The sequence below is a fragment of the Nuphar pumila genome, chromosome 2 (genome assembly GCF_984573655.1).
Source record: "Nuphar pumila chromosome 2, dmNupPumi1.hap1.1, whole genome shotgun sequence".
Taxonomy (NCBI): Eukaryota; Viridiplantae; Streptophyta; class Magnoliopsida; order Nymphaeales; family Nymphaeaceae; genus Nuphar; species Nuphar pumila.
The window spans coordinates 110324109-110396197 of NC_143250.1; the positions used below are offsets into that span (position 1 = coordinate 110324109).

At 37.6% G+C, this 72089-nt stretch overlaps 1 protein-coding gene across 3 annotated transcripts; it reads left to right on the plus strand.

The window, feature by feature from the left end:
• Positions 1–23487: 23487 nt before the first annotated feature.
• Positions 23488–51860, plus strand: LOC149846715 (uncharacterized). 3 transcript variants are annotated; one of them, XM_089996516.1, is made up of 3 exons: positions 23488–23661; positions 37809–37858; positions 50431–51860. In XM_089996516.1, the coding sequence occupies exon 3, from the start codon at positions 50432–50434 to the stop codon at positions 51542–51544; it is 1113 nt and encodes a 370-aa protein (XP_089852642.1). In that variant the 5' UTR covers positions 23488–23661; positions 37809–37858; position 50431; the 3' UTR covers positions 51545–51860. The 3 variants fall into 3 exon arrangements, with proteins under 3 accessions (XP_089852642.1, XP_089852643.1, XP_089852644.1); XM_089996517.1 differs by having other exon boundaries at positions 23514–23661; positions 50414–51860; XM_089996518.1 differs by lacking the exon at positions 23488–23661 and adding an exon at positions 24175–24692 and having other exon boundaries at positions 50414–51860.
• Positions 51861–72089: the final 20229 nt, after the last annotated feature.

Genomic DNA, 72089 nt, shown 5'->3' on the forward strand with positions numbered 1-72089 from the left:
AATTAGAAGGCTCATGATAGAAATATATCATCATTAGACAAGTTCTATAATTTGGAGAAAAGGAATCATACAACACAATTTTTGAGGAGGTCTACTATTCCTAGAGGATCGCCTAGGTTGTGTTTCTTCAACTTGATCTTCGAAAGGGATGTCCTGAGAGTATATATCGAAAGCACTTTGATGTTCATTGCCCTCACGCCGAGTATACGCATGCATATTATTAGGATTCTCATTGTGAGAATCAATAATTTGATTTAACAAAGCATCATTTTGATAAGAATTGTCATCACAAATATTGTCACAAATTAAATCATTTTTAGACTTATTTCTCGGTAATAAGTCAAAAAGAAAAAAATAGTCAATTTCTTCTTTAGATTTTTGAATTTCAAAAACATTTTGCTCTTCAAAAAAGGTCACATTTCTTGAAACATAAAGTTTGTTATTTTGAATATCATAATATGTATAAGCTTTTTTATTTTCACCATATCCAATAAAAGCACATTCGAGAGCTTTTGGTGAAAGTTTATCTTGTCCATGAAAAAGAACAAAGCACTTACAACCAAAAATCCTCAATCTTTTAAAATCCAGAGATATTTTAAACAATTTTTCAAATGGAGAAATATTTTTTAAGGAAGAGGAAGGCATTTGATTTATGAGATAAGTTACAGTAAGAGTGGCTTCGACCCAAAAGTTCTTTGGAACATTTTTAGAAACAAGAAGAGTCTTTGTTGTTTCAATGAGATGCCTATGTTTTCTCTCAGCAAAACCATTTTGTTAGAGTTTTTGGGCAAGATCTTTGATGTAGAATGTCATTTAGTTTAAGATAGTTTTGAAATTCTTTTGACATGTATTCTCCTCCGAAATCGGATCTAAAAATGACTATATTGTGTTGAAATTGATTTTGAATAAGAACATGAAATTCCTTAAAGATGGAAAAGACATCGGATTTGTTTTTTATAAAGTAAACCCAAGTGTATCTAGTGAAATCATCAATAAAGACAACATAATATGAATATCCTCCTTTGAACATAACAGGTGTCGGTCCTCATACATTTGAATGCACTAGTTTAAATGGTCTTTTGGAAATAAAATTGCTATATGAATACGGAAGAGAATGCATTTTTCCTGGGATACAATCATTGCAAGTAAATGTCTTTTCATTACAAAAAAATTTCAAAAAAGGAAAAAGGTACAACTTGGAAATACTAGGGTGACCAAGCCTTTTGTGCCAAGTCCCAAGATCTTTAGATTGAACGAAATTACAAAAAGATTTGGATGGCAAAGACAAAAAAAATGTGTAATATAGGTCGCATCTTCTATGGCCTTGCCCAATCCGCTTCTCGGACCAGAGATCCTGCACATAGCAATTGGTTGGTGAAAAAGAGAGACTACATCCAAAACTGGTAATTTAAGAAACGGAAAAAAGGTTTAAATTAAGTTTTGGAATGATTCTAATTTTTGGAACATAAAATTCTTTGTTTTGTCCAAAAACTTTTTCAAAACTTCTCATTCCTTCAACATCTAATGATGTTCCACCGATCATGAAAAAGAATTATTTAAAAGCATTGAGACTTGGTTTGGATAAAAGAGATGCATTTGGAGTCACGTGAAAAGAGGCACCTGAATCAAGGATCCAAGATGACATATCGAAAGTGGATGAGATTGCGGCACCGGAAGTAGAAGGTGTAGAAGAATTGATCCTCATGAATTGTTGGAGAGTTTCGATAAGTTGAGCAATGGAGTCTTTTATGTCTCCATCTCTCTTTGAATCTTCACTTGAATTGCTTGAACAATCTCCAACGGAAGCCACTTTTCTTTTGAGCTTATGACAATCCGGTCGAAGATGACCCGGTTCATTACAATGGTGACGAATAATTTTTCTTGCTCCGTCATTGTTATTTTTCCAAAAATGAGGAGGTTTATATGTCCTCACGTTGTTTTCCGATCTAGAAACTGCAGGGACCTCATCAATATCTTTCTTAAGGGCCAAGCGAGTTTCTTTTTGGCATGAATCGGCTAAGATTTCAGTAAGAGGGGTAGAAGCCCTATTAAGAAGGGATTGTCTTAGTTGTTCAAATTCAAGACGAAGCCCATAAATAAATTGAAAAAACGTCTCTCTCCATTTGCTCTTGCTTCATGGCAATAGTACTTCCTTCCCATTGTAGTTCGAGAAGAGCAAGTTCATCCCACAACGGAGATAGAGTACTATAGTAGTCTCTAATGCTCATATCCCCTTGTTTGTTTCCTCTTATTTTTTCTTGCAAAAAGAAATGCCTAGCAAGGTCTTTTTTAGTGTACATATCTTTCATAAAGAACCATGCTTCATTTGCTTTCTTGAATTTGGCAAGGTTGGCGCAAATTTTGAGCTCCATATTATTCATGAATCATGCCAATATTTTGGCATGCTCACTTTCCTAATCTTCAACTTTAGATTGGTATTCTTGAATAACTTTGGCCTTTTTTTCTTCATTCAAGAGTTTTTCTTCATTTTCCTCCAATTTGGTAAGCTTTAATTGTGGTTCCAGAATGGTTCCACATGCATATCCCCAAAGTCTTTTTCCTTTAAGGTTGTTTTTCATGGCGGCTGCCCACATTCTATAGTTGGTTCCATTCAATTTGAAGGAAAGATCGGTCTGTGTATCTTTGACGGCCATCATGGAGGAAGTTGAAGAAGAAGAACAAATGTAAGATACTTGAAATTTCTCACACGTAAGCAAGAGTGCCCCAATGATGCTTTCACAACCAAGCTTTGATGCCATGTAATGAAATGCTAATGAAAAGAGATAATGTCACTAAGTGACTAAGATGCACAAGCATACAAGCAATAGGCCACTAATGGGCAAAAATACAATAGGCCACAAAGTGGCAATTGACTAACACTCACAACATGAGAGAGAGAGAGAGAGAGCTAAAAAATATGTGAACTTTTATTGAAAAAAGCTTTAACAAGCTCATGATATTGTTCGGCAAAGCCCCTTATTTATACACAAAAAGGAACCAAAGAGGGGCTCCACAAAGAGTCATTGGAGCCCCTCCAACGGTCATATTTATTACCGTTGGAGGGGTCCAACGACTCTATGGTGGACCCCTCATTATAAAAGGAAAAAGAAAGAAAAAGAAAAACTAAAGAAAATAAAAATAAAAATAAAAATTGAAAAAGCATATCCATATGGATATGCGGATATACATGTAAAAGGACTATTTTACCCCTAGTGGGTATTACAATATATATATATAGAGACACATAGACGTATATATAAAATATATATGTAGACACATAGACATATATATAAAATATATATGTATATATGTCCCTCTCTCTCTCTCTCTCTCTCTCTCTCTCTCTCTCTCTCTCTCTCTCTATATATATATATATATATATATATATATATATATATATATATATAATGTCTATATTTTAAGTTTTAACACTTATATCTCACTATTCTTAATATGTTCATCCATCCTAATTGGGACAAATTCTTTCTCTACTTCTGGAATGTAATCCTGTTTATGCTACCAATCTTGAAAATGAATTTTTCCCACTGCATGTGAATTCTTGCTCTGCCTAACCAACTTGAAAAATAAACCTCTAAAATTTTGAAATTGTTTTCTTCCCTTCTGGATTCATTCTTCCCTTTTGCTACATCCATTTCTGTAGAAAATCTGACTTTCCAAAATGCAAGGAAATAAATTACTTTTTTATGCAAATCATCAACTTAATGTCATGTACAAAAGGCAAGACAAGGACATTTTTATCACCCAATTATGGACTACGCTCTTTTTATAAGAAACAGTGGTTTTATAGAACTAAATTACATATTTTATTAATCGTTTTTTAAACAACAAAGGAATCCAGATTTTGCAAAATGACATAACTACAGAACCATGAATGAAAAATGATTCAGGAAGGGCCTTAGTATGCTAATCATACCATACTCCTGCCACAATGTCTTATTACTTTTTCATATTAGACTCTGAATTCTAACTCGTCATTTGTCATTCTATTCCTAGATCTCACATTATTTTCATCCGCAACTCCTATGCACCACAATCGGACACAGTCGTCTGAAAGAGCATGGCCAACCTTCTTCTTGTCCTCACTAGGCAAAAGACCAGCTACAAGTTACAATAGAATACCCAACTCTTTTTTCCCCTTCAAATAATCCATAGTAGGCTGGTCAAAGAGATTACCAGCAACCAAAAAAAGGCAGCTGGTCACGTTATTTGCTGCTGATGTGCAATAGAGCAAAAGAAAGAAGAGAGAGAGAGAGTAACAATGGCTGTGTCGAGGGAGCCAAACCACCTTAGACGTCTTTGGAAAAAAATTCTCACATATCCCCCTCTTATTAACTTAGTAAACAATATACAAATGTGCTTCAACATCCAACTTGGACTCTACCACCTTCTTCATTAGCTACCTAACTTACCAACTTGGACTCTAGCACCTTGTTCCTACCCAACTTACCTGTGCGGACCCTACCAAATAGCATCGTAATGATCCTGGTTCTTCACTAAATAACCCAACTCATAAAGATTACAATCACTCAGATGTAGCCCACAATGAAGACTCACCCACTATATCTAACCAATCTAAACTTAACACTGCTTTGGTCATGTGCTAACAGCAACATTTCCAGTACACAGAAAAGCCACCAGTGACATGGTTGACATTAGTCTCCCCTTCTCCAACAAAGGAACGGGCACACATGCATGTGCACACAGACAGGATAGAAAAAGTAGAGAAACCTATCAGAAAGTTGGACAGGGAAAAAAAGGTGAAAATGTGGAACAACAGCTTACATCATACAATCTTCTGTCAGCCTTATCCTTCATGTGGTTCCTCCTAGGTGAAAACAAAAAACATAATAAAACCAAAAAAACAACAAATAAAAAGGAAGCAAAAAATAAAAAGAGAAAATGAGAAGGGAAGGTTGTTCTGATGCAAGTATCTTTACCTACACATGCAACCTCCTTTTTCTCCTTTTCATCATTATCACTGTTATTCAACTTATTTTGTTATACAAATTCTTCATTTCTTCTCTTCCCTTAGCAACATTCCAGCTGACTAAACCATAGTGATGCTAGGATAGCTGAAAGGACCCTGTTTCTGTACTGGCAACAATATGTTGACACTAATGATATGAGAGAAAATAATATAAAATAAGTGATCATTTTTTGCAGATATACAATTAAACAAGAAGGCGTAGTTGAATGCTTTGAACCTCACTGAAGACATGGCATTGGATAGAAATGAATGGAGGAGAAGGATTCATGTGGAAGACCCAGAATGATTTTCTTTGTTGGTTCATATCGCCGACCCCAATTGTTTTGGGATGAAGGCGTAGTTGTTGTTGTTGTTGTTGTATACAATTAAACAAGATCTTGATCAAGAATAGACAATTTAAAAATATAATTCATAATCCAATGCATGACAAAATTTAAATAGAATCAAAATGAAAAGAAAATTTCCCATACTAGGCATAGTCCAGCTATCAACAGAGAAAGATACAATGGCTAATATTTGAACTAAAACAACTTCTGGAGTGGCAAGTATCAATGGGAATATCAAGTGCAAATGGATTTCAATGTAGAACACAACATAATATCCACGATAGGAAGCTTACTTTGAATTAAAACAATATCACCAGCAAATATTTTGCTGACAATCTCCTTAGCCCATGATGTTATGCTGAACTGCGGGTCAGTATCATCTCCAACTTGAACATATGTCCTCAATACAGATTTATTTTTTGATGATTTGAATTCCTACAAATTCATAGAATAACTACCTCATCTTTTGGACAAAATTTTAGTCGCCAACACATCAATTTGGGATCTAAATTCAGGATTTTCTTCCAGAAACTAAAAGCAGTAAATGAACAGAGCAAGACACGTAGTGAAACATCATGAAAGAATTGCAGAACACATTAACCATATGTGAACATCATATATTGCCATTCCCAAAGATGAAAAATCCTTGTAGTAAATAATTTGGGACTAATATCCCTTATATGCATAAAATAAACATATCAAAAACATTCATTTGTAAAAATGCCAATCACCATGATTCACAAGGCAAAGTGGCAAACAAACAATGAATCCTTAATGACCATGTTCCCATCTATGTTCTCTTTGTATCATCATCAAATAGTGGTTGCTGCTACTGAAACATCGTCATGCAGAGTTCTTAGACAGAGAAGAATTTTGGGTGTGAAAGAGGAAACCAATGTCATAAAATGATCCACAAATAGCATTCAACAGTATAAGAGAATAAAAATTGTTTGTTTCATATACATAAGGAATCTTTCAGTTTCCCCAAAATTCAAGCAGTGCAGCACCTGATTTTGGCAACCCAAATGAAACAAGTACAATGCACTAAACTCTGTATAGAAGAAATGATACATAGTGAGAGCTATGCAACAGGATCGTGAATCTCCGCGTGTTTGCTAGAAGATCTTGATATCAACCTTAAAACCACAAAAAAAATCACTAATTGGAGCAGAGATCTGATACATACACTGCAGCAAATGCCAAATCAAACAGGAACAGAGCTTATTGATCAAAACCCTAACCCTACCATGCTCGTTTTCACATAATCACCCAAAACCTAGAAAACTCCACGATTTGGAGATCGATTAGGCATTCGCAAGGAATGCGGATCATCGTATCAACACCGAAGCTGAAGATACAGAAAGATCATCGAAACCCATACAGAGAAAAAACAGAGGCAGAAGGGGGCGATACCTCGTGCGAGCGGCACGTGCGGACGAAAACCAGGAGCTGCACGTAATCCCCGACGTGAGATGCGGCGTCGGAGAGGTCGATCAGAGGTCCGTACCATTCGATAGCGGCCATCGATGGGCGTCGATCGACGGCGGACTCCCGACAGCACCGTGATCTATGTCCGAGCGAAAAGAAGAAACCCTAGCTTTCCAAAATAGAGTCCCGTAGCTGGCCGGCGGTCGGCGAAATTTAAATTTTGCCGCGAGGACGACCGGCACTGCAAAAGGATGGATCTGGGTCCGGTTTCATTCGGCCCGATTGCAGTTAGACCCAAACCCGGGACAATGATTTTAAGCTTTTCATCAGTTTCGTGGGATCTATCTTATACTCATGAGATTCCCCGGATTCGAATTTATAGTGGGTTGGGTTTGAAAGATTGATGTAAAGCGTGAATGTAGAATTGTTTTGGGTCTGGATATACTAGGTATCCGGGCCATGTTATTACAAACTTTTATAGGTACAAACACATCTGGTTCTTCATGGTGCAGGTTGTTTTGATCTAATTAGGCCTCTTGAATGACCTAAGAAAGTATCGCCCATCATAGGCTGTTTATTTTTTAAGCCTCATAAAAACCTGTCTAAGTTTCATAAATGGATGTTCTAAGATCCGATTTCCACTAAGAAAAACATGTGAATCATATATGTAAGGTTAGTTTCATAAAAAAAACAATTCAAGATACGGAGAAAAAAAAAAGGCATTTGTACCTACAAACAACTGGGTCCTTTGAGTCAGATCTACATTGGGTTGGTTTTTATTATGGGTCTAAAAGTTAGACCCAAAACTGAACTGATAAAATTGTAATTGGGTTGATGACCACTTCCCTCACTCCCCACCTTTTGAATCAGCACCCTGATCAATTGTATATGAAAATACAGCCCAAAATCGAATCTCTTTGATCTGTCACAAGGACACGGGGACACGCCAGTTTGGTGTAATTTGTCATTAATAATAGTATACAAAGGCACACTCTATGGGGGCAGTTGAAGTATCCATATGACATGGGCTCTCAGGCATCCCAAAGTAAAAAATACTTAATATGCAAACTGTGTAATTATCAAGCAAGTTCGCATTACTTGCACAAGAGCTATACAAAACTTCAAAAGCTGCTGCTTTTATGTGCAATGAATCAATCGTGTTGCAACTTGCAAGAGGTGGTTTAGAACACCCATCATCATTGCTGTTTAAAATTCAAATATTCAATTGTCTTCACAGCTGCAGCTACTGTTCAACTATTGTTTGCACTAGTGCTTCAGCCCAATTGTCAACTTAAATAGTGACTGGTTCAGGTCCTATTAAGACCAAAAGATCATTCCCCACATATATCGGGCATGGGATGCATGCCTCCATGAAACTTTTTCCTTTCTATCCCAGTACACATTAAATTTTCTTCACAACATATGAGGAGGTTAGGTTAGACCCACTTGATATTTATCTGACCAAGGATTTTGGGTTTGTGCATTGCATCATAGAGTAACCCTTCTTCCAATTCCTTTGATGAATTGACTCTGCCCACACACTTTTTTTTTTGGATGATAAAGCTGGGTTAGGCAGAACCCTACTGGTTTATTAATAAATGAATCAATATCTTACATTCAGTACATCCAACCGACCTGAAAACTAATCCAGTGGTTTATCTTTCCTGATAGAGAAACTATTAAAGATAGCTAAATTCGCAAGAGACTTAACTATGATATTGTTGTTGGCGTATTCACAAAACCAAAACCGAAATGCAAATATGTACCATTAGATGCCATGGATGTGACTTGCAGGTGTTCGGCGTTCTCCTCAGCCTATTGATGCCCACGATGAGCCCAGACCTTAGGTCAATGGTGAGCAGGACCCTAAACCCACTAGGAATTACCAGAATGTGGGCAATCGGAGTAATGGATGACAGCTCTCATCATTCGTATAGCCCAGCCCCTCCTTTTATAATAGGAGATACGGGTGGTTACGTGAATGTGGTCTCTCCACATTCACGTAGTTTTCACCCCACTAACCCTCATTAACTATCGACTAAACAACTCACTAACAGTGTCAAACCGGGTCACCTTTATGGGTTGGACGCAAACTCGAAATGTTCAACATTCTTTTACTTGACCCATTGACACTAAAAGTGTACTAAATCGAGGTTTATACTGTTTTCTCGATTTAATTATTTATGTAGGTTCACATGCTATACTGTATCACAAGAATGAGTCATGGAGATGAACATTTTTTTATGAAATGTCATGTTTTTATGTACTACAATACAATTCATTTTCAGTGCTTTAGCATGTTAAGATTACATTAATCAATAGGCTGGTCTTTAACCCATTGTATTAGTCCTTTAATATTGTTATTCTGTTATTCTCTCTAACTAAATGAGAGATCTTTTATGCAAAATCAATAATACACAAAGCCAAAGAGAATCAATTGATTTTCACAAATGTGATCATATAATGTATTGTCATACATTAGAAGGAATCAAAACGACCGATCCTCTTTACATGTTGGGAATACAATCCCGGTGCTAGCCCTTTAGTAAGAGAATCTGCAGTCATTTCCTTCGTACTGATTGTATCAATACATATCAGATGATTCTCAATCCTTTCTTTAACAACAAAATATTTTGACTCCATGTGTTGACACGAGGTTGAACTCTTGTTGTTATTTGAAAATGACACAGTTGTTTCATTATCACAAAAGATCTTTAGTGGTCGCTCAATAGAGTCTACAATACCAAGACTCATAATGAAGTTTCTTATCCAAATGGCCTAAGACAAAGTCTCATATAGAGGATTAAATTTTGCCTCCATGATATGAGCAGCAGTCGCAGTCTGTTTTTTACTTTTCCATAAGAAGGCACCACCTGCTAATAGGAAGATGTATATCCAATAGTAGATTTTCTACTGTCGAGACATCCTCTCAAGTCTGCATCAGAGTATCCAATGACGTCTAGGTGGTCAACTTTTCTGTAGGTCAACATGTAGTATTTTGTTTATGGTAAATAGCGCATGACCTTTTTCACTGCCTTCCAGTGTGCAATGCATGAATTTGACTAATATCTACCAAGTATTCCCATAGTAAATATTATATCCGGTCGTATGTAGGTTTGCACGTACTGCAAACTTTCAACCGCTGAAGCATATGGGACAGTTGTCATATGAGTCTTTTCATTATCATCATGAGGACAGTCCTTTAAGCTCAATTTATCCCCTTTCACTATGGGTGTTGAAGCAAGAGAATAATTCTCTGTCACATATCTTTTAAGAACCATACAAAAATATGAATTTTGAGAGAAGCTAAGGATACCCTTAGTTTTGTTACGATGAATCTCAATCCCAAGGACATGTGTGGCCGCATTCATGCCCTTCATATCGAAATGAGAGGAAAAAAAATCTTTTGTCTTATATAGTAGACTCAAATCATTAGTCGCAAGAAGAATATCATCAACATATAAAACCAAAATTATGAACTTATCAACATATAAAATCAAAATTATGAACTTACTCTCACTAGTCTTAATAATATAAATACACGGATCAATAATGTTTTTAGTTAATCCAAAGTTCATAATTACCTGATTGAACTTTTTATGCCATTGGCGGGAGACCTATTTAAGTTCATAAATTGAATTCTTCAATTTATAAACTAAATTATTCGAGGCACCTACACTGAAACCAGGAGGTCGGTGCATGTATACCTCCTCTTTCAGATCTCTCATTCAGGAAGACAGTTTTTATATCTATTTGATGTAGCTCTAAATCAAAATGAGCTAGGAGGGCCATGATTATCCTCAACAATTCCTTAGTTGAGACAGGAGAAAAAGTCTTGTTATGATCAATGCCCTCTATTTGTGTGAAACATTTGGTAACAAGCCTAGACATGTACCTCTTCACTTGATCTTTAGAGTTTATTTTGGTCTTATAGACCCACTTACAACCAATATGTCTAACTCTATCAGGTCGAGGTATAAGATCTCACACTTGGTTTTTTGTTATAGAGTCAAGCTCTTCTTTCATGGCATTGATTTAATGTGTTGATGTAACACCCCAAATATATAACTCAAAAATTTTAGAAATCTTTTTTATTTTTTTTTAAACCACAACGAAAATATTTTATTAATCCATCGGTCAAATAATTTTGGTGGGTTACAGGTGATAACACAAACTCAATATTATTAGGCAAATTAAAGCCTTGCCTTGAAATATTTCAAGTCATAAATGATATAATTAATGAATTTAATGTCAGAGTTCCTCAAGACATCCACAGAAGATATGGTCTCATGGTACTGCCCGCAACGACGACCGTAATTACCCTAATATTTTTATTTGTTTTCTAAAAAATAATAATTCAGATGGGGTCAGATTACTCCTCGTCTGAGTAAGAAGCATAATATCAATATGAATATGCTCAGTGTCATGTGTACAAGTATATGTCCAACATATTAATATAAGAAATGCCAAACATTCAAGCAAGTTCTGAATGTACAGTTCACCTAATACAAATATTTCATGGTTTAATACATAAGGAAAAAATATTAATGAGTGATACATCATATGAACGAATCACATTTTTGTTATAACAATTTTGAATGTAAAGGAAAGCATTACTAAGCTATGTATCACATGAATGAATCACAATCATACTATAACAAATGCAACATCAAGCATTGTGTGTATACTTGAAGACCTTCAGATGTGTTATGACTTTATGTTTCTCTTGTTAATTACCATGTGGGTACGCACAGACATTCGACATCGTAGCGGACCGAGACCATACAGGGGTCTCTTATGTTTTTTCAATTAATACCCTGTGTGACTAGTCGTATGGAGGTCCAAAGGAGACGGTTCACGACCGAGAGAGTACTCTCCAGTGGCTAGAACTAGAATTATGATGCAGCCTGTTAACTTTTGCAGAAGACTTGGATCTATCACCTAGGACGCATTGCTAGTCCTGACCCCCTAACTCCGAGGAATGGAGACCGGGTGAGACTCCTAGCTCTCACATAAATACAAGTGTCCCACGGAGCTTGTACAACCTACCCTCTCTAAGATAGACCATGGGTCCAGTAACATACATCGTCTTTTAGGTGTACCCAGAACCCTGGGAAACCGATAACATATACCATTTTTAGGTATACCCAGAATCCCAGGAAACTGGTAACATATACCGTCTTTCAAGTATACCCAGAATCCTGCAGTTATGTTATATGTGCATATATTACATTTTGTTTATTTCTTAGTGTGAGTCATGGCACTATAAGGGATTTTTAAAATCTGAACCCACACTCGGGGTGATTTAAGTGTATGCACGTACCAAATCAATGCCCAATAGGCACCAACAATAATTTTTCCCAGTCAAGTACTTATACTTACAGTATTTTAAAACTTCATTTCTGAGCTAGCATGTACATTTCGTACCCCACTGATCAAGCACTCGCATGGCATGTCTCAAGTATAACTTCTCATAAGTGCTCGTATGACACTATAAAGGTTTTGTGAAACCTCAAGCTCGGTTTTGAGCTTTCACATGATCATGGCATGGCAAATGTCCTTTATTAGGCAATTTTTTGCAGAACAAGTATATATCAACCGACATAAAACATGTTATAACATTTGCATGCAATCACAATTCAATTTATATGTGAATCAATTAGCATCATAAGTGCTCCTATGGCACCATAAGGGTTCTGCATGCTCAATTTCAATTTTTATACTATTATGTCCCTGTAGTTTTTTCTTAATTGCGCAATTATAAAAAAATATGCATTTAACAACATGTGATTCCTGTATTGCATATTGATCGCAACATTCATATGTCAACCACTTACAAAACCATGTGCATATGGATTGGATTTAGATCTAAATTGAATCAGATAGGATCTGTAACAGGATCCAAACTCTATTTACACTTGAACCAGATCAGTGATCGATACGGCCCTTTCTGAGACCGGTTTGGAGCAATTTTTGACTGATTCTTTATAATTTTTCATCGATTCTGAGATGTAGAGACCCTATTTTCATAAATTCATGAAAAGATAGAGATTTTCTCATTCAGTTATAGGGTTTTGTGAGCTTTTGTTTATGTTTTGCACTGGTTTATTAGGTCTAGAACTGGTTCAGACCCTTAGATGACCGGTTCAAAGCTTTTTTAGACCGGTTTGGGGTGTTTTCCTACTAGTTTCAACTTGAGGAGCACAAGTTTTACCCATATGAGCTTATTTTTGTCATTTTTCATGATTTATAAGCGTTCACTGTTAAGAAAACATGACTTATGCATGTTGATTCATGTATTTTATATTGGTTAAGTTATGCATAATATTTTTAATCATGAATTATGACTAAATTCATGACATTTTATCCTCGAAATTAGTTTATGTGTATAAGTTGAAGCATGAACTTGTATTTTGATGATCTAATATATATTTTATCATGAATATACATGCATTAATATATGTGCATGGGCATGCTCCATAATACGAATATGTTTTCGATAAAAGATCTTGATTGGTCGATTCATGTAATCACCAAAGTGATATGAGTTGTGTTAATTAACGATTCTTTAGACCGTATTAAGATTCGTTATTATGATTGTGTGTGACTTTATGAAATATTGATTTTACCCAAAGGTAGGTCGTTGTGTTCCAAATTCACATACGGTGTAATAGTAGATGTGTATTCCAGCCCATGAAGCATATTAGTACTCAAAGGTACAGTGTTGAATTGTCTTTGGTTACATGATTTGCTAGTTTCATCAATTAAAGTCATTTTTTTATGAACTGAAGAGACAAAGCAACTATGAGTATTGTCGTTTCTACGAAAGTGGAATGATAATAGTTCAACTATGTTTGTCTCAAAAAATGTGAATAATAAAGGGTATCACTTTTTTATATTTTCATCACTAGTCTTGTTTGAGCAATAATAAAGTCTTTTCTTTCATTCCTTGTTGTATCAGGTTATTTCCTTATCGACAATTTTGGTAACATTCCTCTTTTAGACGGATCTAATCTTCAGATTGGAAAAAAAATAGTGTTGTTCACTTTGTGTTACATGGACCTTGATTCGGCCCTTAGAACTGACGAATCTTCCGCTCTTACAGAGCAGAATATAGCCGAACATAAGGCTGCCTCTGAGAAGTGAGAGAGCTCGAACAAACTTAGTTTATTGCTTTTACAATTTTGAGTGGTTAAGAATATTTGAGGTATCATTGATCAGTACAACATAGTGAATAAGTTTCAGAGAGCCAATGAGGCTCGATTTGTCAGTTCTAATAAGGCAATGGGTCAATACATTAATGTCCAAACTAGTATCTATGAAATATATTGGTGAGAGTCACATTTTAGAAATGAGGAATATTGTATCTCAACTGAATGACATGAAGTTCACCATTTTCAATTCTTTCTTGGTTTATCTGATTTTGACCTTATTGCCTACTGAATATGGATCCTCCAAAATCTCCTATAACACACATAACAATGAGTGGTCTTTTAATGTCTGCTTGTCCAAGTGTGTTGAAGAAAGGAAGAGACTGAAAGGTGAGGGTGTTGAGTGCACATATGGCCTCTCATAAGGAAAAATAGAGGCCGAAGTCAAAGAAAATTTCTTTCAAAAGAAAGAACAAGAAGAAGGCCTCTAAGGGGAGTTCTAACTCTCAGACGAAAACCAAATCCTAGACAGAAGGCTTTTCTATAAAGTGTTTCTTCTACAAGAAGAATGAGCATAAGAAATGACTCGAAAATAAAGGTAATGAGCCATTTGTTTCTCATTAGTGCAATTTGATTTATGTTCCATTGCATAGTTGGTAGATTAATTCAGGTATCACGGTGCACATTGTAAACTCTTTACAGACATTTCTGAACAAAAGGGAATCAATAGAACATGAAAGAAACATATTCTCAGGAAATAAGATGTGTTCACATGTCAATAATGTTGGGACCTGTAGAGTTGTATTAGAATCGAGTTTCATTTTGGATTTGGTTGATATATTTTATGTTTCATCCTATAATCGGAACCTGATTTCAATTTCGAAACTTGATAAGTTTAATTTTAGTTTTAAATTTGAAAACTCCAAGCTTATTATTATGAAAAAAATTATTAATGTAGGTTCTGCATATGTGTGTGATAATTTGTATCGGTTAAAAACCAAATTCCAAATTCCAAATTTAAGAATCTCATTTCGTTGAGAACATATTGATTAACAATAAATGTGGTCTAAAGGAAGATCAATCTTATTTACTTTGGCATCAAATGTTAGGACATATCTCGAAAGAGAGAGTCAAATGACTTGTGAAAGAAGAATTCCTTGGATTACTTGATTTTACAGATATAGAGTCATGTGTTGACTGCATAAAGGCTAAGCAGTCTAACACGTATAAGAAAGATGTCAAACACAACAATGGAAACGTAGAGATAGTGCATATAGATGTTTGTGACCCTTTTTCATTGCGTTATATGAGTGAAAAGTATTTTGATACCTTTATAGATGATTACTCACAGTATATGTATCTCTAATTATTATTTGAAAAATCAGAAGTCTTTCAGGTTTTTAAGAATCTGCAGAAAAAAATAGAGAAACAAACTGGTGAAGTTGTTAAGGTTGTTAGGTCTGATAGAGGTGGTGAATATTATGATTGTTTCACTGAAATGAGACAAAAGGAAGGGCCATTAGCATGATTTCTAAAAGAGAAAAATATTGTACCTCAGTATACCATGCCTGGTAATGCTTACCAGAATGGTGTAGATGAAAGAAAAAATCATACCTTTAAAAAAATGGTTCGAGCGATATTGAATCACTCAAACATTTCCTTGACCTTATGGGGTGAAGCTCTTAAGACAACAGGGCATATTTTGAATAAAGTTCCAACGAAGGTTGTTCAGGAGACTCTTTACGAGTTATAGACAGGTAAAAAAACTTTCTCAATCATATATGCGCATATGAGAATGTCCAGCTGAAGCTAAATTATATAACTCATATATAAAAGCCTTTGATAGTAGGACGACTAGTGGATTTTTTATAAAACCTACAGAAAGATCAAAGGGCTTTAGGTTTTATTATTCATCTCATACAACACAGATAAAGCGAGATTTCTTGAAAATGATTCTATTGGGATAGATGCATCTCAAAATATTGATTTTGAGGAAATGTGGAATTTTGGTTCCATACCTGCAAAAGAAAAAGACCCAGTTTTTCCGATCATTGTCCCTTTGGGTAATGTCAGGGAAAGTTCGGCCAATGAACATCAATCCCAAATAGACAAAGTTATTGATGAGAATATATAACAACAACAGGATACAGAAGTTCATTTAAAACCACCTATAGCACCTGTATGGAGGTCTATGAGGATCAGGAAATCTGCTATCCATCTGGACTATGTGGTGTATTTGCAAGAGTCCAATAATTTCATAGATATTGATAGTGATCATTCACCTTTGCAGAAGCCATTAAAAGTGAAAGATCAACTGTAAAACCTGTAAATTTTTTGATAATTATCGAAATAAATAAATATTAAATTCCTTTAAAATAAATATGATAATATGATACAAATTTTATCCAAATGGATCTTGGAACCGAACAAGATCAAATGGATCTTGTATTTTGATTCAGATGTGGTGAGTGGATTTGGATCCTGGATGGATCTGAAACCCAATTAGAATTCAATTGGATTTTATTGGATTCAAATATGGTTGAATCTCAATCAAGATCCAAAAATCCAGTTAGAGAGTTTAGAAGATCTAAAGTATATTGAAGATCTAACTTGAATTTGAGATCCGTTCGAAAAACCATTCGTATGTAAAGGAATCAATGAAGACAAAAAAATGCAACAAGATGAGAAGTGGTGTTGTGGTAAGGTTTATTTCCACCCTGTGAGGCAACCCAAGATCAAATCCCACCACACATGCACGACTTAGGCAAGAAAGTAATATATTGCCTTTTGGAAAAAATAGCTGCAATAATAAAATTCTCACATAGATATAAATAAATTAACATAGACTTAACTTGTAATGAAATGAATGATAGTGCATTGGAGAGGTTCGTTGCCTCTTTTGGGAATAAACCAAGTTCGAATCCCCTCATGCACATGGTTCTTTCTTTTTAAATACGTAGATGTTATTTTTGGACAAAAAGTTGGAATTTATGACAAGGACAAACGTTTTTAATTATGCCAGACATGGGTTAGCCAAAAATCTCAAATTAGGAAACTTAATTAGGTTTTAAAATGTAAATCTTAATTTTTTTTAAAGACATGAAAGACCTTCCAAGTATATAACACGTTTTCTATGGGTTTAAGATAGCAATTTAGAAAAGATGGAAGGTTGAACAACTTAATTAGAGAAAGTCAGTATTTCCTCTTTCATCCTCACATTTTCTTTTTAAGATGACACAAAATAAGAAATGAGGAGGGGCAAAATGAGGATTATCAGTTTTGATAATTCTATCAAAAACGAAAATCTTAAGTTATTGTGATCACCCTTATCCTCATCAAGAGGGTGGACGGTTTCTAGAATCTGAAATCTTGGCAGAGAACCAAAAGATAATATAAAGTTGCCAAAACAAAAGAAATCTAAACCCACAATTTTTGTAGGGTCTCTCTCTCTAAACCCTCTAGAACCTCCATTAGTTTTTCTCACCCTACAAGAAACTCCAGGCGGAAGTGAAGGGAGCACCGAGACGAACAACGTGAGTTCTTGTCAGGGCACAGTCCGTTAAATCGAGGGAAGGGCATAACTTCTCTATGTGTGTGCACAGTGCCCTGAGTCACATATATGCAGTTGGCCATGCGAATATATGTACAGTGATACATATATTTCAGTAAGTAGCCATAAAAATAAATGAATCTATATATTTCTACGGATGTACTTCTAAATTCACGTATTCACGCGAATCTTAGCGTTTCTATGTTTTTTCTTGTAAAATTTGCCTATAAAAAAAATGTTGATTATTGATATGCGTAAAGTACTATTAATCATGTGAAGTCACACATACATACTGTGAGATGAGATGATCCAGTTCATAGGTAATTGTTGTATCATATTACTGTGCATATGGAAGTATTGATTTACCCACTTGATCTGCGCACATCACTTTGATATGATCCAAATATCATTCTGACATATAGATGGAACCTATGTTTCCTGCATTACATTTTTTTTTCTATATAAAATATCTCTGCTCATTCATCGGTACACAACTAATCCAGTACATGAACAAATCATGTACCTAGATGTGTGTTACGTTCATAGCTAAATAGAACTTGTGTGATTTCCTTATTTGCACACAATCGAATTACTTAATCTATACACATCACTTTGAGATCACATGTTCTAGCATATATACTACAGGTATTTGCTGCATCATATTTTAGTCATATAAAGCATGGATGATCACGTGAGGCTCAATATTACATTGGAAGAATATAATCTAGCATAAGAATGGTTTATATATGGATCTGCACCATGGTTTAGACACATATAAGAGTTGGTATTAGTTACTTGTTCGATCCCACACTTAGTGAATCATTTACCTAATTCGGCATTAAGATTTTATATGCATGGACTAAATTACTTGAGTAATTTTGCATTTTTATCCAGATTGTATACCTCTTTTTTTTGTATTATATATTTATAAATATGTAAGTTGTTGGTATATTACCATTCTCGCATATGCATGTATAGGTCCAGTTTATATAAATTAAATTAAAGTGGGGAATGGATCGGGGTCGGCTCGATCCCGGTTCGTATTTCTCTTTTTCTGCAAAATGGATGATCGGATCTGACCATGGTGGTTGGTCTAATCCAGCCGGACATCGGCTAACCTGCACCTAGCGGCAGTGGACATGGTAGGGGATGTTGCACCCTGCCGATGTTGTTGTCGTTGTCAGCATGGTAGTGCAGCACAATGGAGTCCGTCAGACTCCAACTTGCTGTTGCAAATTGCTTATGGCCTCTTGCACATGGTGCTAGGTCACCGTCGGTCCAAAAAATGATGATAAGTGGCACACCAGTTGGAATTGACGGTATCTAGCCGGTCGCCTCTATTCAGATGGCTCAGTGCCTGCCGAACACAAGAGATTGTATATGCTTTGTTGGGCAGGGTGGAAGCCACTGCTGCACCCTTACATGCACCACTGTCTGGAATCAAACGATCCCAGCTCCTCACTTACAACCGATGAATGACTGGGTATGCTACAGTATCAACATGCATGTTGTGGCTGCCACGGACTGTGAGCAGGTCTATGACTCGTCGCAGCCCAACTACAGTTTAAATAATATATATATATATATATATATATATATATATATATATATATATATATATATATATATATATATATATATATATATATATATATATATATGTGTGTGTGTGTGTGTGTGTGTGTGTGTGTGTGTGATAAAATATTTTGAGAGACAAAAGGTTCAGTACGGCCTTATAAATGATAAATGCTCGAGTTCACCAAACCTCAATTGTATATGTATTCTTGTTCTATTTGTCAATCTAAAGAAAAATAAAATTTTGGATGGTTTTGGCCATCATAGTATACGTAGACACACTTTTGCAAAAGTTGCACATTTCACTATTTGTTTATGAAATATATGTTTATCTCATTCTTGAGTTTGTAAAGTATAGAAAATGACAATTGTACTTGTTACTTCCTTGAAAGTGAAAAATATATTACATCAGAGATTCACTATTATGCACATACTCATAAACCCAGGTATGACCCGATCCAAGCAAGATTTGGGTGGAACCCGATCCAAATAGGACCCGGATCAGTCCCAATCTGAATAGGATCCAGAGCAGATTCGATCCATACAAAATTTGGGTCTGATCTAATCCAAACATGACCCATGGATTCCAGATCCGACCCAGACCTGTGCCTTATTCGTATCCAGTTAGATTCAGATTATGATCTGGTTCATCCGGATAAGACTAGACCCATAACACAAATGGGTCCTTCCAATCGATTCCTTAATGGATCCGATACTTGGAACGAGCCCGATTCTAAATGTAAGCCAAAAAATAGGTCTGGATCGAGCCTGCCATCGGGTTGGTACACTGGATCTGACCCGGTACCCTGCACAGTAAAAAGGGGGGCCCAACCATTCAGTTTCTAAGAAACTGAGGCCTTCAATTTCATAGAAACTGAAAGACCCATAACCCTCCACGTTGCCCCACGATGATCCATGTCATCATACGACGACCGACAACGATGCCCGATCGGCGAAGGTCACCTCCCCCCAGCGATGCACCCCGGTGACACCCAGTGCTATCGACGAGAGGTAAGGAGAGTCACGTGTTGCCATCGTGCTGCGGACGTCGATGACCCTCGGCAATGATCCCCTCTTCCGACGACGACAACCGGCAACAAAGGCAACTGCTACTCCCTGGCGAGGTCTCCTCTAGCATGCCCGAAGATGACAGATTTAGAGAAAATAGAAAAAAAAGGGTTTTCGGTTTGGCCGAGTCGCCTTTGTGCAGAGGACGTCCAGTGTGACTGCTGATGATGTCGGCGGTGAACGACACCCCTTTCTCGATTGACGACACATGGTCGGAACCCCTCTGACAAAAAACCCATCAAATGATGGTTTTAGGATTCCGGCCAGCTCGGTGGTCTGATGATGGTGGTGCTGTCGACAATGAAATAGAGCTGCCAGCGGCGGCACCAGCGATCAAAGCCCCTTATCTCCTCGGTGAAACACCACCGACGAAAAGGGTAAACTCCAATTTATTTTTTTTAATATAGAGTTGTCAGTGGCTTCATCAGCTGCTGCAAGCGACCAGTCGATCGGCGTTGCTGGCAAGGTTGGGACTAACTGGATTCTCAACCACCGACAAATCCCTTCCCGACAAAAGCCGTTTCTGCAAAGGGGGAGGCCAGATATCCCCTGTTGTTCGAAAAAAGAACAATAACAGGGGGAGCAACACAAATATCACCGACGACCGAATCCAGAATGCCATCGGTCACCAGTAGTAGAACGAGCATACTCACATACCCGCCCCAATTCTCTACCCGCCTGGTGATCGCAACTGTCGGCGGCGCAGAAAAGCGACAACAGGGCTGTGACGGATACACCGACATCAGCGAGTGTAAACTGAATGCTCCCAATGCACCAACACATGCACAACAGAATTGCATGGTATGTGGACCCAAACCCCAATGTTGGCATATTCGCAAAATCAAAATCGAAATGCAAATACGTACCAGTAGATGCTATGGATGTGACGTGTAGGTGCTTAGCGTTCTCCTCAGCCTATCAACGCCCACGATGAGCCCAGGCCTTAGGTCGATGGTGAAAAGGACCCTGAACCCACTAGAAATTACTAGAATGTGGGCAATAGGAGTAATGCTCTCATCGTACGTACAACCCAACCCCTCCTTTTATAATAGGAGATAAGAGTGATTATTCCAAGTTCAGGTAACTTTAACCCCACTAACCCCAATTAACTACCCACTAAATAGCCCACTAACAGTGTCAAACCAGGTCACTTTTATGGGTTGGACCCAGACCCGAAATATTCAACAATTTCAAGATTTGTCCACTAACAGCACACATTCATTTTTTGAAAAGAAAACTGGTTTGTGCAATACGAGAAGAAGAGATTCCATTGCGAACGCTGCCTACCCAAACTTAAGGTTGGCGGTTGCCATGTTCTGTTAGAAAGTAGGTCATTGGAAGGTCCCTAAACTTTTCTCCTTTTTTTCAGATGAAAACAGGAATCGATGTTTGCTAATTTCCCTTTATACAGAAAACAATTAGACTTCTTTGGATTTCCCCTACCACCAATAGCCCCCCCCCCCCACTATAGTTATTGTGCATGTAGCCAGTAGCCACATGCAATACTTACAAAGAAATTTATTCCCTCTTGTCTTTAATTCCTGAGAGTTGGATTCTTAGCCCATCTCATGTGAAGTCCATGTGATACCTGCGTGCTGCAAAATGGAGATTAACAAATCACTAGAGTAAATTACAAGTGCTGGAAAGGCCCTCTAATAAATGCTAGTATGCCACCATTTTTGCTGGCGCAATGGCCGTATCAATCTTTATTCTTCACCATCTTGAACATATTGCTTTATTACACTTAATAATATAAGAGCAGTCAGCCACAAATTTGGTCTTTATCACAAGAAATAATAAAAAAATGACAAGTTTTTATTTACTATGGTTTGATTTGTTTATAATTTTGGACCAAGTCCGCCTATGTGATTTTCAGACATGCAATTAGGGGTGGGCATCGGGCTGGCTCAGCCAGGCCCAGGCCCGTTTAGAGTTCAGCCCATCGGGTTTTAAGTGCAGTCCCGCCCGGATATGGCCCAGCCCATTAATAAATGGGTTGAATTTTAGCCCGCTTCACATGCTCGGGTTTGAAGAGCAAACCATGACAGGCTGGGTTGATCCAACCCGGCCCAAATTCATTTATAAGTTATTTTGAATGAAGTTCATAATTTAATAATTATAATACCAAAAGCAATGAATTAAGTTAAAGATTAATGCACCCAACTAATTATCTTTCTATTTTTCATATAACCTATGTAACTAATTAGGTAAAATAGTAATAGTTACTAAGTTACTATCCAACCAACTACTAAAAAATTAATTAGGTAACTCAGGCCCACCGGGTTGGCTTGGTAGCCAGTGGGATGGCTCAGGCCCAATCCATGTATATAACAAGCTGGGTTTTGGCCCGAAAGCTAATCTTTACCCAAACCCGACACATGATGGACCAGTTCAGCTTGGCCCACCTGGCCCATTGTCCACCCCTACATGCAACCAATGAATAGGGATGATGTCATTCATCTAATAATATTCTGATATTAGAGAGAAGACCTTTTCCAATGAAACAAAAGAGGATTAGTTTAATAGTATAAGTCACAGTGAGGTCCTGTGTCAAGCTGAAGGCCTAGGATTGAATCCTGCTGGCGCATGAGGGCTGCTGTTACTTTATCATGGTTGGGGGCAGATAAGGCCTAGGTGATCGTGTCCTCGATCTGGAGCTTTACCACGCAGCAAGGCAGGCCCATTAAGTGAGCGGGTTCTCGGTGAGGGATTTCCTTAGTCATCAAGAAAATAATAAGTCTCACTTAACTAAGTATACCCGATTAGCTCAATAGAAAATAATGAAACTTCAATATTTTTTTTCCTTAAATTGCAGAATTGTTCAATTTCCTTTCTTTCAAATGCATAAAATCCATCTACCTGGTTAGAAACGTCTAATAAGACCAATTTTTCAGCTCAGGGCAGGGGACAACAACATGATTGATACCATCCCATGATATCTCTTACAACTAAACCATGGGATTCGAACTTCAAACGTCCCAACACAGGGTGACGTGCACTAACTGCTCCTGCCACACAAGCAGAGCCCCCCGTTGGTCCCAAATGTTAGAGATCGTGTGTGTTGAACATGGTTCATTTACTATATTAAGAGGTTATATAATGTCTAATTATACTAGAATATTCAATATTTAAATATGAAAAGTCAATGACTCACAATCATGAAGATAAAAAAATGATTTAAAAGTGACATAAAGCATTACGTTGGAGTCAACTTGAGCATGGTAAAAGAATATGCTAAAACGTGATCCAAAAAAGTAAGTTTTTAAGAGAAAATATACTATGGTCCTGAACTATTTGAACGGTCCGGAATGTGGGTTATGAAAGGGCCCCACTCCACCCCATCCCATCCCGTTTCCCAAGGTACTGTTCCAAGGCCAAAGCAGAGCACATTGGCATTGGGTGCTGTTCTGCTCCCGCGGTATATTCGCGCTCCTCTCTCCAGTCTCCCCTGGTCCTCATTAGATCGTGGCCTCGGCACATTTCTGTCATCGGTTGATTCCTCTCCGTTCAAACCCTAAACTTTTCCGAGCGGGGAATCTCTCTGTCCCTGCAAAGGTTAGTCTCTCTCTCTCTCTGAATCGTAGATTTTTGGTACCACAAACGCGATCTCTTTTTGTGTTGCTTCTCGTTCGTCTGTTTTTTGAGGAGCGTATGTAATGTATTGCTTCATCGTTTGGTTTGATATCAGTATCACATGCCTTTGCGAGATGGGTAGCCATTAAAGTCCTCTCCTAAAGCTTAATTTCACGTGATTGCATTAAAAAGAAGAAAGTGCTCCTTTCACTTTCCCTTTTTGTTACTTTTTTTCTTTTTGTTATAATGGTGGCATATGAGATTGTGAGTTATCTTTTTTTTTATTTAGGTTAAATCTTTTTAATCCATGTGTGTGTGTGTGGAGAGAGAGAGATTGTTTGTGGTGTTATTTGTTGGGTTAGCGTAATTGCTTCGTCCCTAGCTTCTGTTTGACCTTCCATTCTTGTGGGGGTTTGCGTTTGTGAGGTCTTGATTAACTGAGACGAGGATTGATTGCCCTCTTCCTTTGTGTGGTTGTGGTAGAGTTATGTGCATTCCTTTCCTATTGGCTATCATGATGGGTTATTGGTCGTTGGGAATCTCCTTAAGCAAAATTCTGGGTTTACATTTTTGCGTCTGCGTGCTACGCAGTCATTGGCATTACGATGCGTTGTGTTTATGGCGACCACCCACTTTGCAACAGGCGTCACTGTTGGGACAATTGAGATGCTAGTGTCCGATGGTATCAATAAGTTTGAAATTGTGAGAGTTGGTTTGGAGATTGATTTTGCAAAAGATTGGGTTTATTTTTAGGGTTTGTTTACATCTTATCTCTGTTTCTGTGTTTCGTTGGTAGCATGATGCACTTGTTTTTCTGTTGCCCAAAATTCTAGTCAGATCCTAGATGCAGACCATAGGAACGGTATTTTTGGAATGAGGTGCTGCAGTGTGTTGTGGTCTTGTTCTTAGTCTTGGATGTTTTGGATCTAATTAGAATGGAAATGACAGAGTGCTGCAAGATGAAGACAAGTACTTTGATACTACCCCAAATTTCTACTCGCAGATAACTACTTGTATGGTTTCATTTAGTTCTTCTAGTTTACTGGTTCCCAAGCGGTGCTCATTCAAATTCAATTCAAATTATCTTACTTAGGACATTAATGCATCAGTTTTGGCTAGATTATAAGTGTATTGCAATTTATGCATTATTTTCTCTTTAAACCTGTCAACATGGTTCTTTGTTATGAACATTTTGATTCATGAGATTAAAAAAGCATTTGGGCATATTGCTTTTGCACTCGTATGGCATCTTGGATTACATCCTCTTGATCAATGTGGTTTTCTGAATGCCAAGATGATTTTTAGTAAATTAATGCTCCAGGGAAGATGCTTCTGTGATGTGGGGTTTGTCTTATGGTAAATAAACACATTTCAAGGCTGGGAGCATTCCTTGAATTTCATGTGATAGGTTCCGTTGTTTCAAATAGATATTTATTGCTAGTCATTACCTTTGAACATTTGACACACAACTGGAGGTATTTCACATGTTTAGGCATGTAGAGAGATGATGTTGATTCATATGTCTTGGTATTCTCTTTTCCAGTCATGTATCTGGGATTCTGGATTAGGATAGATAGCTTTAACTGCGTCTACTGTGTGCTATAGAGTCCCACTGCTTGCATCTAGCCCAATCATGTTGACATGGGATAAGGGCAAATAGGCATGGCCGTTTGTTGTAGTATAATAGATCGATGGGTTTAAGAAGGATGATGGAACAGAGTGCAGATGCTGGCTGCTGTAGTATACCAATGGCTGAATGCTTTCTTATGCATCTGTCAGACCATTGTAGTCTAGCTTTATCCAAATAATTCCTGTGTCTTGTATCTATTGTTGTCACAAACGGGATTAGCATCCCATTTTCTACTTATAGTACATTAGGTGGTCATGTTTATAGATTTTTTGTTTAGTCATTTGAGGATCAAGTACAATGGGTGAAAACTAAGAGTGTCCTGTTAGTTTTGTAGCTTTTGGAGGTGATGTAAACAATTGTCTTAGATTATCCATCTAACGTACAATATGTAACATGGGTACTTCAAGAAGGGTGATGTACCTGTGTCGACAAGGATACTGGTACTTCGTTGGCTATGGGTCAGAGCAACTTGGGGTCTGATCCAACTCTGACCTGATCCATTTTAAGGTGTATAAAGGGTTGTTTTTATTCATTCTAGAAGTAAAAAGGGAGAGGCTGAGATTGGGAACACAAAATGGTGCCAGGATTTATGATGCGACACATGGATAACAAGGGTTTTGAGATGCAGGTGTACCTATTAATATACTGCTGGGTGGGGGTTTGTTTTGGGCTTGGGTGATTGTCATAGTGGGGTTGAGGATTTCAGGGTGTTTCAGGTTGTCTGTGTGTTTTCTCATCTTTCATCAGGTTCTTTATTTCTTCTTGGTCAAAAACCATACTATTAGTTTTCTGTCTGCTGATATACCAGTAAGCTTTAAAATTTGGGGTTGGAGCCGTTCTCCTAGGCCTACAGTTTTCACTTGAAATTTGACATTGAAGAAGCACACCACTTGTGATAAATGTCAATAGGGATTAGGGAGGGGTATTGTAAAGAAGCACTAATATTAGTGCTTATCAACTCTACTAAGGACTTGATAAGAATATTCTCTCACAAAAGTGCACTAAGGCACATAAATATCACAAAATGCACTCAAGCACATATAAAAAATATTACACCTTCATTATGAGACATCATTGTAAAAGTATCTCCACCAAGATACTAAGATCAAGACCTTAATATTCTTGATAATAAACCCACCACGAATGCACAATAAGAATACTTTAGAACACTTGTGCACAAAGGCACAACTCATAAATAACCCACAAATGCACAAAGGCATAAAAACAATGGAATCAATTTATTAAACACTTGGGCTTTGACTCAAAGCCATGAAGAAATACAAAGGGGAGAGCCCCTATTTATAACCACAAAAAGGAGCCTTGGAGGGGCTCCACTCATAGACGTTGGAGCCCCTCCAACGGTCACAAATGTGACCGTTGGAGGGGCCCAACGTCTATTTGAGTGGGCCCCCCAAGGTACCTTTTGGTACTAGAATTAAAAGAAATAAAAAATAAAAAGAAAAAGAAAAAGAAAAAGAAAAATAAACTAAATTACAATCACATTCATAAAGTGAATGTGCGTAAAACAAGGGAAAAGACTAAACTACCCCTACGACTTAAACAAAGTAGAAATATATATTTTATATATATAATAAGTAGATACATATACATATATATTAATATATGTATATGTATTACCTTATATATATAAAATATATATATTACATTAAATGATTAGGTACATATTTTAACACCCCCCTCAAACTTAGGGCAGGATGACCGAGAGTTTGCTAAGAAGAAAGTTGAAGCGCGGTGCACACAAGGCTTTAGTGAAGAAGTCCGCCAATTGATATTCGGACGTGACATATGGAAGGTCAATGGTTCCTTTGAGATACGCCTCCCGAACATAGTGACAATCCATCTCTATGTGTTTGGTCCGCTCATGAAAAGTGTGATTTTTAGCAATATAAATCGCACTTTTGTTGTCACAGCAAAGCTTGATAGGCCCTTCAATATTGATCCCCATGTCTTCCAGCAACTGACGAATCCAAACAATTTCCATGGTAGTAGTCGCCATGGCACGATATTCGGCTTCAGTTGATGATAGAGACACCTTTTGCTGCTTCTTGCATCTCCACGAGATCAATGAGTCTCCTAAGAAAACACAAAAACCAGTGGTGGAGTGACGGTTATTTGGGTCACCTCCCCAATCAGAGTCAGTATAAGCGATTAATTTTAACTTAGAAGAAGAAGACAAAAAAACTCCCTTATTAATAGTGTTCTTTAGGTATCTTACGACACGTAAGATAGCACCCATGTGAACAGAAGTTGGTGAATGCTGAAACTGACTTGCCGTATGCACCGCATGTGAGATATCTAGTCTGGTGATACTTAGGTACATCAACGATCCTACTAGTTGCCTGTAGGGAGTAGGATCGGAGAGAGGAACACCATCATCAATCTTCATTTTAGCTCCTACTATAGCAGGAGTTTCACAAATTTTATCATCTATAATACCTGATCTGTCAATAATCTCAGATGCAAGCTTAGTTTGAGACAAAAAATATCCTCTATGAGAGTATGCTACCTCAATACCCAAAAAATAAGTTAAGAAACCCAAGTCAGACATTTCAAACTTATCCTTTAAAATGGATTTTATGCTTTTAATCCCTTTAGAATCGCTCCCAGTTATAAGCATGTCATCCACATAAAGTAATAGAATAACAATCCCTGCATTAGATTTTCTAACAAACAAAGCAGTATCAGTAAAACAGGATGAAAAACCATTTTCTAACATTACAGAGTTAAACCTATCATACCAAGCCTTGGGAGCTTGTTTTAATCCATAAAGTGCTTTCCGAAGAAGGAACACTTTTCCTTTAGGAGATTCCTTTCCAGGAGGAGCATCCATATATACTTCTTCGTTTAGATCTCCGTTTAAAAACGCATTCTTAACATCCATCTGATAGATGTTCCATTTATTGATTGAGGCAACGGTTATAAGACATCGGACGGTGACCATCCGAGCAACCGGGGCAAAGGTCTCCTCATAATCAATCCCATATTTTTGACCATATCTTTTTGCAACTAAGCGGGCCTTATATCTCTCAAGGGACCCATCACTCTTAGTTTTGACTTTAAACACCCATCTACACCCTATTGCTTTCTTGTCTTTAGGGAGGTCTTGAAACTCCCATGTCTTTGCTTTCTTTAGGGTTTCAAGTTCATTATTCATAGCGACTATCCATTCCGGACATTTTCGTGCTTCCTCGAAATCCCTAGGTTCTATGTAAGAGTGAATGGCGCTTAGACAGGCTCTATATTTCGGTGAAAATGACTCATATGAGATGAACCTAGAAGGGGGTCTTCTTGATCTTTCGGTCCTACGAAGATTTTCTTCACTCGAAGGGGTAGGCTCACTATCATATCTTTCGAGGGCAGTTCTAAAAGTATTCCTATCTCTATGAGAGTAGGTTATAGGATCTCTATGTGATTCTTCATTGATGTGTTGATGAAGTGTTGAGGAATCAGAATGAGTTTCATTATTATTCAAGTCATTTTGATTTGTTTCATCATCACTAGTATCATCATCTTCAGTTAATAAATCAAACAGAAAAGAATAGTCTATATTCTCGTCATTAGTTTCAAGTTTCTCGAAACCACTAACATTTTCCAAGAAGCTTACATTTCTGGAAACATATAGTTTATCACTTTTAATATCATAACAGCGAAAGCCTTTATGAGTTTCAGAATCACCAAGAAAGGCACAAGGAATGGCCTTAGGGGAGAGTTTGTCATTTTTATCAGTAAGGACAAAACATTTACATCCAAAAACCCTTAACCTGCTATAATCAGGTTCTTTTTCATATAATTTTTCAAATGGGGAAATCTTGTTCAAGTTTTTAGATGGAAGTCTGTTTATGAGATAGACAGAAGTAAGGGCAGCCTCCGCCCAAAGTTTTTTTGGAATATTTTGTGAAATGAGCAAAGTTCGTGTTGTTTCAATAATGTGCCTATGTTTTCGTTCCGCCAACCCATTTTGTTGGGGGAGTTTTAGGACAAGACTTTTGATGGAGAATTCCATAATTTTCAAGATAACTTTTGAATTCATTGGAAAGATATTCGCCACCCGAATCGGTTCTAAGAATTTTTAACTTTCTATTGAATTGATTTAAAACCATCATATGAAATGTTTTAAAAGTTGAGAAAACTTCATGTTTATGTTTAAGAAAATATATCCAACTAAACCTAGTGAAATCGTCCACATAGATAACATAGTATGAGAAACCTCCCTTAGATATCACCGGAGCCGGACCCCATACATCGGAGTGAACAATTTCAAAAGGTCTTGTTGTAAACATAGATCTTTGAGGAAAAGGGAGACTTTTCATTTTTCCAAGAATACATTCATTACAAACAAAATTTTCATTACAAAGATGCTTAATAAAGGGAAAATAAGAGATTTTAACAATGTTGGGATGACCCAATCTCTTATGCCATACATGAATATCTTTGTTTTGAACAACATTACAAAATTGATCCTTGGGAATTTTAAGAAAATCAACATAGTAGAGGTCGCCTCTCCTAGAGCCTTCCCCAATCAACTTCCCGGACTGGCGATCCTGTATCCAACATTTATTAGAAGAAAACCTTATATCGCAACCATGGTCCGAGAGTTGAGAAACAGAAAGTAAATTTAAGTTTAATTTTGGTATAAGATGAATTTTTGGGATAAAGAAGTCTTGTTTTTCAAAATTGCCCATTCCTTTAATTTCAAGAGGTGTTCCATCCGCCGTTGAGACAAAAGATGGAAGAAAATTTTTAGAATAATCAGAGAGAAAACAAGGACTTGGAGTCATATGAAATGAGGCACCGGAATCAAGGAGCCAAGATGACTTACCGAGAGAGGATGATGATGACATAGCGGCTCCAGAAATGCCTCCTTTCTGAATAGGTTGAAGAGCATCCACAATTTGTTGAAGCGAAAGAGACTCATTTGATGACGAAGGTCGTTCTTCTGATTGGGATGCTAAAGCCGCGGCAAGAAATTTCTTCCATTTAGGACAAAGGGGTTTGATATGCCCTGGTTCTTTACAAAAATGACAAGTTAATTTGCTATAGTCTCTCTTGCCATATCGATCATTTCCTCCTTGCCCTTGATTCTTGAAATGTGGAGGTTTGTAGGTTTTCAAGTTATTTTCGGGTCTTGACACGACATTAACCACTTCATAATCACTTTGAGAAGGGGTAGCAAGAATACTCGGGTTATTTTTACTAATCCCCATACGTGTTTCCTCACCACTTAGCTTGGTGATGACATCTTCAATAGAAGGGGATGTGAAAGCGGATAGGAGAGAGGACCGAATTTGCTCAAATTCGGGTCTAAGACCATTTAAAAAATTAAAAAACCGATCTTCCTCTAGTTGCTTGTGTCTTAATTCAATAGCTTCTCCGCTCCATTTTGGTTCGAGCATAGCAAGCTCGTCCCAAATAGATGATAATTCGACAAAATATTCCCGAATAGACAAATCATTTTGTTGAAGAGTCAAAGCTTTCTTTTGGAGATAATATTTGTGTGATAAGTCCCTTGAAGTATACATTTTTTCAAGGTACAACAAAGCTTCAAAGGCCCTTTTAAACTTAATGATGTTGGCATTGATCTTGGTTTCAACGGACGAAAAAATCCAAGATAAAATTTTGAAGTTCTTCATTTCCCACTCATCATGCCTTTTTGAATATTCTTCAAGGGCCTTTTGTCTATCTTCACCTTCAAGAATCTTAATATCCCCTTTCTCTATGATAGAAAGTTTGGGTTCGGGTTCCGATATGGAACCTTGAACGTATCCCCAAAGGCCTTTCCCTTTGATATGGGCTTCCATATTGCCGGCCCAAACATGATAGTTCGAACCACTAAGTTTAAACCCAAGGGAGAAGTGGGAGTCTTTTTCACCCATTAGAGAGGTAAGATGATAGAAAATAATGTGTACCTTAAGAGTTTTTCCAACTTTTCTTGACAAAAGTTGCTTCTAAAATATCGCCCGAAGTAGATGATATACTTCAAAACTTCACTTACTTGAGGGCACGATTACCGAGGTACTTCACAAGTGGCGGGATGCACTATCCTCCTTTTTCAATGAGGCTCTGATACCATGTAAAAGTATCTCCACCAAGATACTAAGATCAAGACCTTAATATTCTTGATAATAAACCCACCACGAATGCACAATAAGAACACTTGTGCACAAAGGCACAACTCACAAATAACCCACAAATGCACAAAGGCATAAAAACAATGGAATCAATTTATTAAACACTTGGGCTTTGACTCAAAGCCATGAAGAAATACAAAGGGGAGAGCCCCTATTTATAACCACAAAAAAGAGCCTTGAAGGGGCTCCACTCATAGACGTTGGAGCCCCTCCAACGGTCACAAATGTGACCGTTGGAGGGGCCCAACGTCTATTTGAGTGGGCCCCCAAGGTACCTTTTGGTACTAGAATTAAAAGAAATAAAAAAAGAAAAAGAAAAATAAACTAAATTACAATCACATTCATAAAGTGAATGTGCGTAAAACAGGGGAAAAGATTAAACTACCCCTACGGCTTAAACAAAGTAGAAATATATATTTTATATATATAATAAGTAGATACATATACATATATATTAATATATGTATATGTATTACCTTATATATATAAAATATATATATTACATTAAATGATTAGGTACATATTTTAACAATCATCACTAAAACACACCTACACAATGGAGCCTTTAGCCCACTATATATACAAGCTGGAGAAAGAGCTAGCCGTTGGGCATCTCCCAACGACTCTAAATGGAGCTGTTGGGAGGTAGCCCAACGGTTGGTCAGCAGTCAACATAAAAAACAAAAAAAAGAAGAAAAGACAAAAAATGAAAAGAAAAGAATAAAAATACAAAAAAGATAAAAATAAAAAAGGAGCCACCTATATATATATATATATAGTCAAGTATATACATACATACAATATGAATTTCTAACAGTCTCCCTCAAACTTACGGTGCAATCACCGAAAGTTTGTCAAGAAGAAAATTGAATCTTGGCGATCAAAGAGCCTTGGTGAAGAAATCATTGAATCTTGACGGTTGGTCAGCAGTCAACATAACAAGTTGATATTCTGATGTCACATATGGGAGGTCAATTGTCTTCTTTAAGTATTCTTCACGAACAAAATGACAGTCCATCTCTATATGCTTAGTCCGTTCATGAAACGTGTGATTCCGAGAAATGTATATGAAACTCTTGTTGTCACAGCATAATCTCATGGGATTATGAAGATGAACTCTCATATATGTAATTAGTTGTTTGAGCCATACAATCTCCATGGTGGTGATGGGCATTGCTCTATACTCAGTTTCTCTGGATGATAATGACACTTTTTGTTGTTTTTTGCACTTCTACGAAATAAGAGACTCCTCTAAAAATACACAAAAACCAGTTGTTAAACGCTTGTTATTCGGATCCCCTCATCAATCAGCATCTGAGTAAACAATAAGATTTAATGAGGAAGAAGAGAAGAGAAAGACTCCCTTATTGATGGTGTCTTTAATGTATTTGATGATTCTCATGACTGCACCCATATGAGTTGATGTTGGAGTATGCTGGAACTGACTGACCACATGAATTGCATGAGCTACATCAGGTCTTTTAATACTTAGATATACGAGAGATCCAACCAGTTGTCTCAAGGGAGTTGGATTGTCCAAAGGAATCCCATCATCAGCTCACATCTTCGTTCCAACAATCTCTGGAGTATCAACAACTTTGTCATATGATAATCTTGACCTGTCAATGATATCTAAAGCAAACTTTGTTTGTGACAATATATATCCTCTGTTAGAATATGATACTTCTATTCCAAGAAAGTATGTTAAAAAACCAAGAGCTGTCATTTTAAAAGTGTTTTACTTTTTTAATTTGTTCTTTGTCACTACCTGCAATCAGCATATTATCAACATATAGAAGAAGAATTATAATACTTGTAGAAGAATTCTTGACAAACAAAGCTCTGTCAGTATAACAAGGTTTGAAACCATACTTTGTAATAACATTGATAAATATGTCAAACCATGCTTTAGGTGCTTGTTTGAGTCTATACAGAGCTTTTCTTAATCTAAGCACTTTGCCTTTAGAAACTATCAACCCAGGTGGAATATTCATATATACTTCCTCATTAAGGTTCCCGTTTAAACTGACATTCTTAACATCCATTTGAAATAAATTTCAATTTTTAACAGCAACAATAGCCACAAGAATTCTAACGATTGTCATTCTAGCAACAAGAGCAAAGATTTCTTCATAGTCTACTCCGTACTCCTGAGAATAACCTTTGGCAACTAACCTGACTTTATGTCTTTCCAGGGATCCATCACTCTTTGTCTTGACTTTGAAGACCCATCTACAACCTATGGTTTTCTTTCATAGAGGTAAATTTAGGATTTCCCAAGTATTGGCACCTTCCAATGCATCTAGTTCAATACGCATAGCTTTTTCCCATTTAGGAAGATTTTTGGTTTCATTGTAACATGAGGGTTTAAAGTATGAATGGATGGCTAAAAGGCATGCTCTATGTTTAGGAGAGGAGTCATAGGAAACAAATCTATTGGGAATTCTTGGAGTTCTCTCAAATCTACGAATGATAATTTGTTCGGAGGGAGCTTCCAAAGATTTGTGAGCATTTAGATTTTTGGTGTACATGTTCCTATTCCTTCTAGGATATACTATTGGTTCAACTGTTGTTTCTCTTTCAATAGAGGACTCTATAGGAGTAACTTGACTATCATCATCCCCATAATTAGAGAGTAGTTTAAACAATGAGTAATCAACGTTTACATTTTGTGACATACATCCTTCAAATCCACTTTCATTTTCAACGAAATTAACATTTCTTGATACAAGGAGTTTATCATTTTTGATATCATAACATTTAAACCCTTTTTGTGATTTAGAATACCCAATGAAAGCATAAGGAATAGCATTGGAAAACAGTTTGTCTCCTTTATCTTTTAAAACATAACACTTGCAAGTAAAGATTCTAAGCCTTTGATAATCAGGTTTATACTTAAATAGCTTTTCGAAGGGAATTTCATTTGATAGAGATTTCGAGGGCATCCTATTGATAAGATATACTGAGGTTAGGGCAGCTTCAGCCCAAAGGTTTTTGGGGACATTTTTAGAGATAAGTAATGTCCTTGTAGTTTCTATAATATGTCAATGTTTTCTTTCTGAAATTCCGTTTTGTTGAGGTGTTCTAGGACACGATCTTTGGTGCAAAATCCCTTCATTTTCTAAAAATTATTTAAAATCATTTGATAAATACTCTCCCCCAGAGTCCGTTCTTAGGATTTTATTTTTACTTTCAAATTGAGTTTTGATCATGTTATGAAAATTTTTGAAGGATGCAAACTCATAAGATTTAAATTTAAGAAAATAAATCCAACAATATCAAGTATAATCATCAATGAATACAACATAGTAGGAGAATCCTCCTTTAGAAACTACCGGAGCAAGATCCCACACATTCAAATTGACCAACTCAAAAGGCATGGAGGAGTAAAAAGTCCTTTGTCCAAAAGGCAAAGATATCATTTTTCCAAGTATGCATTCCTTGTATTCAAAATTGTTTTTGCAAAGATCCCTAGTAACATGTACAAAATTTAATTTTCTTACGTTTGGATGACCAAGTCTATGATGCCAAACTTTGATATCTTTTGTGTGGGCAATATTACAAAAAAATTCTTTTGGAATACAAAGTGAGTTCATGTAATAAAGATCTCCTTGCCTAGAACCTCCCCTAATCAATTTCCCGGGCTGACGATCCTGCACCCAACATTTGTTTGATGAGAATACATATCACATCGATGATCCGAGATTTGAGAGGCGAAAAGTAAGTTAAGATGTAATTTTAGTATAAATCTTACTTTTGGGATGAAAAACTTGTTGTCTTTAGTCAAATCATTTTTAAAATTTTCAATACCCTTTATTTTTAAAGATGTTCCATCGGTAGTAGAAACAAAATGTGCATTTGAGTTAGGTTGACATTCGGATAAAATAAACTTATGTGGGGTCATATGAAATAAAGCTCTAGAGTCAAGAAGCCAAGAGGACATACCTGGAGTTGAAGAATATGCAATGGCCGCCCCCGATATTGAGCCTTTAAATAATGGTTGTAGTGCCTCCGTTAATTGTGCCAATGACTTGGAGAGATCTTTGAGGCTTATGTTGTCTTCTTCTTGCTTTGATAGAGCCGTCACAAGACTCACAAGCCTTTTTTCATGAGGTCTAGTCTTTTTTGAATCTAGGACATTGAGGTTTGATGTGATCGGGCTCATGACAATTATAACAAATTACTTTGTATTCTCCTCTATTTTGATTTTTATTGAAATGGGGAGGCTTATAAGGCTTGATATGATTTCCCGGTTTGTAGGCGGCAAGAGCACAATCATCTTCTTGAGTGATACTAGGTGTAGCAAGAACATTATCATTATTGCTCATATTAAGTCTAGTTTCTTCTCCACTAAGTTTAGTGAGAATTTCATTAATAGGAGGAGGTGATGAGGAAGATAGTAAAGAGATCCTAGTTTTTTCAAACTCGGGTCTCAAACCATAAAGAAAGGCAAAAAGTCTATCTTCTTCAACTTGAGCCTTCCGCATCTCGATACATTTTTCTTCACATTTTGGTTCAAATTGAACGAGTTGAGTCCAAATGGAAGACAATTCCATAAAGTAGTCTCTAACATTTTTATCTCCTTATTTGATATTTCTAGCATTTTTTTGGAGATAATACTTATGAGCAATATCTTTCTCGGTAAACATACTTTTAAGATATTCCCATGCCTCACTTGCGTTCTTGTAGAATAATAGATTTGAGGCAATCTTGGTTTCAACTCCACTTAGCATCCAAGATAAATTTTTTGCATTTTTCATGTTCCATTCATCTAATTTTTTATAATATTCCTCCATTGCTTTTTCTCTTTATTTTCCTTCGAGATTTCTCTCAACATTTTTTTCACATATAGTAAGTTTAGGAGTAGGTTCGGAGATAGTACCTCTAACGTATCCCCATAATCCTTAACCTTTTATGAATGCCTCCAAATGTCCCGCCCAAATGATGTAGTTGCTACCGTCAAGCTTGAATGGTGGAACGAAGTTGGAGTTGCTTGAGTTAAGAGACATGAATTCAGCCATATTGAAGAGGGAGGAATCACTATCAAAGGAGAATCATCAGCACACTTTACGATGCAGCCAACAACACACTTTACGAGGCAGCCTCCATGAGTGAATATAAGCAAAGTAGCCAACCCGACTTTGATACCATGTAAATAAACACTAATATTAGTGCTAATCAAGTCTACTAAGGACTTGATAAGAATATTCTCTCACAAAAGTGCACTAAGGTACATAAATATCACAAAATGCACTCAGGCACATATAAAAAATATTGAGCCTTTATTGTGAGACATCCTCATTAAAACACACCCACACAATGGGGCCTTTAGCCCACTATATATACAAGCTGGAGAAAGAGTTAGCCGCTGGGAGGTAGCCCAACGGCTGGTCAACAGTCAACATAAAAAACAAAAAGAAAAGAAAAGAATAAAAATACAAAAAAGATAAAAATAAAAGAGGTGCCACCTATATATATATACACATATATAGTCAAGTATATACATACGTACAATATGAATTTCTAACAGGTATTTCTGCAGTCAGAGTTGGCTTGTTTCAGTAGTCTTGAAATGCTACTTTTTCCTTGTCACTGTTTTGTGTTTTATTATAATAATGCATCTTATAACAATGTCTGCCATTGCATGCCTTCATGTTAGTTTATATCTTGAGCCTGGCCAACAGGTCTACTGTGTGGAGGTGACTGCTTCACTTTTTCCGCCCTCATGTTGGTTCTTTTGTAGATGAAAGAAATAAAGAATTGCAGAGCATAAGCATTAAGCTTCCTTTTCATAGATTGCACAGGTGGATCCATTAGTAGGAATCATGTTTGAATGAGGTACAATTATTCTTCCATAAGAGATAAACTGCTACGGGATTGCGGCCTCATTTTTCATGTTTGGGTGTGCAATCTCGTATTTTCTGCAGTTTAGTTTATGACTTCTTGTGAAGTATGCACATTGATCTAATCTTTCTCTAATGAGATTTTGCATTTTCTCTGTGAGAAAACTGTGCAAGTTGGAAAAGAGTTGAAGAAAAAGAGAACTCTTTAATTTATTGAAATCCTTGATAGCTTCCACGGGTATCCCCTTTGGGGATGTTATGGTTTCATTGATGCAATAAAGTGTATATTTTTTGTTTTCTCTATGGATGATAAGCCGTTCAATGAGTTTCTTTGTGAGTCATGTATTTCAACTTAGAAGAAGCTGGCTCTGAATGTCTTAAACTACTCACTTGCATTAGAAATCTGTCCTAAAGATATTCATTAGGGATTCACCTGTAATTTTTATCACACTTATGCAGCTGTTACTTTCCATCATCTTGACACTGTTTTGACTTGCATTTATGCAGATTATTTAAAAGGCAATCCCGAGTTTTCTGCATTAAATTTCTTTTACCAGGTAAATATTGATCCCAAGCCACTTGCATAGAAGTTCTGGTTTCTTTATTTTCAGATTAAACTAGGCCACAGAAATGTGTGTGGCTGTATGTGTGTGGTTTGTCTTTGGTACTATCAATAGTTCCACAATGTCTATGAGAGTCAAAAGTCGCAGTTCTTTGCTTATCTAGATAGTATAGTATTGTTAGATACTATGTATGTACCCAATATTTTTTGGTGTTGGTATAAGTTGCAGGTGTACTCACAGACCTTGTGGATGTGTCTGCTATGGTTTGTTTACTAAAACACATGCTTTGGAACTAATTGTTTTGATTTAATACTTGTTGTTTTGGCTTGTCGTGAGCTATTACATGTCTCCCCGGGGGCCTATTCTTTTGTATTTAATTCAGAAAGTATACCTATCACTTACTGATGCTAACAAAATGATTATTGTTTGAATGTTTTATATATTCATAAATTTACCTGGAGGATTCGGCCTCTCTCTCACATATTATAACAATTAACTAGTTTTTACTTTTTCTCCAAGTTATGTGGACAGCTGGATGAAGTTATAGAAGAAGAGGAAATCTCAAGAAAATTCTTTGATACTTTCCTCTGGATTTTGAAGTAGAGAGTATCTTGATGCTTTGGAAATTTTCTGAAATTTTTCATTGTGCTTATCTGCATTATGGCATGTGCTTGGCTTTGGCATATGTCTGAGACTTCTTTCATTCCCTGTGTGCAACTTCAGGAGGCACACTTATTTACGAAGCTGAGAAACTCTTTTTTTTCCCCTCTTTTTTTTGTGCGTAAAGTGGGTCGTTTTATGGAATGGGTATTAATGTGATAGCCGAATCCTTTGAGTTGCAGTATCTTAGGTTCCCAGCTGAGGGTTTTGGAGTTTGGATTATTGATTTGGTATTTCTTCTCGACTTGCCCTCATAAAAAAAGTACTTCATGGAATATGCTCTTGATTTTCTTTTTTCTCTAAAAAAAGAAAGAAAAGAATTTTGAGAATTTTGCTTTTTATTTTTTCTATCATGCATTTCAGTATTTGGAATAGAATTTGTAATGAAATCAAGTGTTTTTTCACATACCTCAAACAAGAAGCCAATACAAATCCCACAAAGAGCAAAATCCACTTAGGGGCTTAGAAGAATACACACAACAATATAAAAAATATGTTTATTCACTTGAGAATGCATTTAAAATACATTGGAATACAAGGGGTCAAAGACCCATATTTATACACAAGGGGGAGTGAGGAGCTCCAAGATATAGCTGTTGGGAGGCTCCTCACCGTCTAGAAATCTAGCTGTTGTAATTGTCAAGGACAAGAGTGTCCTTGACAATACAACAAAGTACACAAAAAAGAGAAAAACAAAAAAACAAAAAAGGCTCCCTAAGGTGCGATACCTATACAATGGTCAAAAGACCAAAATACCCTTAGACTATGTATATATAATTACCTATATTCTAACCCCCCTTAAAACTCACAAAATGACAATCAAGAGTTTGATAAGAAAAAAGTGAAAGTAGTGCCTTAGTGAAGATCTCCGCCAGTTGATACTTAGATGACATATATGGTAAAATGATAGTCTTCTTCAGGAACTCTTTACGACCATAATGATAACCTATTTCAATATGCTTTGTTCGCTCATGAAATGTATGATTGCTTGCGATATAAATAGTGCTCTTGTCGTTACAACATAACTCTGAGGGCGTGGATTTGAAAATCCTCAAATCTTCGAGTAACTGTCGCAACAACACCAATTTGAAAGTTGTAATGGTCATGACCCGATATTTGGCTTCTGTGGAGGATAATGACACATTTTATTGTTTCTTATATCTCCAAGATATCAAGGAATCACCTAAAAAAATGCAAAAACCAGTGGTTGAGCTACGACCATTTACATTTCCTCCTCAATCAGAGTCAGTATATGCAATAACATCTAATGGGGACGTGGATGGCAAAAATAAACCATGAATAATAGTATTTTTGATATATCTAACTATTCTCATTACAACACTCATATGTACTGTAGTAGGAGAATGTTGAAATTGACTAACAATATTAATAGCATGAGCAATATCGGGACAAGTAATGGAAAGGTAAGATAAGGTGCCAATCATTTGGCGATATGGAGTGAGATCTTTCAGAGGTTCTCCATAATCTATTCTCATCTTTGCATTGATGACCTCTGGCGTGTCCACCCTCTTTTCATTTGTAAGGCCTGACCTTTCAACTATCTCGGCTGCATATTTAGTATGAGACAAAAAATACCATTAGGGTGAGTAAGCAACTTCTACCCCAAGAAAATATCAAAGAAAACCAAAATTTGACATATCAAAGTTCTTTTTGAGAACATCCATGATATAACTAACTCCTTGTTTGTCACTGTTAAAATGTAAACCCAAAGATCCCATTGTACGTATATATATATGTATATATATATACACTTTTATCATAATACCCGAAAAGGGTAATTCTGTAATTTCCAGTTTTACGCATATTCCACATGGAATATGCTTGTATTTTCATTCTTTATTTTTTTCCTTTCTTTTTCTATTTTTACCTTTTTTATTTTTCTTTTTTTGTGTGACTTGTCATCACCTTGGGGGCCTCCCAATAGAGTCGTTGCCCCCGCCCCCCCCCCCCCCCCCCCAACGACTCCTTTGGGAGCCCCAAGGTGGTTCCCTTTTGCACTTGTATAAATAGGGGTGTTCCTCCTTTGTATTCTTAAGCTTGAGAGTCTCAAGCATTCTCATTTTTATTGATTCACATGCCTTAATGCATGTTTGCCTTTTTTACGCATTTGTGCGTAGTTGTTCAAGTGTTGTGTGAGTGCCTTCGTGCACATCTTTTTGTAAAGTATTTGTGCTTGTATATGTATTGTCTCTTCGTAGACATTTTCACATGGTATCAGAGCCAAGTTGGTGATAGAGGATCGTGAGATTCTTCGTTTTTCAAGTGACTTCGGTGTTTTGAAGATTAAAGTGGTGGATCTTGCTTCTCCAATATTTTAGAAGAATCTTGTGCAAGTAAGACTTAAAGATATCCTCTTGGTACGCATTTCTCCCTCTATCTTTACTCTCTAATGGGCAAAAAAGAGTCCTCCTTTGCTCTCGGCTTTAAACTAAATGGTTCCAACTATCATGTTTGGGCCAAAAACATAGAGGCTCACATAAAAGGAAAGGGTTTATGGGGTTATGTGCAAGGCACAATCCTGAAACCCGAACCGAAAATTACTATTGTTAAAGATGGAGAAATTAAGGTTCTTGAAAGGGATGAAAGAACAAAAGCACTGAGGATTATTCCAAGAAACATGACGAATGAGAAATGAAGAATTTTAAGATTCTTTCTTGGATTTTTTCGTCGGTTGAAACCAAGATTAATGCCAATATTATTAAGTTCAAGAAAGCTTCGGAAGCATGACATTATCTTTAAAAAATGTATACCTCAAGGGATCTTTCCCATAAATACTACCTTCAAAAGAAGGCTCTTACTCTTCAACAAGGCGACATGACTATTAGAGAATATTTCACTGACCTTTCTTCTATTTGGGATGAGCTTGCTATGCTCGAACCAAAATGGAGTGGAGAAGCAATTGAACTCCGTCACAAGCAACTTGAAGAAGACCGATTTTTAAACTTTTTGAATGGGCTAAGGCCCGAATTTGAGCAAATAAGGTCATCTCTTTTATCCTCATTTACTCCTCCCTCTCTTGAGGATGTTCTCACTAAATTAAGTGGTGAAGAGACCCGTATGGGTATAAGTAAACAATGATCAAATGTACTTGCCGTTCCTTCTAATTATGAAGAAAATGATGGGGTCGATGTCGTATCAAGACCCGGAAACAATGTAAAAGCCTATCGTCCTCCTCATTTCAAACCACAAAATCAGGGAGAAAATAGTTGGCAAGGGGGAAAGAAGGACTATAGCAAAATTTTTTGTCATTTTTGTAAAGAATCGGGGCATATCAAACCTATATGCCCCAAATGGAAGAGACTTCTAGCCATGGCCACTACCGGTATACCGCAAAAGCAGGAGGCATCTTCAAGTGGATCTCTTTCACTAAATCAAATAGTAGAAGCTCTTCAACCTCTCCTTAAGGGAGCTACCTCCGGTGCTGCCGTATCTACTCCTTCCCCTCCAGGTAAAGTTTCTTGGCTTTTGGACTCCGGTGCATCTTTTCATATGTCCCCAAACATATATTCTCTTTTCGATTATTCAAAAAATATTTCACCATCTTTTGTTTCCACTACGGATGAAACCTCTCTTGAAATTAAAGGCATAGAAAATTTTGAAACTCAAGATTTTTTTATTGCGAAAATCAGATTTATACCTAAGCTTAACTTAAACCTCTCTCTGTTTGTCAACTCTCGGACCATAGTTGCGATATTAAATTTTCTTTTGATAAATGTTCAATACAGGATCGCCGGTCCGAGAAATTGATTGGAGAAGGCTTTGGGAATGAAGACTTATACTATATGGACTCTCTTCAAATTTCAATTTTTTTTTGTAATGTTGACTGACACAAAGATGTAAATGTGTGGCACAAAAGACTTGGTGATCCTAATATCACAAAGTTGTCTTATTCACATTTTGCAAAAGATCTTTGTAAAAATTCATTTTCTTGTAATGATTATATTCTCGAGAAAATGCGAAGTTTACCTTTTGAGCAAAGAACTATGTTCTCTTCTAAACCTTTCGAAATTGTTCATTCAGATGTTTAAGGACCTGCACCAGTTATTTCAAAAGGAGGTTTTTCTTACTATGTAATCTTTGTGAATGATTTTTCTAGATATTCATGGATTTATTTTCTCAAATATAAGCATGAAGTATTTTTGTGCTTCAAATCCTATCATGTAATGATCATTAATCAATTCAACAACAACATAAAGATATTTAGATGTGATTCTGAAAGAGAATATCTCTCCAATGAATTCAAAAAATATCTTGAGGATAATGGTATTGTTCACCAAAGGTCTTGTCCTAAAACCCCGCAACAAAATGGGTAGGCCGAAAGGAAACATGGACACATCATTGAGACTACTAGAACCCTTATTATATTCCAAAATATTCTTAAAAACTTTTGGGCCGAGGCAGCCCTTGCTTTCGTATATCTCATAAATCGCTTACCTTTTAGGAATTTGGGAAAGATCTCTCATTTTGAAGTGTTACATAAGATGAAACCTGATTATAATAGGTTACGAGCCTTTGGTTGTAAGTGTTTTATACTTACTGATAAGAATGACAAACTCTCTCCCAAGGCTATTCCTTGCGTCTTTCTTGGATATTCCGAAACTCAAAAAGGGTTTCGATGTTGTGATTCTAGAAATAATAAATCATATGTCTCAAGAAATGTGACTTTCTTAGAAAATGAGAGCGAATTTGAAAGAAATGTTTCTCACCAGGAAAATATTGATTATTCTTTCTTGTTTGACTTATTGTCTAGTAATGATGATATTGTGAAAATGTCTATGATAAGACAATATGCATACAAGCATAAATACTTTATAAAATAAGTGCACGAAGACACTCTCATAACACTTGAATAAAATACGCAAAACGCGTAAAAATAACAAACATGCAATAATGCATGTATTTCATAAAAGAAGAGCAAATGCTTGAGACTCTCAAGCTTAGGAAAAACAAGGGGGAACACCCCAATTTATACAAGAGTAAGGAGGTGCAAAGGGGGGCTCCCAAAGGAGTCGTTGGGGAGCCCCCAACAGTCACATTTGTGACCGTTGCCCCCCCCCCCAACGATTCTATTGGGGGACCCCCAATGCACCTTTTATGAAAAGAAAGAAAAATAAAAAAAGAATTACAAAAAATAAAGATGAAAATTACAACATATTCCAAATGGAATATGCGCAAGATAGGAAATTACAATAATACCCTTTTCGGGTAAGAAAATAAAATAAAATAAAATATGTATATAAATATATATATTTATATATATAGAGATATATATACATATAATATATTATATGTATATGTATCTCTATGTATATAAGTATATATAGTTATACTTACAATAAAGGATTTTGGAGATACATTTTAACAGATATGTCTAGTGATGATGAAGTATCATCAAATCATGATGGGGAAAATGGAGTAGATATTGATGAACTTAACTCACCAAATATCCAAGAAGGCAGAATTTCAAGTGACCCAATAACCTATTCTCGTAGAAATCGAGATACTTTCAGAAGTGCTATTGATCAATATAGTGAGTCTGTTCCCCCTCCTAATCACAGAAGATCTGAAAGAAATAGGAGACTTCCAACTCGATTTGTCTCCTTTGATTCATTTTCACCCAGATATAGGGCTTGTCTTAGTGCTATTCATTCTTACTTTGAACCAAATTTTTTTGAAGAAGCTAAAAAATGTATAGAATGGCAAGAAGCTATGCAAAATGAACTCAATGCTCTTAGGAAAGCTGAGACATGTGAATTCCAAACGTTACCTATTGAAAAGAAAACTATAGGTTGTCGTTGGGTTTTTAAGGTTAAGACTAAGAGCGATGGATCTCTGGAGAGATACAAAGCTCGCTTAGTTGCAAAAGGATATGGACAAGAATATGATATTAATTATGAAGAAACTTTTGCTCCTTTAGCCCGAATAGTTACAGTTAGATGTCTTATTACTATTGCGTCTATTAAAAACTGGAACATTTTTCAAATGGATGTGAAAAATGCTTTTTTAAATGGTGATCTTAACGAAGAAGTTTATACGGATGCCCCACCAGGCATGAAGATTCCTAAAGATAAAGTTCTTCGCCTTCGAAAAGCCCTACATGGTTTAAAACAGGCTCCCAAAGCCTAGTATGATAGATTTAACAGTGTAATGCTAAAAAATGGATTTTCTTCTTGTTATACTGATACTGTATTATTTACTAGAAAATCTGATGCAGGGATTGTGATATTATTGCTCTATGTTGATGACATGTTAATTACAGGTGATGATGTTCAAGGAGTTAAGGGTATTAAGTCCGTCTTGACTTCGAAATTTGAGATGTCAGATTTAGGTTTCCTGACATACTTTCTTGGAATTGAGGTTGCTTATTCTCAACGTGATTATTTTTTATCTCAATCTAAACTTGCTTGTGAGATTATTGATACGTCAGGAATTTTCAATGACAAAATTTGCGAAACTCCTGAAATAGTTGGTTAAAAAATGAAGATCGATGATGGGATCCTTCTAACCGATCCTACTCCCTACCGGCAACTGATAGGCTCGTTGATGTACCTTAGCATTACTCGGCCTGATTTGTCTCATGCAATTTGCATTGTCAGTCAGTTCTAGCATGCTCCCACATGAGTGTTGTGCTTCGCATCATCAGATATTTAAAGGGAACTGTAAATAGGAGAGTATTTTTGTCATTTTCTTTCGAATTAAAGTTAATTGCTTATACTGACTCAGATTGGGGAGGTAACCCTAATAATCGTCACTCCACCACTGGTTTTTGTGTCTTCTTAGGTGAGTCTCTGATTTCTTGGCGATGTAAAAAGCAATAGAAGGTCTCTTTGTCCTCCACCGAAGCAGAATATGGAGCCATGACATCCATCACCATGAAAATTGTATGGATTCGACGTCTTCTAGAAGATATGAGAGTTTTCATTAGAGAACCACAAAGTTACGCTGCGATAACAAAAGTGCAATTTATATTGCTAAGAATCACACTTTCCATGAGTGAACAAAACATATAGAGATGAACTGCCATTATGTCAGGGAAGAATACTTGAAGAAGGTCATTGATCTCTTGTATGTGACATCTGAATATCAATTGGCGGACTTCTTCACTAAAGCCCTTTGTTCGCCTAGATTTCACTTCCTTCTTGGCAAACTTGCGGTCATCACATCATAAGTTTGAGGGGGGGGGGGGTGTTAAAATGTAAACCCAAAGATCCCATTGTACGTATATATATACATTTATATATATATAGAGATACATATATTATATATATGTATAGGTCTCTCTCTCTCTCTCTCTCTCTCTCTCTATATATATATATATATATATATATATATATATATATATATATATATATATATACCCAAAAAGGGTAATTCTGTATTTTCCAGTTTTACGCATATTCCACTTGGAATATGCTTGTATTTTCATTCTTTATTTTTTTACTTTCTTTTTCTAATTTTACCTTTTTTATTTTTCTTTTTTTTTGTGACTTGTCATCACCTTGGGGGCCTCCCAATAGAGTCGTTGGGGGCTCCCAACGATTCCTTTGGGAGCCCCAAGGTGGTTCCCTTTTGCACTTGTATAAATAGGGGTGTTCCCCCTTTGTATTCTTAAGCTTGAGAGTCTCAAGCATTCTCATTTTTATTGATTCACATGCCTTAGTGCATGTTTGCCTTTTTTACGCATTTGTGCGTAGTTGTTCAAGTGTTGTGTGAGTGCCTTCGTGCACATCTTTTTGTAAAGTATTTGTGCTTGTATACGTATTGTCTCTTCGTAGACATTTTCACAATCACCTCTTGTGATAATCATGTCATCCACATAGAGAAGTAAGATAACTATATCTGCATCCGGACTTAACAAATAAAGCAATATCAATATAACAAGATCTAAAACTTAGTTGAACCATTACATTACTAAATCGATCGTACCAAACCTTAGGAGCTTGTTTTAATCTATACAAGACTTTTTGTAATCAAAGAACTTTTTCATGTGCCAACCCTAACCTTGGTGGAGGTTTCATATAAACTTTTTCATTAAGGGTTCCATTTAAAAAAATATTTTTGACACCATTTGAAAGATAAATCATTTTTTAATAGATGCTATAGCGATGAAAGTTCGATCTGTGGTCATCCTAGCTACTGGGGCAAAGGTTTCTTCATAGTCTATCTCATATTCTTGATTATACCCTTTAGCAACTAGCTTAACTTTATACCTTTCTAGTGTTCCATCACTTTTGGTTTTAACTTTAAAGACTCATCTACATCCTATGATTTTCTTTCCTATAGGTAATGATTGATTTTTCAAGCTTTGGCCTTTTCTGAGGCTTCTAATTCATTATTCATGGCCTCAATCAATTCATAACGATTTTTAACCTCATTATAGGAAGAGGGATCAACATAAGAATGTATGCCATAAGACAAGCTCTATAGTGGGGTTCAAACGACTTATAAGATACAAACCTTCTAGGTGCTTGATATATCCTTGTAGATCTTCTAAAACTAGATTGATCTAAGTCTTGACTTTGGGTATACCTTTCTAATGCACATGGTGGATGTCCTTGTGTACAACGAAAATATGTTTGAAGATCATTATAGGGTTCAACAATAAGCATATCACCATCATGATCATCATGAGTGTTACCATCAACACTCTCTTTGGTACCATGAATATCACTACTTTCATTTATATCAACATTACCAATATTATCATTATTATGTTCATTCATTAGATTGAACAAAAAAGAATACTCACATGGTTTCTTAGACTAAATTTTTTCAAAACCATTTTCATTTTCATTTTCGTTTTCAAGAAACATTACACTTCCTGAGACGTAAAGCTTGTCTTTTTCAATATCACGACACCTAAATTTTTTTTGGTTTTCAGCATAGCCTAGGAAAACACAATGAATGACTTTAGTGAAAAGTTTATCATTTTTGTTAGAAAGAAACATTTACACCCAAGGATTATTAATCTTGAATAATCAAGAGGAATTTTAAATAGTTTTTCAATAGGAGAAGTGTTTCCAAGAATAGTGGAAGGCATTCTATTGATAAGTAAATCACTATAAGAGCGACTTCGGTCTAAAAACTTTTTGGATATTAGAAGAGTCCTATTGGTTTCAATAATATATCGATGCTTTCTTTCAGTCAACCCATTTTGTTGTGGGGTGTAAGGGCAAGATTTTTTATGAGTAATCCCTTGTTGGTCAAGAAAGCTTTTGAAATCTTTTGATAAAAATTCTTCTCTTGAATTGAATCTAAATATTTTAATGCATGTTTGAATTGAGTTTTAATATACCTATGAAAATTTTGAAAACATTCAAATACTTCGGATTTGAGTCTAAGAAAGTAAATCCATTCATGCCTACTATCATCCACAAAAATTACATAATAGGAAAATCTTCTTTTGGGCATAAACGGTGCCGGTCCCCATACATCCAACCCATACATCCGAATGTATTAACTCAAAATGTTCTTTAAATACAAATTGACTATTTAAAAAAAGTAGAGATTTTATTTTTTCAAGTATGCAATCTTCACAAGTCAAATCTTTTTCATTACAATTTTCAAGAAAAGGAAAAAAATGCATTTTTGACATGCTTGGATGTCCTAATCTCTTTTGTCAATGTTCAATACTTTTCTTTTCAACAAAACTACAAAAATTTTGATTTGATAGTTCTAAGTTGTACTAGTAGAGGTCTCCTTTTCTATGGCATCACCCAATCGGCTTATTGAATTAGAGACCCTGTAAGCAATCATTAGATTAAAAGGTGACCTTACACCCATGGTCGGTAATTTGAGAAACCGATAAGAGATTTAAGTTAAGCTTGGATATTACTCTAATGTTTGTAACATACAAATTTTGATTGTTTTTAGAAGAATTTTAAAAAATATTTAAACTTTTGATTTTTAAAGATGTTCTATCGGCGGTTGAAACATAAGAATTATTTGAGCTAATTAAATATTTGGATACTATAGACTCATTTGGTGTCATATGGAAAGAGGCACCAGAATCAACAATCCAAGAGTTCTTACCGGGGTCCACGCATGTTGATACGGCCGTACCAAAGAGAGAGGAAGATTGACCTTTGATTAGTAGTTGAAGGATTTTCATGAGTTGAGTAAAGGAGACATTCTTGGAACCTTCATCTGCGCCACTCTTTTCGTATGATGCTCCCATAGAGGCCATCTTTTCATTTCTCATTTTTGGGCAAAATGGCTTGATGTGATCCGGTTCTTTACAAAAGTAGCATCCTATCTTACCACTTCTCTTGTATTCAGTCACTAGAATTTTTTTCATAGTCATTTGAGCTCTTCTCGTAATCAGACTCTTTTCATAGTCATTTTGGCCTTTTCCAAAGTGAGGAGGCCTATATGCTTTTGTATGATTCTCGATCTTGAAATAGCAAGCATCAATTCTTCTTCTTTGATAGAGAAAGTTTTCTTCAATCTATTTTCTTCCATAGTTAGTTCTTCTAAGCTCTACAAAGAAGGGCTGATTTAGTTCTTTCAAATTCGGGCGTAAGCCTATTTATGAAATGGTAAAAGTGTTCCGAGTTGATTTGTTTTTCTCAGAGTTCAATGTCAAGCGGACAATGCCACTTAGGCTCCAAGAGAGTCAATTCATCCCAAAGGAGAGAGAGAGCATTGTAATATTCTCTTATGCTCATATCTCTTTGGGTTATGGATCTTTTTTTTTTGAGATTATATATATCGGCTATATCTCTTAAAGAATACATATCTTAGAGATATTTTCATTCATCACTAGCAAATTCAAACTTTGCTAAGCTAGAACATTTCTTTATTTTAACACTATTACTGAGTCATCCCATGATTTTGGAATTACCCATCTTCTGCTCCTTACATCTCTTTTCATAGTCAGCAATAAACATTTTCTTTGCTGTTTTCATTCTTGGTAAGCACGAGCATTGGTTTATTCTTGGATCCATCAACCAAACCCCGTAAGCCCTTTTCTCAAATCTTGTTTTTTTACTATGGATGCCCACGTTACATAGTTTAAGCCATTGAGCTTCACGGGTATGGTGGTGATCACTTTTCGTTCATCCTCCATAGGTACAAGAAGAGAAAGAAAGAAAAAGATAAAAAAATAGAGAGGAAGAGAAGAGAATGAGGGCGGAATTCTTTTGGGCACTATGAGTTCACGATCTCACGTCCACACAAGCTTGCTTCTACCACGATAAAAAAAACAACAATGGCTATTATACCATGTAATGAAATCAAGTGTTCTTTACACACCTCAAACAATAGGCCAATGCAAATACCACAAAGTAGAAAAAGCACAAAAGCCACTTAGGGGCTTAGAAGAACACAACAATATAAAAAATATGTTTATTCACTTGAAAATGCATTCAAAATGCATTGAAATACAAAGGGGTCAAAGGCCTATATTTATACACAAGGGGGAGTGAGAAGCTCTAAGATATATAGCTGTTGCAATTGTCAAGGACAAGAATACCCCTGACAATACAACAAAGAACACAAAAAAAGAGAAAAATAAAAAAACAAAAAGACTCCCTAAGGGGCGACACCTATACAACGATCAAAAGTCCAAAATACCCTTGGACTGTAAATACAAATGTTTATATATATATATATATATATATATATATATATATATATATATATTCTAACAGAATTCAGATATGGTTCCTTTAGACGTGCTTATGTTATGGTTTGAAGAGAAGCCCTTCATTTTTGTATTCTTTGTCATTCCATGTATATTGGAACAATTGATTTTGTCAATGTATGAAGTGGTTACATTTTTTCTTTGATTTTGTTTTATGGCAACACTTTTCCTTTTTTGACAATAAAAGATGGTGTAGACTCTGAGTGCTATTGTCTTTTGTGTAGCTTCTTTTTCCTAGTAGTATGGCAAAAGGCAGGAGTCGCCATAGATTTGCTTCCCGTCAAACCAGGGCTTCCCCATACCGTCTGAAGAATTGCCACTGGAACAGAGATCTGGTTCACAAGAAGCCATGCAAAACAATGGATGTTACAAGAAAAAAGGAGTGGGACGATATAACCTGTTCAGTATGCATGGAGTTTCCACATAATGCAGTTCTTCTCCTCTGCTCGTCCCATGACAAAGGCTGCCGTCCATACATGTGTGGCACAAGTTATCGGCATTCCAATTGCCTTGACCAGTTCAAGAAGGCATATGGAAAAGCTTCAAAGGGATCATCAGTTTCCGACGTTCATGGTTTTGATCACTCCAGCTTAGCTGTTTCCGACAGTGAAGATATATCACTCGAAGATGGATCCATAGGAAATATGAATCCAGGATTGTCTCGGCCGAGAGAAAAGTCAGAGTTATCGGAGTTGGTTTGCCCACTCTGCCGTGGAAAGGTTAAGGGATTTACAGTGGTAGAATCTGTTCGTGCTTATCTCGATATGAAGAAGCGGAGCTGCATGCAGGATGGGTGCTCCTATACAGGTAACTATGAAGAACTAAAAAAACATGTAAGAACAGATCATCCTAGTGCACGTCCTCGTGAGATGGACCCTGTGATCCAACAGAACTGGAGGCATTTGGAGAGTCAGCGAGATCATGACGATGTGATCAGCACAATCAGGTCAACAATGCCAGGGGCAATGGTATTAGGGGACTATGTGATAGAGGGAAATGGATTCGGGAGTGATAGTGATGAAGTGGGAACCAATGAAAGCAACTGGCTGAATGTTCTCCTCCTCTTTCAGGCATTTGGAGCTAATGGCAGTATTGCTGGTGGTCGTAATATCTCTTCACAAATGAGGCGTTTTGCTAGAGGTTATCGGAGATTGGGAATGGGGTCATCAGGGTTGGGCCGTAATCGTTGGCGTGATCTGGCAGTGGGCATCATCAGTTCAGACGAGGATGAGTCACCGAGTGTTAGTACCCCCAGCATCACCATGGCTCCTGCCGCTGCAAGGGGGAGGGCTAGCAGAGGAGATTCTGCTAGAAGACGCAGAAACCGAAGCCGTTCCTTGACCGATTTGACATAACCTAGTACAGCTGAAACGCATTTCACACGTAGGTTAGTTGCATCAAAGAAAGAAAAAGAGGAAGAAGTCATGGGATGGTGTAGAACTTGTCATTTGCATTTGAGGTGGGAGTGTTTGATCCTTCTTTTTTTTTTATTATGATGCATTCTGCTGTTCATATAAAGGGTGGTCAATTATTACCCTGAAGTACAGAAACAAACTTTTTTGGATGTTCTTGCAACCTGTGGTAATGGTGGTTCTGACCAATATTACTGTCAAAAAGAGGAAGTGCCAACTTTTTTTAAAGATACGAAGCGTGTAGCCTTTTTTTTGCGAAGTGTGTGTTTTCTTGGATACTCGTAGTATGTTTGTTAAGATATGATGCATTAAGGTAGATTTGGGAAAAGGCTACTACGTTGTTCTTTGTGGATTGTAGGTGATTGTCTAAATTGCTTGACTTGGCTAACTTGATTCATATGTTTTGGATGGTTCATTATGTAAACAAGTAACATCCGAAGTTACGTATTAGCTATCATGCTTTAGCAGGTGATGAATCGCGTGGTTGCGATTGTCAATTTTCAAGCCTTTTGTTCAATCCAAGCTATGGACATAGATAGTCACAAGTGTCACTCTCAGGAAAATATTCGTGAGGAAAAATATTTGCAAATCTAGTTTTTCTTGGGAAAATCTCATGAAAGTATTGGTATATGTAATGATGTAAGACATATAGGAAAATATATATTAAGATAAATAAGAATATAAATAATATAAAAAATGCAAAAAAGCGTTATCATGATGAAAATGTGGTATTTCAAAATAGGTGATATTTTTAAAATATCACGTTTTGTTTTTTGTGTATACTACCAGCTTTTGAAAATATTAGGATAAAAACATCTCTCTCTCTCTCTCTCTCTCTCTCTCTCTCTATATATATATATATATATATATATATATATATATATATATATATATATATATATATTCTATGCCCATTGCCCCCATGTTTGTGTAGGATTTGTTCTCAGTTCTTGTCGAGTTTTACATTGCGATTATACATCTCTCAGCCTATAATGGAATGTCTAAACCATAGTGGTTGTTTCTCTGCACCAAATCGGAAAGAAAAAACCATGTTTTTTTCAATAAATTTTTTTTTTGTGTTTTTTCCACTAATTATCAGCAACCATGCTCGGCAAATATGCCCCCCTTAAAACATGAATAGTTGCAATACTATAATACAAATTTTTAAAAAAGAGCATTAAAGAACGGATTAACCAAGGAGTGAACAACTCCAAGCGTTCGGTATGCTTGCACAACCGATATACAACAACCTCACCAACTAACATTTCATCAAATGCACCTCAATCAGCCTCCTTTACATGAGCAGCTCGTACGTATCTGTCTCACAATGCACCTCAATCGTCTCTGCTACCAACCAACACAATTCATATAAGAAAAAAAGAACTACACAATGAAATCAGGAGAAACATTTGAAATTAAAATATGAAATTATAGACATCCCACCATACAAGAAAAGAAGAGTTAAAAACATACGTAATAGAGATTAAGATTTGTGAAGCTCCCCATATTTTCTTTGGATCCCACCCGTTTGTATCCCGTTGATCTTCTATGAAGGCGAGGCAAGCCCTGAATTTTCATTCCCCATCCCCATTTCCTCTGTTATAAAAACCATATACACTTTTCATTTGTTACCTTAAAGACTCTTTTGCGTTCTATTTGTTGGTTTATTTTATACCATTTAGGACCTACCCTACCTCGTGCTTGTGGGTGTTCCATTTCTCCCTCTTGTTTGATTCAGTGAGCAACCTGGATCCTTTTTCTGCCATTTGCCCACAACTCCTCAGCTTTTGCGCGTAGGCGAGGAGCTCCGCCTTGCGATTGTATCCGACGGTTGATGTTGGCTGCCTCCATTTTGAAATGCGATGCCGTCCGTCCGTCTCTCTTGTTATGTTGGTTCTTGTTGATGCAACGTAGGTGGTGATGATGACGCCCCTCTCATGTTTCTTCTCCATTTCTTTCTCTCTCTCTCTTTCGGTTTCTCCTTTTATTTGAAGAGTGATCGGTGATCAAGTTGGCAGTTACAATATTAGATTTCTCCTGGGTTGCCCAAGTGGCAGCGGAAACGGGGAGAAGGTGCTGACCCCTTCTTACCAGGTTCGAACTACCACCGGGTGTGTGGGTGCCTTTAACTGGTGGGCTATGTAAGGGCATGAATGTCGGTTGCCTCATCTACGGCAGGAGGGCGGGCCCATTAAGTGACCGGATTTTGGGTGAGGGTTCCTGGTCATCAAATAGAGGTGAAAATGCTTCAGGTTTGGTTGGATCTCGGTACTGAATTGACATTTTATTTTTTGATGTAGATCAATAAAGTAACATCTAAAAGGGCACCTGAATCCACACTTGGATCATGTGTTTTCCATGAAAAAATGACATTTGGAATCTTTAAAATTTACAAAGATTTTATACCATTGACTTTTTGAATATTATAAAAATCCACCCATGTGTCGGAATCGAACACTTTAAGAGTTGATCCCTACAAAATCAATTACATAGCTCACATCAAACTATAAAAATGAAAAAATCTGAAAAAACTCATTTTTGCATATTTCATTTAGCACGGACTCATTTAGCATCAGATATTCAAAATCGAACTTCAATCAGATCAAGCACATAATATTCAGATTTGGATTTGGATCAGACATGATCCAACTGTATCTGTTCTGCAGTTAGGGGTGTCAACAGGCTCGCTTTACCCAGATCCGACCGAACCAAACCCTATACGGTTTGAGTATGGTGATAAATAATATGACCCGAGTCTAGACCGGAAGGTCTGATTAATACATGGACCCAGGTATAGTTTGTGAAATTTTATAGCAGACCTGGACCTGACTCGAGCTCTGATTAAGACCCACAAATTTTCAATGTGAAAATGATAAAAAATATGGTTTTACCAGGTATGGTCCGGGTCTGGTTTATATAGTTTTTATCGGGTATGGGTATGGTTTTCTTATAATAGAGTCGATTAGACCCAAGTCCCAACCCAATATCATACCCCAAAAACCAGGTCCAAGTCTTGTACCACCTGGGCCGGAACCAAACCCGACTCGTTGATCCTTATATGTAGTCCTAGTTCTCTCTCACCTCGAAACCATCAAAGTTATTTCCAAAATTAGTTTGATAGTAGGAAATATGTTAGTATTTATCACATTGAAAAGAGAGATTTTTTTTTTGTGATGCACATGCAAGAGAAAGTAGCAGTCTTTTTGCAAGTTCACCACTCGACAGTCGGCAAAAAGTGGGCCGAGGGAGCCCTTAAGACCTGCCATAGGATCAGGGGAATGGTTCGAGTCAATTGATTAACTTTCTAAGCCGAAGAATCAGCCAAGTTGTTCGATTCTTTCCTTCCCCAAATTGACCTAGTCGTCCCAAAGCAATGTTGTCAGTACCGGTCTGAATGCCCGATACGTATCATATTGGCAGAAAATTGATACCGAATTGTTTTTTTTAATAAATGTAAAAAAATATTTAAAATTATATTTTTATATTATTAGAATGGTTTTAACATGTGTCACACGTTCTTATTGATACAAACTAATTTTTAATTAAATTTTAGCCGATTCAGAATGATTCACTTGAGAATCGGTATCGGCAGATTCACCTGATTCGTTGGCCAAACGATTCAGGGCCGATACCGATATTAACAACATTGGTCCAAGTAGGGGTGGCAATTTCTGACACGACCCGCCAACCCTCCTCTTAGGCGGGTTCGGGTTGGGCTTAAGCCAACCCGTTTAATAAACGGGTCGACCCGCGTAACCCGTTTATTAAACAGGTCGGGTTCGGGTTGGGGGTATGCCAACCCGGCTGACCCGTTTAATAAACGGGTTAGGCGGGTGGGTCAACCTGCCAACCCGACCCGCCAACCCGTCTGCCCGACCCGCCAACCCACCAACCCGACCCGCCAACCTGAAAACCCGTTTACCCGACCCAACCCATTTATTAAATGGGTTGGCGGGTGGTGTCGGGTTACCCGTTTATTAAACGGGTCGGGTTCGTGTTTGCCACAACCGACCCATTTAATAAACAGGTCGGGTTCGGGTTGAGGTATGCTGACACGCCAACCCGACCCGATTGCCACCCCTAGTCCCAAGGGCTAAAGCCATGTCCTTAGGTTAGTACTTTGTACTACTTCGTGCTTCGTACTTCACCAACTTGCAAATTTTTTATTTAATTTTTGATTGTCCTTTACCTTCCCCGGATGGCCCTACTTATGGACAAAAGTTAGTTCAGGAAGTACGGTAGAGAATGCATAGTTAATTTTTGGGCAATTTTCCCCCGATACAGGCCTACTTTTGCTTGAAATTTCATGCCAGGTACCAATTTTCTGAAATTCCTGACAAGAACCCAGTTAAATGGGAACCTGCCATTAGGGATGCACAACCATCGGACTCGGCTCAAGCTCAAAACGTTTAAGCTTTGCTCAAACTCGTTCCGGAAGATAAAACAGCTGAGCTTGAGCACAAACTCAAGCTTGGTATGGATAAACAAGTCGAGCGCGGCAGAAAGATTTACGAATACCTTGTTGTTTGTTGAGTGTGACACTAAATAAAGCAACGATGGTTTGTATTGTTTATGCAAATTTGCGCATTTAAAGTGTGGTCGACTATAGAAGCAAATTGTTGAGAAGGTGATATGGGTTATCTCGTCGATGATAAAAAAAAAATGTAAAGTTATCGTTCAATTGAATAAGAAAACGTGGATAAACTAAATATTCTTACCAATTGTGTGTAAGGAAATAAAGTTCGATTAGCCCGATTAAGCTCGGTTTGCATTGTTATATAATGCACCGAATGTCATATATATACAATTTATGTTTGCAAAATTAACACTTCAAGTGGCAATGCTTGGACTGGTGTTAACCTTTTACTTGGGAAGTTGGATAGTTTGAAACTCACTGTTTTCAGTGCAGTTTAAATTATTTTAAAATAAAAAATGCACTGTTTGTGCATCTCCATGTTCTGTTTTCTTCATTGTTCATGAGTTCCCTTACATTTCCTGTCAAGATTTAACTATATGAGGCAACCTATGCATTAGGAAAGATAAGCATGAGATCGATGAGATGTTAGAGGATCTTTGTTTGTATCATTTTGTAAACCATTGAATTTTTATTCTTATTGTATTCTCAGCCCTTCATTCAAGGGATTACCATATATCTTATCCATTCATTCAAGGGATCACCCACGTTGTACTTTATATTCTATTCATACATAATGAAAGAAAGGCAACTGATCTATTTTCTTAATTAACTTCTTATGGTATGAGAGCCTAAACCAAAAGAAGCATTGACCCCACTTATTCTTCTTTCATCATCCTCTTCAATGACCTCCAACAACAAATGTCCCTAGTTCAGACAATTCAGGTGCCATTCTGGTGACCTTGTTGTTGACCAAAAACAACTACTTAACTTGGAAAAGGGCGATGAAGATGGCCTTCATCACCAAGAATAAGTATGCATTCGTTGATGGATCGTTATCATGCCCATCATCAACATCCAACGATCATCCTGCCTGGAATCGCTACAATAATATGGTACTTTCTTAGATCCTCAATGCTTAATCCAACAAAATAGCCAACAACATTATATATGCCGACACCCCACGTGAGGTGTGGATCGACCTTGAAAATCGTTTTTCTCAAAGTAATGCTGCACACATTTACCATCTTAAGAAGATTATTTTTTTATTGTTGTCAAGATAAAATAACCCTTAATTAGCCACTTTACCACTTTCAAGACTCTGTGAGATAAACTCAGATCTTATATTATTGTTTCTGAATGCTCTTGTGGCACCTTTAAGGAGCTAAATAGTTATCAGCAGCAAGAAAAAGTATTTCAGTTTCTCACGGGTCTCAACAAGACCTTCATAGCCATTATAGTCAAATAATCTTATTCATCATACTCAATATAAGCAAGGTTTATTCGATGGTGCTCCAAGAAGAGACTCAATGTCTCATGCTGCCGTCAAACAATAACACCATAGAAGCAACAACCTTCTCTGCTAAGATGAATATGGGAGCCTAAACTAGTCTTGGGTCCAATCGTAATATGAGAAAGGGGTATGGTCGGCCCAAATATAACCATTATGGCAAGCTTGGACACATAAAGGCCAAGTGGTATGCTTTGCATGGCAACCACCCAATCAGCAGAAGCATGTGTCACAATCTGCATTGGATCAAGGGAGTTCTTTTGCCAATGTGGCTTCCAACATGAATTCAACTCAACCTCAATTGACTACAACTATTTGGTCATCGCAGCTTGCTTCGCTGTTCAATACAACAACAATAACAACAACAACTACGCCTTCATCCCCAAAACAATGGGGTTGGCAATATGAACCAAAAAAGAAAATCATTTCGGGTCTTTCACATGAATCCTTCTCCTCCAATCATTTCTATCCAATGCCATGTCCTCGGTGAGGTTCAAAGCATTCATATCCTTTCTTATCATCTCCATCCAAGTCTTCTTAGGCCTACCCTGACCTCTTTTAACTAATATATGATCTCATTTCTCCATCCTTCTAACAGAAGCATCATTAGGCCTTCGCCGAATATGTCAAAACCACTGTAAACGATTCTCTCTCATCTTATTTTCAATGGATGCAATGCCTACCTTCTTACGTATCTCCCCGTTTCGAATCTTATCTTTTATTGTATTTTCACACATCCATCTAAGCATACGCATCTCAACTACACTCATTTTTTGAATATGATGTCTCTTGGCAGCTCAACATTCCGTACCATATAGTAAAGCGGGCCTAATTGTCGTCCTATAAAACTTTTTCTTCAACCGCAATGGCATTCTACGATCGCACAACACTCCAGTTGCAATTCATCTCCCCAACCTTTATCCTATGATTTACATCTCCATCAATTTCTCCATTCTTTTGAATGATAGACCCCAAATATTTGAAACAATCATCCACCGGTATTTCCCGCTCACCAAACTTCACTACACTCCCATCACTACTTAGTTGCTTACTAAATCGACATTACATATATTCTGTCTTACTCTTAGTCAACTTAAAACCTCTAGCTTCCAATGTCTGTCTCCATAATTCTAACTTAGCATTAACCACAACTCTAGACTCATCAATCAAAACAATATCATCAACAAACAACATACACCACAACACATTTTCTTAAATTGATCTTGTAAGCTCATCCATCACTATAGCAAATAGGAAAGGGCTTAATGCAGATCCTTGATGTAACTCAACCGTTATAGGAAAATTGATTGTCACCCCTCCACAAGTGCGAACATTGGTTACTACTCCGTCGTACATATCTTTAATTATACTAATGTACTTGAGAGAAACGCATTTCTTTATCATTGACCACTAGAGAACATCCCTAGGTACTCTATCGTATGCCTTCTCTAAATCAATAAAAACCATATACAACTCTTTGTTCCTCTCTCTATATCTCTCAATAAGTTGTCTAAGAAGATCTATAGCTTCCATAGTTGATCTTTCAGGCATAAAACCAAATTGATTCTTCGATATCATGGCAACCTTCCTCAACCTATACTCAATCACCCTCTCTCAATGTTTCATAGTATGACTCATGAGTTTTATACCATGATAGTTTGTGCAATCTTGTATATCACCCTTATTCTTATATAGGGGCACCAACGTACTCTTCCTTTACTCATTAGGCATCTTATTTGTCCACCAAATCTTGTTAAAAAGATTTGTCAACCATTCTAAGCCTTCCTTACCCAAGTATTTCCAAGCCTCGATAGGTATACCATCAGGGCCAACTGCCTTTCTTGATTTCATTTTCTTCAAAGCCTCTGCAATTTCTTTCGTTTGAATTTTGTGAATGAAGTCACAATTTATCTTATGAAAAGTAATGTAAAAGTCTCCAAGATCCTGAGATGACTTCCATTAAAAAGTTTATCAAAATAATCTTTCCATCTCTCCTTAATCTCCTCATCTTTGACTAAAATCCTTTGCGTTTTATCTTTGATACATCTAACCATACCCAGATCCCTTGATTTCCTATCTCTCCTCTTTGCAAACCTGTAAATATCCTTCTCACCCTCTTTGGTATCCAACTTGTCATAAACCTCTTTATAAACCTTATCCCTTGCGTTTCACACTACTTTTTTAGTTTCCTTCTTTGCTAACATATACTTCTCCAAATTCTCATTACCACAACTCTTACTTAGATTCTTATAACACTCTCTTTTAATCTTAATAGCTAATTTGACATCCTCGTTCCACCATGATGTATCCTCACCTAGCAGTGCACCGCCTTTATACTCAACCAATACCTCCTTAGCCACCTTTTTCATGCAACCCACTATCTTATTCTACATTGATTCTGAATCCGCCTCGGTACACCAATCAACTTTCTTAACTACCTGCTCTACAAACATTCCTTGTTTAGTTCCTTTCAGTGCCCATCACTTAATTCTAGGATCTATCCTATATCTATCCCTTTTGCGGTATTTTCTAATTCTAAGATCTAAAATTAAGACTATATGTTGTGTAGCTACACTTTCTCTCGGTATAACCTTACAATCGATGCAAAACCCCCTATCTCTCTTTCTAAGTAGGAAAAAATCTATCTGACTGGTATTAACCCCTCATTTAAACCTGTTGTGTAGCTACACTTGCTTCGCTGTTCAATGTGGATGCTAAATCAGCTTTCGCAAACTTTGCAGGTAATGTGTAAAAAACCCTCTCTAGATAGTTCCATGAATTCTTGGATTGTTGTCATCGGAGTGTCATATCACATGACCCCTCATTTAGACCTGTTATTTGATATTAGCTCCTTTGATAAACCTAGACATGTAAAACTACTAAATAATCAAGACATTTTGGTCACTCACATAAAAAAAATTCAAATATCACCAGAGATTGTGTGGTCATTGTTGTTCTCCATGTCCTTTGCTTCTAATACAATGAAGCTGATTGGGGCGGGTAGGCTTCATGATGGGTTGTACCACCTCGAGCCTCCGTAGCCCTACCATTAGGCTCTTTGTGTTATACATCATCCTAACCCTCAAATTAGGCATCCTCTGAGCGTACCCTTTTTATTGCCAAAGAACTTAGTTACAATTTATGTCATTTTAATAACTTGTGTGATGCTTGTCATCATGCAAAGCAAATTTCAATAATTAGCAATAAGAGTTATGAACTTTTTGCATTGATTTATTGTGATATTTGAGGTGGTTATGCCACTGCATCACACACAACACACAGTTGCACATTACTTCTTTACTTTGGTTAATAATTTTTCACAATCCACGTGGGTATACATGATGACATACAAATCTAAAACTTTATTTTTCTTAACCAAGTTTAACACATACACACTGATAATGGTGCCCAATTCATGGCTCATAACACTCAACTTTTTCCATCAAAATTAAATTGATCACCAACAGACCTGTGTGGAAACACCTCAATAGAATGGTAGGTCCGAGCATAAGCACTGACACCTCATTAAAGTTGCTCATGCATTATAATTTCAAGCCTAATTACCGATTTCTTTTTGAAGTGAATGCATTCTCACAACTAGCGATCTCATCAATTGAATATATACCTACATTGATTTTACAAAATAAGAGTCTATAAAGTCCTTTTTCAAGCTAAATCAAAGTATGATCACCTTCGTGTGTTTGGGTATTTATGTCATACTCATGATCAAAGCTCCAGTAGAAATAAATTCTTTTTTGATAATGTGTGGTACCCAATTAACCAATGGGGATATTGTCTCTATGATCTTAAAACTCATTCAATTCTTATAAGTCAAGATGCCATATTTCATGAGTACAGTTCTCCTTGCTAAGGACAAAAACAAAATGAAAATCATGATAGAGTCATTGTACTTTTACTCTAATGGACTGGCTAACACAAATGACACGACTCCTCTTTCTGAAGATATTGCTCATGTTTTTCGTCAGTACCCATAATAAACCCACTTACCTAACCAATTATATATGTTCTTTTATTTTCACTATACCCACAAAAGCTTTATCGTGTGTTGCCAATAAGTCGACTTCATGTACACCTTATCCCATCTCTAATTTTCCACCTATTTCACAAATTTCTCCTTCACATATTGTCTTTCTTTTTGCTATCCCATATGACATTGAACCATGCAATTTCAATGATGCAGTTAAGCATTCTCATTGTGTGACACAATGCTTGATTTTAATGTAAACAATACCTAGTTTATAGTCTCATTACCTTTTGACAAACGACCCATAGGTTGCAAATGGGTATATAAAGTCAAACATGTTGGATCCAGGGAGGTTTTTCGGCGAGGCGGCATACCAGACGACGTCACTGTAGCAGTGGCCCTGCATAGCAAACAGAAAAAAAAAGAAACACGCAAGGCGTACCTGAAGCGGCCATTGAAGGAGGTTGGAGGTCGCCGGAGTTGGTCGCCGGAATTTCTGCTCAGCCGGACTGCAGCCCTTCACGAGCCCAGGCTACCAGATGCAGTCGGTGAGTAGACCTTCGATCTCCTCTTCCACACACAGGGTCGCTCATGATACCCTGTACTTATATATGCATAAGGTGGGAACGGTTACACACCGTTCCCCTTTATCTCATGCTGATTTATCGGCATGATCATCCCTCAATGGGGATGTATCCACATTGTGGATAACCACCACGTTAATCGTGGTGGTTAATCCAACATTCTCCCACTTGATCCGACGATAAATCTTTTTAACCAGAAAACCTTATGAAAATAACTTGATGAATAGAATGGCCTTTATATTCTATTCTAAAGGTCCTTAGTTGAATCTCTAATCCTTAGGAGATTAACAACAACCAAAATGAGAATCAAAAGACTGAAAGTGATCACTTTATTTATATGCATATGTCAAAAAGAGTTTAACAATCCCATCCTCATTACATGTTCGGAATATAATCCCCGTGCTAGCCCTTTAGTAAGAGGATCAACGATCATCTCTTTGGTACCAATATTGACAATATACACTAAATGATTCTCCGTCCTTTCTTTAACAACAAAATACTTCAATTCCATATGCTTGCATGACGTAGTATTTTTGTTGTTGTTCGAAAAGGACACTGCAGCTTCATTATCACAGTAGACCTTCAGTGGCTTCCCAATGGAATCGACCACCTTTAACTGTGATATGAAGTTCTTTAACCATATAGCCTGCGAAGTAGTCTCGTACAATGCAATGAATTCTGCCTCCATGGTGTGGGCAGCAGTGGTCGTCTGCTTTCCACTCCTCCAAGAGATCGCTCCCCCAGCAAGTAAGAAGACGTACCCAGTAGTAGACTTTCTACTATCAAGACATCCTCCTAAATCCGCATCTGAGTAGTCAATGACCTCGAGGTGGTTAACTTTATGATACGTTAACATATAGTCTTTTGTCCCTTGCAAATACCGCAAGACTTTCTTGGCAGCCTTCCAATGGGGTAAACCTGGATTAGTCTGAAATCTGCCAAGTACCCCTACTGCAAAAGAAATATCTGGTCGAGAACATGTCTGTGCGTACTGCAAGCTGCCAACAACTGATGCATATGGATAAGCACTCATCTGTGCTTTGTCAATATCGTTCTGTGGACAATCCTTTAGGCTCAGCTTGTCACCTTTTGATATGGGTGTTGAAGTAGGAGAACAATTCTCCATCCCATATCTTTTTAACACCTTTTCTATATAGGATCTTTGGGAGAGGCCTAGAAACCCTTTTGCTCGGTCTCGACGAATCTCAATGCCAAGAACATAAGCAGCCTCACCCATATCTTTCATATCAAAATGTGATGCAAGAAACTGTTTTGTCTCTGAAAGCAACTTTATATCGTTGGTTGCAAGTAAGATGTCATCCACATACAACATCAATATAATGAACTTACTCCCACTTTCCTTAAGGTATATACATTGATCAATAATGTTTTCTGTAAACCCGAAAGTCACAATGACTTGGGAAAATTTAATATACCACTGTCGGGAGGCCTGTTTAAGTCCATATATTGATTTGTTAAGCTTACAAACCAAACGGTCATTTTCAAAGAAACCAAGAGGTTGTTCCATGTATACCTCTTCATTCAGATCCCCGTTGAGGAACGCTGTTTGCACATCCATCTAATGTAGCTCTAAGTCATAATGAGCTACTAGGGCCAGAATAATCCTCATTGACTCTTTAGTTGAGACAAGAGAGAATGTCTCATTATAGTTAATGCCCTCCATCTGGGTGAATCCTTTAGCAACCAATCTTGCTTTATGTCTCTCTATGTTACCTTTGGAGTCCTTCTTGGTCTTAAAGACCCATTTACACCCTACAGACTTTACTCCTTTAGGTAAAGTGACAAGATCCCATACTTGATGTTTAGCCATAGAGTCTAACTCTTTTCATGGCTTCAATCCAGTGCGAAGATTGTTTGCTTTCAACGGTTTCCATAAAATTCAACGGGTCATCATCCATATCTATGAAATCACCAGGCTCCTGAAGGTAAACCACATAATCAGGATGTATGGCATATCTCCTAATCCTTGTGGATCTCCAAACAGGTCGTTCCTCAGGCTCAGATGAAACCTGATCATCCTGCTCGAGCTCTTCCGCATTGTCCACAATAGGTTCACTTTAGATTTGTGCATTAACAATCGAATGATCAACCACACCATTATTAGGAATAACAATGTGGTATCTTTCAATGTTTTCCTTAACAGGTGATGAAACTGAATCCTGTATTTCCTCAAAACCAATGCTTTGAAGTGCACTTAATCCTACTGAACCATCTTCTAGGAATTTAGCCTTATCCGTTTCAACAATCTGTGGTGAGTGAGATGGGCAATAAAACCTGTATCCTTTTGATCTTTCTGGATAACCAATGAAATATCCACTGGTTGTTCTTGGATCAAAGGCTTTAATGTGGGGGTTATACAGTTTAGCCTCTGCAGAACATTCCCATATGTGCATATAAGACAGTGATGATTTCCTACCTGTCCACAGCTCGTAAGGAGTTTTAGGCACAGATTTCGTAGGAACCTTATTCAAAATATGCACAACTGTCCTTAAGGCTTCACCCCACAAATTTATGGGAAGTGTTGAATAATTCAACATAGCCCTGACCATTTCTTTAAGCGTACGATTTCTCCTTTCAGCTACACCATTCTGATAGGCACTACCAGACATGGTATATTGAGGCACAATGCCTTCCTCTTTAAGAAATTGCGCTAATGGTCCTTCCCTTTGCCCCATCTCAGTAAACCTACCATAATATTCGCCACCTCTATCAGACCTGACTATTTTAATAACCTTATCGATTTGTTTCTCTACTTCTTTCTTAAATTCCTTAAACATCTGAAAAACATCAGATTTTTCGAAAATCAAGTAGAGATACATATACCGTGAATAGTCATCAATAAAGGTGATGAAATATTTTTTGCCTGTGTAACATGGAGAAAATGGTCCACATACATCCGTATGGACTATTTCTAATATCTTACTACTGCGTTTGACACCCTCTTTATATGTGTTTGTATGCTTAGCCTTTATGCAATCAACACATGGGTCATTGTCAGTAAAATCTAGAGATTGCAAGATCCCTTCATTTACCAGTCTCTTTATTCTCTTTTCAGAGATATGACCCAACCTTCGATGCCAAAGCATTTAAGATTTATCATCTGTCATGCTACGTTTATTTCCAACCAATGCGTAATCAGAAGTCAAAGACTCCTAAGTTTGGATCTTCACATTCAATCTATATAAACCATCATAAACAGATGCAGAACCAATTTCAATTGAATTTCTGAATATGAACAATTTGGAATTTTCAAACTTAAAACAATATCCAAATTTATCCAACTTTAAAATTGAAATTAAGTTTCTACTATACGATGGAATATAAAAGACATCATGAAGATCTAAAACTACGCCTGTATCCAGAGTAATCCTGCAGGTTCCAACACCCTTCATATGTGAACACATATTGTTTCCCGAATAGATGCTTTTCTCATGCATTGTTGGTTCCCTTCTGCTCAGGAACAGCTATAGACAGTTAGAAATATGAACAGTAGCACCAGAATCAATCAACCAACTATTTTCAGGAATTTGTAATAAATTACATTCATGAGAAACAAATGACAAATTACCTCTCTTTTCCAACCACTTCTTGTACTTTATGCAATCTGCCTTTATGTGTCCCTTCTTCTTGCAAAAGAAACACTTTATGAGAGCAGAGTTGGATTGCTTATCTTGGGATGACTTATCCCCAGTTGGCTTCTTCCTAGCATTTCTCTTAAATGCATTCTTCCTTGGTCCTACCTTGGACGTATGAGAAGCCATATGTGCACTTTGGACCTTCTTACCTTTCATCCTCTCTTCTTCTTCAACACACTTGGACATAAGTTCATTAAATGTCCATTCATCATTATGTGTGTTATACGAGATTTTGAAAGGTCCGTATTCCAAGGGTAAGGACGTTAGAACTAAATGCACTAGGAAAGAATCAAAGATGATGAACTTCATGTCATTCAGCTGAGACGCAATGTTTCTCATCTCCAAAATGTGCTGGCGAATGTTTCCCCCTCCAATATATTTCATAGATATCAGTTTTGACATCAGAGTACTGGCTCTGACCTTATTTGAACTCATAAACTGTGTCTCAATGGCATTCATGAATTCCCTCACTGTTCTGCATTGTGGGATAACACTTCGAATGTTCTTAGCTACTTTAGATTGCAAAAGCAACAAGCTAAGTCTATTCGAGCGCTCCCACTTCTCAAAAGCAATTTTTTGATCAGCAGTACTCTGATCAGTGAGGGCAGCGGGTTCATCTATCCTTAGGGTCAGATCTAGATCCATATACCCTAATGCAAATAAAATAGTTTCTTTTCAATCACTAAAATTGGATCCATCTAGAAAAGGTATTGAGCTAGAGCCATCTAAAATCACAGAACTAGAAACTGCATGACAAAAGACACATATCAAAAAAACATTCATACGAGACTAAAACTTTAGTGGAAAAAGCAAAATAATAAAGGCCCTTGATATGCTTCTTTCCAGGCGAGTGAAGGGGGTCATCAGAGTCCTACTTTGGTAAGAGCTCCGACACGCGAAACCACTTCGCCTACCGACCATATTCGATAAAACTAAGGTTCTTGTGAAGATAGACCATCAACACAAGGTATCTTTGGATACACATGTGTGATGTATCTAGACACATTTACCTTATTCTACCCTACTTAAATTCCAAACACGATAAAACTACCTTTGGGTCGTCTATCGTTTCATGAATATAAGTACAATGTGCATATCGGCTTAGGAACTGTATGATAGTATAAAATTCATTTATGACTCACGTGTATTCAGTCACTTTGGTGACATGAAAACACTGATTCATTTAACTATCCTTAATGCTAATATGCAAAATTATATCTTAAAATAGTCTGTAAACCGAATGGACTAGACATATGACCCTTGAAATGGTTCTTAAACTGAATGAATCAGTCATATGTTTTACGAACCGGTCTTAAAGCACTCTGAACCGATCTGAAACAGCCCCGAACCGGTCATCCAAGGGTCCGAACCGGTTCTGAACCTTATGAACTGGGTCAAATATGAACAAAAGTTCATTAAAACCCTATAACCGTATGCCAAAACCCCTGTATTTTCTTATATTTAAAAAAATATGGTCTTAGCATCTCGGAACCGGTGAGAAACTGGAAGGAACCAGCCAAAAACGGCTCTAAACCGGTCCCGGAAGGGGACTGAGTCAGTCCTTGATCCGGTTCAGGCCAAATAGTGCCTGGACCCTTCTGGATCCGGGTCAGACCCGGGGTTATCCGGATCCGGGTCAGACCCGATATGGTCATGATCCGGGTCAGACCCGGTATGGTCTGGATCCGGGTCAGACCCCGTACAGACCGGATTCGGGTCAGACCCGGTACAATCCGGATCCGGGTCAGACCCGATACTCACTGGATCCGGGTCAGACCCGGTACTCACTGGATCCGGGTCGGACCCGGTACATACCGGATTTGGGTCTGACCCGGTACATACCGGATCCGGGTCTGACCCGATACATACCAGATCCGGGTCTGACCCGGTACATACCGGATCCGGGTCTGACCCGGTACATACCTGATCCGGGTCTGACCCGGTACATACCGGATCCGGGTCGGACCCGGTAACCGCTGGATCCGGGTCTGACCCGGGGTTTACCTTATCCGGGTCGGACCCAAGCGGGTCCCCACCCGAATCTCTGATCCGATCCGGGTCACCTTATGGATCGGTTTCGGGTGGGCGGGTCCGGTTCAGAAAATGAACTGACCCGAAAACAAAAACATTTTGAAAAAGGGCAGAAAATCTGATCTTTTAGAAAAGAGGGGTTTTCCCCTTTTTCTCATTGCCGGCAACCGATGTCGCCGGTCGGCGACCAACGTCGCCCGCCGGCGACCCACGCCGCCTGCTGACGAAGACTGTTGCCGACGACCAACGCCGTCGTTCCGATGGCACTTCTCCTCCAGCGAAAAACAACCGCCGGCGAAAACTGAAGCCGCAGAAAAACTTCCAGAAATCCGGCGACTCAATAGTCGCCGGCGACGGTCCCAGCAGTGATTTAATGCCGGGTGTGGAGTGAAGCGCCGGTGCTGACCTCGCCGACAGAAAACCCCCAAAATTACAGAGGTAAGTTTTTTTTTTATACTGTCGCCCAACGGCGACAGTCGCCGGTGCCGGCGACAGGCGCCGGTGACCAGCAGCAGGGTCACCCCACGGTGACCTGCGTTTCTGGTCAAAACCGGAGCACACCCCGCGGCGAAAGCGGGGTGTGGGCCCATAACCCAATGTTGGATCCGGGGAGGTTTTCCGGCTAGGCGACATACCAGACGGCGTCATTGTAGCAGTGGCCCTGCATAGCAAACAAAAAAAAAAAGAAACACGCAAGGCGTACCTGAAGCGGCCATTGAAGGAGGTTGGAGGTCGCCGGAATTTCTGCTCAGCCGGACTGCAGCCCTTCACGAGCCCAGGCTACCAGATGCAGTCGGTGAGTAGACCTTCGATCTCCTCTTCCACACACAGGGTCGCTCATGATACCCTGTACTTATATATGAATAAGGTAGTAACGGTTACGCACCGTTCCCCTTTATCTCATGCTGATTTATCGGCATGATCATCCCTCAATGGGGATGTATCCACATTGTGGATAACCACTACGTTAATCGTGGTGGTTAATCCAACATTGAACCCATCAATCTATTGAGTGGTGCAAAGCCCACTTAGTAGCAAAGGGTTATACACAGATACAAGGTTTTGACTAAAAAGAAACTTTTGACCCGATACCTAAGCTCACTACTATACGATGTTTATTAGCTCTTGCATAATCAATAATTGAGTACTCCACCAATTAGATGTCAACAATGCATTTTTACATAAAGATCTCCGAGAAGATATCTACATAATAAGGGAAAGTATCGGAAAAGTATCAGCTTGAACAAATTCATATATGGCCTTAAACAGTTTTTCAGGAACTAGTTCAACAAATTGACCTTAGCTCTTAAGGATGCGGATTTAAAGCAGTCCTCAGTAGATTACACACATTACACACTTTTTACTAGAAGGATTGGATCAAAATTTATAGTTATTCTGGTTTATATTGATGACATTATAATCACAAACAATGATGTCTAAAGTACTTTTTTGATTAAAGCATACCTTAATTCACGATTTTGTTTAAAGGATTTGGGGTGCTTGATTTTTTTTTTTGGGCATAGAGGTGGCTAGATCTCCTTCAAGGAGTTTCTTGAGCAAAAAAAATGTATACACTTTATATACTAAGTGATGTTGGTCTTCTCGGGGCTAAACTGACTGAGGTTTCCATGGGCCAAAAATTAAGACTCACAATGGATGAGGGATAACTCTTTGATGAACATATATGTTATTGCCATCTTGTGGGAGGGTGGTGTATGTTCTCCCCCGATGATTCACTGAATCCCATGTCTGTGTTCGGGGGTCTGAATGAGCACCACGTATACAAGCACATGAGGCTCATATTCCCGCGTATGTTGACATCACTTAGCATTGGAGTCTGGTGTGGTTGCAAAGACTTAAGTACCCTTTCTTGCTATTCTTCTCATAAAACGACGGTTTGAGAAAATGACAAAAATGCCCTTCATTCAAAAAAGAAAAAACAAACAGTTCAAAAAAGGACAAACATGTCCTCCATCTAGAAAGTCAAGGATGATGTTGACTCTTCAAAGTCTACACAGCGAAACGAACCTTAATCGTTTCGCCGATGGTGATCCGGCGAAACGATGGTGAGCCAACGATCCGATGGTGAGCCGACGATCCGATGGTCATCCGACGAAACGAACCTGAGCCATAAAAAATGTCTGTTTGAACTTTTCATCGTCATCTTCTTCTTCTTCTTCCTTCTCCGTAAAACACTGTAAAACCCTCTCTCTCTCTAGAGAAGAAATCAAGGGAGGCTCTGAGAAGGCCATGAACATCAACCCTCTCACTCTCTCTCCCTTCTCTTTCTACTTCTGTGCACATCCAGCAGACGATCCTACATTGCTCCATCAAACACCGACTGACCTGCACACTGACTGTAGCATCGTTCAACTTGATGAGTTGTGTAGCCTGATTCATAGTTTTTGCCCTTACAGGAGGGGGTTTGGGGGCTCCTCCCAGCGTGGGTAGCATCATTCAACTTGATGAGTTGTGGAGTCTGATTTAGAGTTTTTGCCCTTACAGGAGGGGGGTCCGGGGGCTCCCCCCCGTTGCGGGTCCCGTTGCGCGGTCAGTGGGCGGGGGTTCAGGGGGGGCCGCCCCTGGCGGGGGGCAGCGCCCCCCGGACCAAATTTTTTGGGGCTTTGTATAATTTTTTTTATTTTCTTTCCCTCTTTTAACTATCAAAAAAGAGCAATAAAGCATTTTGTTTAATCGTGGGGTTCATGTTTTCTTCGGCTGTTTCTTGCTCGAGGTTTTCGTAACACCCCTTCCTACGATTTTTCTATTTTTCTTTTTCTGTTTCTTTCCCACAATTTTTTTAATGACTCTTCTATATCGATTTTTAGTGTTGTCGGGTCTCCAACGAGCCCCACAACGATTTATAGTGTTGTCCGGTCTTCCAACAACGATTTGTACTATTGTCGGGCATTTTTACAACGATTTGTAGTGCTTTCGGGTCTCCAACGAGCCCCACAATGATTTATAGTGTTATCCGACCTTCCAACAACAATTTATAGTATTGTCGGGCCTTCCTACAACAATTTATAGTATTTTCGGGTCTCCAACAAGCCCCACAACGATTTATAGTGTTATCCAATCCTCTAACAGCGATTTGTAGTATTGACGGGCATTCCTACAGCGATTTGTAGTATTTTCGGGTCTCCAACGAGTCCCACAGTGATTTATAGTGTTATCCGATCTTCCAACAACGATTTGTAGTGTCTTCCGCAAATCACTATAGCGTTATATAATATTTTTGGGTTGCACAATACAAAATAATAGGGGTCTGGTTTTTAGTTAAAATGGAGAATGAAATGACTATAGAAATCGTTGAAAATTTACAAGAATAAACTAGACTCAATAACGAAGACACCACTTTTTACGGATTTGGAATACGCTGGAAAGAGCCCCCAAACCTTCTCCTATAAGGGCAAAAACTATGAACCAGGCTCCACAACTCATCAAGTTGAACGATGCTACCCACACTGGGAGGAGCCCTCAAACTCCCCTCTTGTAAGGGCAAAAACTCTGAATCAGGCTCCACAACTCATCAAGTTGAATGATGCTATCCACGCCGGGAGGAACCCCCAAACCCTCCTCCTGTAAGGGCAAAAACTCTGAATCAAGCTCCACAACTCATCAAGTTGAATGATGCTACCTATGCTGGGAGGAGCCCTCAGACCCCTCTTCTGTAAGGGTAAAAACTCTAAATCAGGCTCCACAACTCTTCAAGTTGAATGATGCTACCCACGCTGAGAGGAGCCCCAAGACCTCTCTCCTGTAAGGGTAAAAACTCTGAATCAGGATCCACAACTCATTTAGTTGAATGATGCTACCCACGCGGGGAGGAACCCCTAAACCCTCTTTCTGTAAGGGTAAAAACTCTGAATCAGGCTCCACAATAGTCAATGTGCAGGTCAGTCGGTGTTTGATGGAGCAATGTAGGATCTTCTACTGGATGTGCACAGAAGCAGAAAGAGAAGGGAGAGAGAGAGAGTGAGAGGGTTGATGTTCATGGCCTCCTCCAGGCGAGATTTTTTTTTCCGGATAATCCTGCAGTGCAGAGACTGAGTCTTAAATAATCATCTGCGGGGCACTTAAGTCTTTACAACCACTCCTTTTCTAGAATCGTCATTTTTTTTGGCACCAATGGAGGAGAGGGTACTTAAGTCTTTGCAATCGCATCAAATTCCAACGCTAATTAATGCTGACAAACATGAGGATACGAGACGCACATGCTTAAATACGTGGTGCTTTTTGAGACCACCGATCATGAGATGCCCTGTTCGGGGGGGGGGGGGGGGGGGGTAACATATAACCTTCTTC

Coding starts and splice junctions, on each gene's coding strand:
- LOC149846715 (XM_089996516.1), top strand. CDS start 50,432: ATGGCAAAAGGCAGGAGTCGCCATAGATTTGCTTCCCGTCAAACCAGG.